The sequence below is a fragment of the Brachionichthys hirsutus genome, chromosome 3 (genome assembly GCF_040956055.1).
Source record: "Brachionichthys hirsutus isolate HB-005 chromosome 3, CSIRO-AGI_Bhir_v1, whole genome shotgun sequence".
In the NCBI taxonomy this organism is placed as follows: Eukaryota; Metazoa; Chordata; class Actinopteri; order Lophiiformes; family Brachionichthyidae; genus Brachionichthys; species Brachionichthys hirsutus.
In genome coordinates, this window is record NC_090899.1 from 1646037 (window position 1) to 1706984 (window position 60948).

Below are 60948 nucleotides of genomic sequence, written 5' to 3' on the forward strand. Positions count from 1 at the left end.
GGGAGCCCTAGATGGGGGGGGTCAGCAGTCGATGCGTTGGGTTTGGAGTAACTTACACTGATATTTCATACATAACAGCATCAATGTTCATTTCCTTATTTTTTTATTTGCCTTCCTCGGTTCGTTCCCTGAGAGGACGACGGCTCATGATTTCCCCAGCGAGGCCTGAATGGCCCAGAGAGACTTACCTGTCAGCGCACCTGAGCTCCTCAGCACTACCAGGCCTCTTCTGCTGACTCCGCCGTCGTCTGCCGTCCAGAGGGGGGGTCGGCTAAGCTAGCATCTAGCGTCTTAAAGGGCTGATTTCCTCTCCCAGCAAACGACGCCTCGGGAACACATTTTTAGCATTTTATTTTTCACTGTAGAAAGCGCAAAAGATGGATTACAGGAAAACCAGGTTGCAGTGAATAGACCATTAATTTGATAAAGCTGGGTTTGAAATGCCTGTAAAACTATGTTGACAGCCCCGGGGAGTGTGACAGCTCCTTCAATTAACAATTGATGCTTATATAAGAACATCCGTCTGTAAGTTATTCATGATCCTTATGCCAGTTGTTGTCATAAATCCATATGCATCCGAGTTAATGCATTTCTGCCGCTGCATGACAAGCTTTTCCTTCTCCATCTGACCCTGCCATATGCCATAAGATGTCTCTTTTGTCCACGTTCACTTTCTAATTATATCCAGCCTGTTTCGCTTTCAGAATGCACCTGTGAAAGAAAAAAAATGACCAGATATTGTAAGCAAACCGTATTAATTACATTCTGCTCCTACTTGAAAACTCCGGTTTCTGAAGGCTGCATGTTTCCTGTTGAAACGCTAACTTTTGTTTAGCCGACGGCTGGAAAATCCGGCTTGTACTGCTTGAGATTTTTAGTTTAAAGGTTTAACGGTCTATTTTTTCTTTTATCTGGAGTGAAATTGATCCTTTTTAGATTTCTTGGTGAGTGGATTTTGTGGATATTTGATGTCGCTAAATCGCATTTCTGTATCGATCACACATCTGATGCATATTTAGTGAAAGAAACTCTCCTAAACGAGGACAATCAGCCTCGAGGATTTAAAACGGGGATCTATATATATTTTTTTAATTGAAATAGTTTCTTCAAAGATGTGGCTGACGGGTTGAGGGTGGCAGGAGATGAAAGTAGTGATCACCTTTTAAATAAAACAAGTAATGATCTTTCCTTTATTATTAATGTGTCTTATTTACGATAATAAATACAAAACTTTATCGTAAGTTACTGCAGAGCTAATTCAGAAAACAAACAAAGGAAATATTTGTATAAATATAAGCACGTACCTGCCGGTACTTCTGGAATGTTGTTTGTTTGTTTGGCAGCTGATCACCACAGGAATTTTTATTTATTATTATTTTTATTGAAACCCATAAAGTCAGTTTTATCTAACGGAATTCATCTGTTCTCATGATGGATACCAAATGAAGCAGGAAAAATAGGTATGAAATGAAATACTCTATTGGCATCGCTTTAAGCCCACTGGTGTAAAACCTTAATGCATTACAACAAACACAAAATCATTCTTCAAGAGAAAATGCTCATTTAATTTCACTGGAAATTCTGTGCGTCAAGATATTTTGGGGAGGCGGAGCTGCAACACCACGACGAGGAGGAGAGAATATTTCTCTTCCATTGGAACCTGAAGAGACAAACGAGCTGTGCCAAGAGAAACACGGGCATTAACATGCTGTCGTGCTCGGAGGTTCAGAAGATGACAGAAGGGTGGTTATATTTGATGCCCCCCATCCGTCACTACACCCACCCAGCTGCATATTAACTCCATCTCCTGCCACTGCCAGCGTATTGACCCCCCCCCCCCCCCCCCCCCCCCACAAACACACACACCTCTTTTCTCTATTCTTAGGGACATCATGTCACAACATGACATTTTACCCTCCGTGTGAAAGAATAAGGAATTTGACACGTCACACATTATTAGAGCCTCGCGCTCTCAGGTTGAAAAGTGGCCTTGCACTCGATGATGAATATATTTATTAGATAGAATGTTAGAGCAGTACAAATACAGTCAAACACCCTGTCTAAGAGTGCATTTCATTTCAAAAAAGCCCGTCCATTGAAAGTCCTTCGTACATAAATCATCGACATGTAACAATACCAATAAAATAAAAATACATTACTCCATTGATGCAAATCGCATTTTACTCCCTTAAAAATGTGATATGCGGTGGAAAGGTGTGAAAAATAAAGCCAAAGGGGAGGTGAGGGTGAGGTTTAGGGTGAGGCACAGAGTGAGACCTCTCTCCTGCGTGCGGCGTGACGTCACATACTGTTACCCTATTGGTTGAATGCTGTACAGACACGGAAGCAGCTTTAAGCGCGTCGCACGAGTCTTTTTGAAGTGGATGACAAAAACCTGGTGATTGAGGTGCTGTTCATTTTACTTTAAATACTCGTATTTTAATATTTCCTGTTGCACTAGTCCAAGTCCAAAATGAAAAAAATATTTTATTTATTACTTGACTGTTCAAGCTACGTCACAGAAGTGCTCTGTTTAAGAGTTAAATGTTGAAATAAGATGAACACAATAAAAAATAAGGAACATCCTGGATCCGTTTTTATCCCGTGTCAGCTCCGTTTATCTTCAACGAACATTCGTATCGTTGCTCCGGCGAGGAACTCGGACACCGCGACTTCCTGAGGTCGACGACCGCTCAGATGAGGAGGGACAAAGTTTGCACATTTCCAATGTGAGCTGATGATATGGAAAAGAGAGGTAAATGAAATATACTAAAGACCACGTCCCTTTACAAATGATTTAGTTTGGGAGTCGTCTCGCAGGAAACCAACAAACAGGTTTTACCGCACCACCAGCGGAACCTTGTTGTTTTTCCTACCTGATCACCAACTTTCCAAACCGGTTGTATAAACTAGAGCGTGACAGCTGCATTTAAATATGAAACAGCAGCACATTTGGTTTCAGACACCTTGCGCTGTGTGCAAACAAAGCCGGCGTCTCCACCGGAGAAAAAGAATGCATTTAAAGCGCCGCTTTGTCGTTGTGCGGAAACTGTTTTCCCTTTTGTTCCCGTTTCTCTCTCGTTTTAGTGGGAAAGAATGGGATGAAATATTTTTAAACAGTAATTACCTGGCTGAGATCCGACATCCGGGGGATTAATGGGTGACTGCAGAGGACCAGGTTCGTCAGCGTGTTGGAAGGTAAAGGGGTGTGTGTGTGGGTGGGTGTGATGGAGTGGAGGTGGTGGCGGCATTGAAGGGAAGGGGGGGGGGGGGGGTGCGGAACACAAGGAGCCAAAGACTGGCAGAATTCTGCTGCAAGTGTCTTTTCTTTATCCAAGCTCAAGTCACCGCTACACGCCAAGTCCGCCGCAAATGAACAAGCCGGATTTAGCCCTCTTGCCTCGTCCCACGCGTTCCAAATCCATTTGCTGAACGCTTGTTTTTCTACCTCCTGAAACAATATTGTTCTATGTTCGGGGTTATTTTTTTACCCTCTTCATTCCGCCAATGTGGCAAAAGAGGTTTTAATTTTTTTTTTAATTTTTTTTTTTTAAGTTAATCAAATCTGTTCCGAGCGCTTTGTTCGGAGCCCTGTTCTGCATGTACTTGACAATCATAAGCAATTCCTAATCAATTCATAACAGCGCTGAAAGCTCTGCTCGGCCACGCCGGTGGCGTCCAAGAGTTGAAAGGTGCTGTGGTGCACTTTGGAGCACAATGTCTTGTTGTTTAAGGCGTTTGGATGGCGCGGAGCGGCGGCGGCGGCGAGCTGCTCTTACAGATGGCGAGCGCTTCACTCTGTAATTAAACAGATCAGTGTCTAATACACAGGCTGATATCCAGCAGCAGCGCCGCCAAGTCTCAGCGGGAACGACTTCCGGATGATCACGTGCTTCTCAAGGTCGCGACAGCCGCTTCCCATTCTATCAGCTTCTTTCATTTTTCCCTCCCAGCAGCCTTCGCTTCACAACTTTTAGACTTTTGTTGCTGCTGCTGTGAACTCGGAAGACGCAGCATTTGTGAATGTTTTACTTTGGCACTCGCCGGATTCTCTTTTTGCAAACTGCAAAGTGTTTTGGATGCACTGAAAAGTAAACTCCGGAGCAGTTTGGGGGAAACAAAGGATTTTGGCTTCTCTGTGGCACTGGAAATTCTCAATCTCTTTCAGTTCTCAAGTGGAATGTGTTTGTGATGAGTGCAGGTAGGGCATGACTTGAGAGACTGGGCGAGGTTTCACTTTACAGAAACGGGGGTGGATCTGCCAGCAGTCGTTTTGATGGAGCAGGAAACAAATGGAGCAAATGACGTTCCTCTTTCTCTTCCTTTTAAAACTCCAAAGTCCGGTTTGTGCCATGAGTGAACGGTTCTGAAGGGTCAGGAGTCAGTGCCACGCTTTGGAACTGAGATGGGATGAGAGAGCGGCCATGATGCGTGACTTTTATTTATTATAACAGTATTATTTTGGCCATTAAGACAGACACTCTCCATCGACTGCAGGTGATTCATTAATTTACCGAAGAAAAAGCAAGTTGGCCCATCTTGCTTTTAAAAGAGAGGATGAGGAGAGGATAAAATTAGCAATCTATTGGGCTCTGACAGGCCCAAGTTTAAGATCATGGACTGGCTATTCTTTTTAAAAGGCTAATGTTATTCGCTAACGGCCATTTACGACGTCAACGATATACAAAATCTTTAATTTCTGTGGGTTTTTTTCTTTTTTGTCCCTCTATTTTTGATTATCAGTACGTCATTAACAGTCAAACCCCAAAACATCCATCCGAAGAAAAACTGGTTTGATCAGGAAACATATGCTATTGCTAGCATAGCCTAGCCTCTTGGCATGCTATGCTACGTTTGGCAGCTAGTCAGTGACCTATGCAACAATCAGCCCTGACTGTCCCGGAGTATAAAGATGGAGTGACAAGTCATGCGTGAGTAAAATGCACCACCTTGAAGGATGTAATAAATTAATTATAAATAAACAGCCTTTTAGAGCAGTGAAATGGAATGGTGCCATTTGTTGCATTATACTGGAAGCATTTTATTTCTTCAAAAACAAAGCGAGGTCAGAGTCCAAGATTGTTGGACAGCTTTCAGGCCTACAATGAATCTTAATCTTAAATCTTAAAATGTTTTTTTGGAATTAATTGTGTAACCTGAAAAGCTTAAATAGACCAAGGAGCGAGATTTAGGGTGAGGCCAAAAAAAAAAAAGATGTTGATAAAAGCTTTCTCCAAAATAAAAGCATATGAAGTATAGCATTGAATGATGCACTTAAAAAAATCAAGGCTAGAACTGTCTTTTTCATCTGTAATTCCAAACCAATTAATGAAAGCCATTAATATTTAGTGTCAGGTAAAGTGTAAGGTGTTTTTTTTTTTTTACTTTGACTTTTTGTTTTCTTGGCAGGGGTTGAAAAGAAAAGAAAAGCTGCTGAAGAGATGGTAATCAAAGCACATATAGCTGGGCCGTTATGACTTTTGTTTCCTGTCATTTGAACAGAGCCCAGGAGAAGTTTCAAGGTTTCCCAATGCTTTGTAAAAATCTCCTCAAGATAACAGTTCAGTCGAAGTTTCTTTTTGTGCCAGTTGCTAACAGTCTGAGAATTCATGCGATGAAAGAAACGCCACGTCGTTTGTCTATAACGACGCGTTGAAGTGATTTTCCATCAGGGTTTTACATTACAAAAAGGCAAGGAAAATACTGCAGTTTGAAGTCCCCCCCCCCCCACACACACACTTTATCAATAAAGGCTTCTGTTGCTCATCACAGAAGCAAGATAAATATTCTGGCTTTATATCAGGTTATAAAGCAGCAAGTCGCATAACATGCTTCAATAATCTACCTGCTCTAATTACAACAGCAATCATAAAATGTCAGAATGAAAAGCAATATAAACAAAGCATAACATTCAAAATGACAATATTGCTCTGATTAATACGCCGGCGATAATGTCTGGAGTCATTTCTGCATCCTGATTTTACCTCTCGTGTCAATTTATATAATCTTGCCTGGAATAAGACGGCGTGTTAATGACGGCAAACAAAGAGTGACAAAGTGCTTAATTAAGACAATGTAAAAATTTTTTTACAAAGATAGTGTCAGATTACAAAAAGAGGAGAGGCTTATTTTTTTTTTATTAGCAGATAGTTCATCTGACAGCCTTGCCGATAAGATCACAACGAAGCCCCGAGAAGCAGCACGATTTAGATGGGGGGGGGGGGGGGGGGGACTGGGATCAGCGCTAATGTGATCCGTGCCATATGCCAGTATGGATCTAATAGACTGATAATCTCACGTCTCACTGCAGGCAGAACCAATCTGTGTAGGATAAGGAGCTGCTCCGGGCGGATCGGACCCAAACGTGGAACTATCTCCCAGTAGGATCTGAAAACGACAAGGAGAACACGGATGAGGCCAGATCCACCGTGGAGGCCGATAGCATCTACGTCTGAGCTTCTCCGTCACCTTATTCACGTTTAACTGCCAATGCCCCCCCCCCCCCCCCCCCCTTGAAGCTCCCTCCAGGATCCCATCGGCTGTGTTTACACTCCTGACCCTTATTTGACATTTTCTTTGATATGATCGAACAGCGTGCCCCCCCCCCCAACCCACCCTTCCCTCTCTCCTTCTCCATTATGGAAAAATTATTAACATCTGCTGCACAGACATCAGGAGAAGTCATGCGTGCCTTAATGGCCCCTTGTTTAGTCATTTATGGGGAAGCGTGTCATTATTCCAGGATTTATGAGCGACGAGATAGAGAATGCATTCTCCCGCAGTTTCACCTCGCAATTATTTATTTTGATTTTTATGGCAACAAAGTTTCCTGTCCTCCCTCACTATCCAATTAATGCTGATGATCAAGCGTGTCTTAGTGCTCTTAGTGCTTTGGGTTTTGTTTTTTAGCTGCATTTATGTCCTTTGTTGGAGGCTAAAACATATTCTGATTTGAGAGACGCGGCGTGTTGATAAGTTAGGAGTCAAACGTAGAGCGCGTCGAAGGACAAACGTGTGCCTGGAAGAACGAGCGCGTGGAACTGGGCTTTGAAATGCCCCTTCCTGTCGAGATGGTTGGAATGTTTTACTTCAAGTGTTGATCCAGTCAATAAAAAGCGCTTTGACTTCACGTGGATCCCTTTGTTTCGCAGTATCTGGAACTGTGTTGGTTTCCTTTTTAAAACTAATGCATAGAATAATAATACCTCAAATGCTTCTGATATTTAGTATTTAATGATTTTAACATGCTCATCCTGCAGATTTCGTCAATTTGATCGAAGGAACTTCTGATTTCTTTTTTTGGCAGCGATGATTCCTGATTTCATTCCTGATTCACAAGCTGTGTCCGAGCGTGCACTAACGGTCACACACTGGAGGTTCTGAAAAGCACTAGGACGTTGAATTTTAACGGCGTTTTTGATGTCATCCCACAAGGCAAATTAAAGTGAAAACCCAACCACTACTGCAAAAAAAGAAAGTGTGAATATGGCTGGATGAATTTTTTCGTTTTTATTATTAGAGTGTTTTCTATCTTGCTTACACTAACTCAGCGGTTCTCAAATAGTGGGGCTATGCCAGGGGGGGCGTAACAGAAAATAATTGAGAAGCACTGCACTAACTGCATAAATCCCACTATATGCCGTGCACAAGGTCCAGACATTCAGGGGTGCTGTGAGCAGCTTTAAAAGTGCCGAAAGACTTGAAGCTATGACCTAAAAAGAGGCGACAGTAAGCAGGTTATCGATATGCACCTTTGCCTTGCACCCATTCATGCAACACACACACACACACACACACACACACGTATATTCACGTTCCGGCAGCATCACAGCATCTTGAACAAACCTCTCCTGACATCCTGTCCTCCTGCCCCGGAGCAGCCCCGAGGAGATCAAGGTCGTCTCCTCGGGCCGGGCCCTGAAGCGGCAGAGGGAACAGTCAATGAATGTAAGGCTTAAAAATAAAAAAAACTGCCCCCCCCATCTACAGACGACAAGTTTAGCTCCGAAACCACAGATGATTCCACCTGCTGCATGAGCATATATCTGTCCGCTAACAGTAAGTTTTCTCTGTGCAGGATTATAAAGGAATTTCAGCTATTTATTCCTCCGATTCTCTTCGGCAAGTTGAAGAGCTCCGACGAGGCAGAGGGTGTGTGAGGGGCTTCATCGCAAAAGCCACCATCTGGTGTCGCCGCTTGGTGTTGCTCTCCATGACTGTGTCATTAGATGATTGAATAATTAGAGGAGGGATCATGTCTACCCAGAGAACATGCTTTTCATGTGTATTAGTCTGTGTGACCGGGCTGCTGATCAGGGAGAGAGCGCCATGATGGATGCACAAATGTGTTGTTTTTCCGGCGGGGGATGGAAGATGGAGGCACAAACGCATCCAGATTTTATGAACTCTAAATGACAAAAAAACAACAACACACATTTCAAATGTTTAACACAATTAAAATGTATAAAACTATCAGTTTATGCACTCTAAATGACAAAAAAACAACAACACACATTTCAAATGTTTAACACAATTAAAATGTATAAAACTCTCAGTTCAGATCCCAGTTTCTGTGTAATCAGCATGCTTCCCGGTGAGTCATGTCCCTGTAGGGTTCGAGGAGGATTTTAAATGAGTCCAATGTCCCTTTGGGAAGCAGGGGGGCGGGGGGATATTTTATTAATGAGGACTGCACTTTGTCTCAGGTGAAATCGTCTGAAACATCAAGGGGCTGCCTTGAGATGAGTCGGTTTTCTTCCACTTAAGATCACATATTTAGCGTTTAACTGAGGGAGATAGTAGTTTAGGAACAGTTTTTGGGTTTTTTTGGCCAGGTGGGACAGCAGAATGAAAATATGGGATATGTGTGAAATCTCAGAAAATGATATTTGGTTGGAAAGCAGTTCTGAGTCGGTCATGAATCTCACATGGAAGAGAATGACTCCAAAAGCGAGGTATCTACCGCTTGGAAATAGCGACGCCTCACCTGCTCCATCGAAATGGATGAATATTATGGTCTTTATAGGTTGCTAGAGACTTTGAGACTAATTCCCACAAAGTCTGGGTTTGAAAACTCCAGGCTTTAAACACATTATGCAAACGCTTTTTAATTAAACACCTGTGTGTTAAAGTAAAAATACCTACCCTGTAAAGATTTGCAGACTTTCAGTATGAGGCTCATTTTGGGACAGTTATTCAAGCCAGGAGTCAAAGGTGTGCACAGAATCAGACCAAATGTATTAAATAATTTTTAAAAAGATCATATCAAATAGTTAACTTTCAGTTTTGATTTCAAAAGATTGAGCAGGAAAGGACTCGATGTAATCAGGATTACATAAACAGAAGTAACTAGAAACCCTTTAAGGCAATTTTAAAATAATAAGGTTTCCTTTTTATAAATAATCTTTTATAACCATATCTGATGATAAATGATGAATAAAATGATTACTTTAATTGGGATTAGTTTAAGACCTTTTGATTTTCAAAGTAAAAAAATAAAATAGGAAATATTTATTTATTACTGTCATGAATTAATTATTTCCCCCCCACTATCCCCGTCATTACTTTTTGAAGATATTAGTGACTCTGCAGCATTTAGCTGCACTTTACTCCAGGGCCTTTCCCATTTTAAAGCACATTCTTTCTAATACATCTTTTATTTCATTTCAAAAGGCCAACACACGCAGAGACAACAGCAACCACTGATGTTCACACTTACAGGAAGTCACCAATTCACCTGTGTTGCATGTTGTTTGACTGTGGGAGGAAGCAGAGGCAGCCGGAGGGATCCCACGATAACACGGGCAGAACAACCTCCACTTAAAAAAGAAAAAGCCTCATGTCTGGATCGGAACCAGAATGTTTGTGTTGTGAGGAAACATTGCTGCTCGACCCCAACATTCCTTATTTTGTCTTAATTAGGTGGAGAAAGTAAAAAAAACAACAACAAAAAACTCATTACCATTAAAGTATCCTGCGGTTCATTTGTAGAAGTTTAGCTTGGGTTTTAAAAAAGTTGTAGATGTGTGACCACATTACATGAGATTCTTGGTAGTTAAATGTAATTTATTCCATTAATTAATATTATTTAATAATGCTTTAAATTACATTTTTAAAAGCATTATTAAATATATACAAAAAAAGTTTGTAGAGCTGTGAAGTCTTATTGAGATGGATTATTGAGTAATTAAATAAATAACAATATATATATATATTTCTGTATTTAATCATTAATTGATTGAGCTTCACCTGTTATGGCAGGTGAAGCTCAGGCAGTTAACGAGGCTTTGAGACTTTAAATCCAGTTTTAGTTGTATGAAGCTCTTCAAAGAAAAATACACAAGTGGAAGAAACCTTTGTAGCTGGTAGGCTTTTAGATTTGCTCTGAAAGAATGTGGAAATATTCGAGGACAGCAGGAACACACCGAGAGCTAGCTCACTTTAGCCGGACCGAGCTAACTTGAGCTGTAGCTGCTATTGTTGCTAGCAAGCAGAGCTCAACCGGATATTGGAGACACGAAGTTTAAGGCTTTTCTAACAACTATTACTCCGTGAAAATTTCCATGCGGTTGGATGGTGCTGATGGAGAAAGAGGTATGTTACCTAAAGTGTTTACTTTATTTTATAAATATAGGGCTATGCTAATGCTAGGTGTTAGACGGTCTCTGGTGTGAATGTACATTAATTAGCTGATGTTTGTGTTCATTCATGTTCCATTATTGATAGTGTAACTAATATTGCTTTTATTAAGTGGAAAACAGAGATAAAGTGCAGGAACCTGACAACTAATCATCACTTGATAAATATGATAAAAAAAGAAGCAGCGAACCGGGCTGGTTGTAAACTAATAATTTCACTTCTAATGTGATCACTCATTATGCTGATTTGATACTTTTGCTCAATAAATTTTAGTTCTTGTCTCAGATTCACCGGTTTGTGATCGTCTGTGTCTTGTTGCACCTGCAAATCAGGAAATATGCAGATGATAATAACGGTGACCTTTTCATTAATTAGTGCTGAGATTTTAGCACAGGGAGCATATGCCACCTTGCTGTACCTTTCTCTGTTGAAGAAATCATGCACGTTTCATACTCAGAATTTGTATCTACTAAATTAGGCTCATTATAGTATTGAATAATTTGATTGATTTATTGTTTTATTAAAGATTTTCTTTATATACCGGTACTCATTTTAGCCTCTAAATGGTTTGCATTAATCTGTAATTTCCTGCATGGTTGTTGTTTTTTCCTGCTGCACTGTTCAGGTGCCGTTTGTTGCCGCCTGTGTGGTTATGAGTATTTGAAAAGTAAAACAGCCTTACCTATTTTACCCTTGAATATATTGATATTTGTCTCGAAGCCATGCACGTTGGCATTCTTGTCATGCGCTGGCCTTATTTTATCCCGAGGGTTTATTTAGGAAGGTGCATTAAAATGGCAGGCCTCGTGTCTGTTATCTTTTCGTGTGCGAGGCCCAGAGATGGATGTGACAGACTCTCTGACTCCTAGTCACATGAGTTTTATGACGTTTGAGCTTCTCGTTGAATTGATTTATGTGTTTGGCACAGATGTTGCTCAGATCCTGATTTTTTTTTTTTTTTTTTTTCTTCTTCCATTCAATTACTGAATCTATCTTGCTGTTTTAATTATAGCTATGAAAAGTCTCGTATCCCTCCTCTTCAGCTGCAGTCCTCGGCCCATATTAAGACCCTTGGATAATATGACCATCCACGCTGCTGCCGGATGCCCCTTTCTGTTTGCTGTTGCATCTGGAGGCAGTCGTGGCAGGAAGCCTTTTGATCGGGCCCCTATTTTTAAAAAGAAGTTTCTCAATTTGACGATCAGAACGCGGTAAAGAGCAGAACTTTCCGTCTCAGCGGTGGCATACTGCTGCTTTAGTTGCATGCAAGTCCATTTTCAGCTATTATAGAGAAGAGTTATTTATCCATCCAGCATTATATCGGTGCAGGGATGTCAGGAAACGAGTATAAAGGAAATGTAACAACATTTCAGTCACATTTTGAAGATGTATTCGGGTCAGAATGTTTGAAATGTGGCAACCACATCTGTCTTTGTACCTACACACCGTTTAGCTGACGGGTTCCATGATGGCACTTGTGGTTAGCCATCCAAGCAGCGCAAGGGGGCGGCGGAAGTTTCATCATATCAGCGTTCGTCGTTTTATTGTATAATGAGCACTTGAGAAGATTGTTCGATGTGAAAACACTGTATTTGTATTTTTAGTAACGATACAATTTGGTATGAAGCATCAATTTGGTGCCTTTTGTTCTTGCATTTTGTAACCAACGGTTTCTCTGCACCAATCAGCTTTCAGTACCAATAAATATGGAACAGCATTTTGACGGCAAGCGAAGTTTTAGGAGTTTTTGCCGCAAACTTATTGCCGGTTTTTATTTTTTCCTCTCTTGAATATTTTAAAGTGCCAGGATTTCTCTCACTCGTTTTGTCTCAATTAAGGGTGTCCCTCCTTCAGGGGGGGGGGGAGGGGGGGGGGGGCGAACTTGTTTAGACACAATTCATATTCATCCCTTTACAAACTAACTCTGCACCCTCTGCCATCGTTCTCATCGGCTCCCCTGAAACGATATTCAAACATCGACAGAGTGTAACTCTTGCCAGTCAAATGGCAGCTTGTGTGGCATAAATAGATGGCTTATCTGAAGTTGATAAGATGGATAACAAGATGCGCATCCTCAGTTCTCGGAAGCACACACCGGCAGCTGTAGAGGCGCTGCACTTATCTGAAGTTCTCTCCTCGGTCCTTGGAGTATCGGCTTGGCGACACGCTCTACCTGCCTTTTTTCTCTCTCTCTCTCTGAGGTTTTGTTTTTCCTGCTTAAGTGGCTGAGCTCTTCTCCACGGTTCCAGCAGACCTCATGCATTTTTATTGCCATCTGGAGAATACCAACAGGTCTCAACAAGGGGGGGCTGTGAAAACGGCTTTACCCTGGAGACGGACTTGGAGTCAACGAGACTCATTTGACTGCCTGTGACCTATTGTGCGTTTGCGTGTCACCGTGTGTGTGTGTGTTTCCGTTTGAGAGAAATATACAGAGAGCGCTTTCTCATATATGCATCAGTACACTTTGTTTGTGTTGGCATAACACACAAGCACGAATAATTATTTTCCTCTTCCTCCTCTCCCAGGAGCGCCGGCGTTTGATGGGCCGTCCCAGACGCCGGTTGACATTTTGTCCCCAGTCCGACTGGATGCCACATGCAAAATTCACTCAGGCGAGAAGCCAGGAGGAATACCGGGTTCCACCCCCGCCCCCCGCCCCCGGTGTGCGCCGCTCAGCGGGGGAGTGCAAGGTGAGCAGAACTTGAGCTTGTCATGGCTGCACGCCTCTGACAAACATAAGTAGATGCTAATGGCAGAATCGTGACAGAGCAGAGTCCCACCACCATATGGCTAATTGCCACAACAATATCCTCCGTGTTATTAATCACGTTTTCATAGTGTGCCATGATAATTGGAATAATTAGGAGGGGAACAGGCGCTGGGATGCCGCCGCAACATCCCTTGCTCGAAAGAAAAGGGAAATGTCGAAACGTTTCACTTCTTCCTCTCCCCCGGTTGGTCTTCCCTTCTGCCCCACAAGCATTCTGATTCACCTCCTTCCCCGTTCTTTTTCCTTATGCTTCCTCTCATTTCCTCAGACATCCTTTCCCCCCCTCCCTAATCGCTCTCTCGCTCCCCGTCTCCCCATCTTGTTTACAGTTTTGCAGTGAAAAATGGAGTTGATAATTAATGAATACAGTGGCATGGGGGGGGGGGGGGGGGCTTGGCTGTGAGTGGTGTGGCGGGGGCGTTTCAGGTAGTTGAATGAGGTCACATGCCCCATTGAGTCTGAACAATGAGTGTTTGGGGGTTAACCCTATGTGGCCCAAGCTGCTGCTGTGCTGCTTGTCACTTTGTGAACACGTTTCCTGTGCTGTCTATGAAATATAGAAGTAGAATTTAACACTTTAAATGATTAGTCGAACATAGTCCAAAGACAAATACTCCTTTTTGAAACTGTGAAACCACAGACCATGAAAACTAATGAGCGCTCCTCAAAGACCATTTTATGGATTCTTGTGGCTTGCAATTTATTTACTCTGCTGCCATTTGCTCCGCTGTCGGGCTCATACATCTGCTTGTTTATCTGGGAGCAACCCTAACATCAGAGACGGCCCAAGCATTTTGAAAATCCTGCGTTATTGATTCTGACAACCGAGTCAGTCAATCGGACATCTGGGGCATTAGAGGGCTATTTCAGTTGCCCTGATGCACTCTGCCAGAACAGTCCAGCTTTTCTGGGTTAGTCCTAATGAAGATGTCTTTCCTTGAGCTGCGTGGCCTCCATTGGGAAAAATAAAGAGCGCAAAGAAGAGATACAGAGCCGGTAATCGTCAGCGGGGCAGGAAAGAGTAATCGCTCCTCTGCAAAGGGAGTAAAGTTTTTAGTAAGAGATGCTGTGATGGAAAAATACTGCACAGGTTCTTTTCCTCCCCGTTTTTAAAGTTTAACCTGATGGCTGAGGATTATTTGAATCTTGAATTGTGAATGATTTGAAAATGCTGCAAGAATTGAATTGTTTATGCAATGATTTTCCCCCCGTGTTGGGAAAGCTGGATCTGTGGATGCGTTCTGGTTTTAGGTTAACTGTCTGGTTACTCTAGTAAAATAACTTATCATTATATGTTATAGGTTGCTCATAAACCTGGTGTTCATGTCCTAAGCATGACAATGGTTTGAGGCGGATGTCTCGTAGGATAGATTCTGGAATCGATGACGGTCCTTGTGTTTCCGTTGGCTTTGTGCCGCGGTTTGATGCAGTCTTGAGGTATTTCTGTGCAGGTTTGATGAGGTTTGCAGAATCACTTGTATATTATCATTTCACTGTTTTCTCTAATCACTCTGAGGGTACCCATAATGACTAAACTCTCCGTTTAAGCAATTAGCCTCTCTAGGGCACCCTGTTAACACCATTCACACCTCCCTTAGTAATGCTTATCAACACTTCCAATGACACAGCCGAAGACCAAGCTATTTTTTTATTTCCCTCTTCCCGCTCATTCAGATCGTTTTCACAGCTCCCTCTTTTGCTTTACCGTTTTCTCAGATATAGCCGTGTAGCCTACATGTATGTTAGCACGTACATTTGAACATTTTATGGATCTGCCCTAATTTTATCAAATAAACCTGGTCATTTTAAGGTTCTGCCCTCCCAGAGTAACCGGATGAACCTTCTTGTGGGAAATGTTTACAGCCTTGCTGCGACTCCAATCTGTCAAACAGACACCCTCGATGTTCCACATCTATATACCTGTCTTACAGGCATGCGCTAAATATGCCGAACAAGCAGAAAAGAATTATGTTGCATGTATATAATCAGGGGAAGGATGCAGGATGCGCCTTTACCCTCCCATGTTGTCATTTCAGACTGTTATGGACCCAGAAATGTAAAAAGCAGCTGCTCCTCTTGACCGTAAAGCTCTAAACTGAGCCCTTAATTGTTCCTGTATGGAGAGGGAATTATCTCCACCTGGGGCCACGAAGGGGACGAGGAAAGAAGAAGAAGAAGAAGAAGAGGAGGAGGCAGGAAGTGGTGGGGCAGGATGGGGGATGTGTGGTTGGACACAGTGGCAGGAAGGATGGCAAGGTGTGGGCAGATTCTGGCAGAGACACCTGAGGAAGTGGGAGGCAGGTTGAGAAGTCTTCATTTACAGCATCTGAGAGCCACAGAATGCAGACTAAAACTGGGTCATGACTGCAATCGGGGTGCAGTTTTAGCATTTTAAATGGTGTAAGTTTATAATCATTGAATTTGTCTCTAAATGGAATCTATTTATTCCATTTGTGTTTAGGCCATAGTAGTTCCAAGTTATAGTCCTTTACATGCTCTTCTGATGCCCCATAAGAGTACAAAATACCTGCATGACTTCTAAGAATACTAAAACTTCATTCTATTCCTCCTGCTGCTGCTGATACCGATACTTCTACCTCTAATCCAGCCAAAGCCGGCGTTGCCGCTATGAAGCTGCTGCTGCTGCTGTCTTGTCTTGCTGATGCAGCGACTTCTCACCGTGCTCAAAGCTGTAGCAACGACCAGTTTGTGATGGTTTACGTCCGAGGCCTCCTCCAAACGGCGGCTCCGTGCGTTCATCTTTTTTCACCTCTACGGCAGAGGTGAGCTCGAGGTTACGCCCCATATTAGTTTGCTTTATACTTAATGAGACAGCAGAGCATGAAGGTCCAAGCACTCCAGAAAGCCGTGTTCATTAAACCAATGGTGCTTAATGATGACGGCAAAGGTGCTCGCCACCAGTCGGCTCCTACTGAGGGCGGCCATTAGCGTTATAGCCATCCAGCTGGGGGTGGGGGGGTTGAAAGGAGAGACGGCGGCTCGTAGGGAGGGAGCTGTCGACTGTCAAGCGCACTGCAACAAGGACGTGTGGCTCTGTCTGTAGCAGGATAACTCAAACGGTTATGGATGGATCTGGATGAGGTTTTCAGGAAATGTTGGGAATGTTACCAGGAACAGATTATTAAATGATGGTGATCCAGAAGAGGTCCTGGATTAAGGCTCCATTGCATAGCATAGCTAATGCGTTCCAATATCTCTTGATTGAAGTCTCAAAGATAATGTTTCCACTGACTGATTTGAGAAGCTGAAACCAGACAAAAATGAATTTGTCATTATAAACTAATATTGATCGAACTTGTAAAAAAACGAAATAACGGGCAGACGTGTTATCTTCGATTTAAAGCTCTTCTCTTTATAACAAGCCAAGACGAAAGACCTCTTGACTTGAATGAATGCCTACAATATTATTTTGATGTGTACAATATGATGCTCAGTGTGCAGCAAAAGCACGAGGTCCTGTAAGCGCCTTGTCCTTTTCTTTTTTTACGCGGTAAGCGAGGCAGAAACTGTATTTAGCCACGTTTCCTTCCAAAGCAGGCTGAAAGAAGATCTGGATCTGTAGTATTTGGAGTCGAGGTGTACGGAGATACTTGAACTTGTCAGTCAGATGCTGCTGAACCATTACAGAAGAAGCGATTGCAACAATGATGATGACAATGTATCCAGGATAGTTGTCTTGTCCAAAGCACTGAGCTTTGTAATGTTTGTTTGTTTATTGTCAAAGTACTGGAATCATAATGAAGCACGTCTTTCCTACCTTTTTTTAATTCTCTATTTTCAGTGTTTTTTATGGCAGCATTGACCCTTTTTTTACTTTTTCAAACAGAGGCTTAATGCTGAAGTACTCCATCAGAGGTGCTTGATGAGATTTTTAACAAAAACCTTCTGGGGAAAGGGAGAGAGAGGAGTCCACTCTGCAGTCTTTTGCTTAAAACTGTGTGTGGCCACTTCATTGCATAAATAAAGCATGCATGTCACAAATGAGTGTTTGTGCTTATGTGCACACGTACACACACACACACACACAGAGCAACTGCCTGTGATTTCCATGCAAAGCCTCAGAGGACACACTAATGTATCCAAATATATTTACAACAGATGTTGCATTTTATTTTTCATGATAAAAACCCATTTCAGAAAATTTACTTCATAATGGGCAGAGGAAGTTTTCCTCCTTTCTATTCTTTTTTTTATCTTCTTCTGAGGCCCCTTCACATGTAAAGTAAGAGAAGTGCGCCACCTAATGGCAGCAAATGTCTCTCCATGCCAAACCTCCACTTCGCAGTAGATGGTGGGGCGTTCTCACGATTTTATTATGTTCGCATAATGATAATAAAGTATCTTGAATTTGGATCATAGAATTGTTTTATTAACGCCTGGATTTACATCATGGATTCTGACTGTACGGTGACGGCGCGCGTTCTGCGGTGGATGGATAGTCTACCCGAGATCCAGGCCATGGAGTCTCGCTGTCGGAGTCAGTGTGCAGAGAAGCCACAATTACTGCTGCAATTAATAGATGTCTGTAGAATGAGTGCATTGATCTGGAAACGTCTTTTGATGATTTGATCAATGTTAGAAAAAAAAAGTTGTTCTAACCTTTAATTAAAATAATTGCTGAATAATTTCCTGTATGCATAGATTTGTTGATCAACTCCTTTCAGTGCTGCAAATCAGAAAAAGTCGGTCACCTCCGATTCCAATTGTACATTTTACACAGTAAATGAAGTTTGAACTGCATCAATACAAACTTTTCTTCATCCTTCTCATGAAAATTCATAAAATAATTGTTGGTGTCAATTTTGACGATTTCTCGTTTCTCACGTACGAATGTGTGTGTGTGTGTGTGTGTGTGTGGGGGGGGGGGGTTTGATGGAACTGTGGAGGACAAATGGGTGAAATCATGAGAGGGCTTGAGCAGAGGAGGAGAGGTGCTCTTCCTCTAGCCTGCCGTACGGGGGAGAAAAGGAGTGACGAGAGAGGAGGAGGGGAGGGCGTAGCAGAAATCCTGGAGAGACGGAGCGTGTGTGTTCGGGCTAAGTGAGGTCTTTATAAATGAAAGCAGATGCCTGGCATTATGAACTTGTCGGGTCGCAGATGGGGGCGGCTGTGATTGAGCACTTGACTCCCCGGATGGTTATCATTCACTCTCCTCCTCTTGCCTCTCGACTGCCTTCCCCAGTGCTTGTAGGGGGGGGGGGGACGAGGAGAAACGGAGTGGGTTAGGAGTGGGTTATATGGAAAGCGAGATGTGGATGATAGAAATAATCCAAACAGTCAGAAATAAGTGGGCGTGGACTTTCCCGTGATTGATCGGCGATCCCGTTTGAATAAAGACATCCAAAACAATATACAGATAAAAGCTTCAAGTGTTTCTTTCCTCCTATTTTCTTTTACTCCTTTGATTGATCTCAACATCGGTGTGCCGTGATTGATTAGTTTGCCTGCGGAACATCATCCCGCTAACTAGTCGCTCCTTAAAGGGTGTTTGTCGCTGCCATTGATCTTCTTGTAAATGAAATGTTCCATATCCAGTGCATTTTATTGTTAAACGCAGTTCATTAGCCGCTCTGAGATTTATGGTCTCGGGGTGGATAGAGAGAAGGGGGCGGGGGCGGGGGTGGGGGGTGGGCAGGGCAGGGATGAGTGTTGGTGTTTTCGAGCTGCTGCAGACTTGATAAATATGGCAAGATGAGAGATAATGATGAAGAGATAATGATGAAGAGGAACTGATACAGCGAGCTTCCTGTCGGCTGTACTTACACTTGTCATCACTTCCACAGTAGCGTCTTTATTTATATATATATATAAACTTATTGTTAATCCGAACGTATTCACAAGATGTGAATATAAAATATCGTGAAATGTACAGTGAAATCTGAAGCTGTGTTTGGCTTTATTGCCTTCAGCATGCAGCCCCTTGCCGGCTCGTGTGTGTGTGTGTGTGTGTGCGCGTGTGTGCGTGTGTGTGTGTGTGTGTGCGTGTGTGTGTGTGTGTGTGTGTCTTTTCTAACGTAACACTCTGTGAACTTGCATCTATATTAACTGTTTTTTGGTTGTAAAATACTTCGAGTGATTTAAAAAAAAAAAAGTGTTAGTCACAGAAATACTGGTGTACTACAAGCTGTAGCAAGCCAAATCCATGAAAGACTGGCAACAGCAACGGCTAATAAATACGATAAATACGATACGATGCTATTTTCAGAAGTTTCCCCCCAATTTTCTTTTGAGAATTAAACGTTAGTTGCCCGGAATCAAAGCGTTGTTTGTGGCTTTTTAAGAGGCGGTATTAGACACAGTGGAGCAGTTTCTCACTGCGAGATGACACCGCTAAGGTTAGCTTGGCATTCACTCCATCGGTTTTTCATGGGCTGTTGAGAGAGCCTGGAGGAGCGATGGATCAACCTCAACGGCAGAAACATCAACGGCGAGAGGAGACGACCTCAGTAGTAGGAAGGACGTTGGTTGGTTTGTGTTCCTCTGACGTTCTCCAGAATATAACGAACATTTAATACTAGAAAAATGATTAACACTTCGAGTTATTCTCTTCATCTCAACTCACAAGATCTCCGTTCTGCTTCGATACAACAACATGTGCGCTGATAGGTGTTGATTGCGGTTGCGTTACCGTGCTGCTGTTTTATTAACACACGGCACACTGTGGTGATTCGTTATCCTTTGTTGCATGTGGAGAGGATTTAATTGAAGTAGACTTCCATGAATTGGTTAAACCTCTTGTTTAAAGCAGTAATACAAACAAAATTCAGCGTTTAAAGAGGGCAAATTGAAAACTTTTTACAGTTCAAGTGCGTCGTCTGGCCCACACCGGCAAATGCCGTAAATTGGATCACAAGGCACGCACCCCTACGTTCAGCGCGGCACTTTGAGTAGTTGCCATGCCAGTAATTAAATCGTACATCATTCTCATGAGACCGCTGTCATCGTTTTGGAATCGTAAGTTGGCGTTTAGCCTGGTTAAAAATGAGAACGCTAAAACAAAGTAAAATATTGGACTCTGTGAAATGAGAGAAATGAAATGCGTTTTGGTGTCCCTGCCAGCGACCGCCACGGACTGAGGCATCACGGTGCTGCAAGCCGAAGGTCAAAGGTCAGCTTCACGTTGCAGCGTTTCACTGCTGCCTGAAACGGGACAGAACAATCTCGGCGTGTTCCTAACAGGAGCAGCAGTGAAACTGCAAAGCGTCATTTAATCATCCATTAGTCTCCTGTCTCCTCATCACTCGTGTCTTTCTGTCAGTAAAATGCGAAAAATGCCCCAAACACGAAGTGTGATGATTTTAAATCAATGTTTTGTGCAAACAGTTGACAACCCAAAAGGTATTGCGTTGCTATATCGGCAAGAATAAAGAGACTTAATCGATTATCAAAACATCGCTGCTAACTGTATTTCTGTCGTACTGATCGTTGGACTGGATTCACTTGTACGTTCGTGAGGATTTTATTTGTGAGTCTGCACCGGTAGAAGCTCAAAGCCACTGAATCGGTTTTATCTTCATTAAGGGAAATCTTTAGCGCTTTTGCAGCGCTGCGTCTACGGCTCCACTTCCTGTCTGGTAACAAATGAGAACACACATCGGTCTAAACCTGCTACCAGTGGCGGCGCCTGGACCCCCGAGTTGTTGCTCATCCATATTCAGTCCCTCTGAATTGGGGACGGTGACATATGGTTGGTGCTTACGCTACACCCCCCCCCCCCCCTCCTCCTCTGTACCAGAGATACAAATTCAGAATTGGATTTAACACTTCTATTCCCCACTGACCAACAAGGCTGACACAATTACTATGCTGAATGTGCCACACAGACGCACAAACACACACACACAGCCAGCGTTTACGTGTGTGTGAGGAGACGTGATGTTTTTTTTAGGAAATTCAAATGCAAAACTTTTTCAGGGTGTCTGACGCTAAAGTATAAATAGAAATCTTTACTGAAATTTTGAAAGTGGCCATAAAATAAAACTATTCTGTGACGACAAGCTCAAGTCTTGAACGCTAACAAATGCAGGCTTCTTTTAAACTTACGTCGTGGGTAATGTTGCTTTATCTATTAATAAACCGTTTTTACAACCTGCTTTTTCAAAGTGTCCTCAAACGTCCCCTCAGAGATGGTCAGTGAGAAGAAGCAGAAACTGTGAGGATCAGTATCTTCTGCGGATCGATCTTTGGAAGTCGGAGAATATGCCGATTTCGGGGTTCGTACTTCACGTCAGACCTGCTGATTGTTTTACAGCACAGCGAAGCAGAGCTTCACTTTGCAACACGTCAACAGCCCAGACTGTCCGATTCCTGGGAAGGACGAGGTGCGTCCGGTTCGGTTCCCTGCTGAGGGGCAACCGTCACATTTCATTCTTGTCTTTAAAGCGGCGGTGGAGCGTCGGCGAAGGCGCTGTGCAGGAAACCTGCCGCAGAGGCGTCGGCTTCGGTTTCACGCCGTTACATCACCTGTCTAATTGATCTGCTTGTTTGGGCTCATTTCAAACCTGCAAGGAAGTGCTGATGAAGGGGGTCTGGTTCCTCCCCCTGACTCTGTGCGCGTGTGTGTGTGTGTGTGTGCGTGTGTGCGTGCAGGGAGGCAGGTATCAGGCCTGACAGATCGCACTGTTAATTGCTAATTGTGTTTCTCATTAGGCACGGGGGTGACAGGTGTTGTTAGAATGTTGTGAGTTCTTTCTGCTGTCTCCCATGAATTGCATTTGCTCCCCCGTGCACCACATTGCCGATCTGTTAATGGTTCCCCCAAGAATTGGCATCAGCCCCCGGACAGGGGGGGCAAGGGATCGGCTTTAGCTACTGTTTAGCAGCAACAACTGCATGGGGAGGTCTCCAAGCAGAGAGCTTTGTCAACAAGCTTGGACTTTTACCGCACAGGATGTTGGGTGTGTTTAATGACGTGCTAAACTTAGTACAATCACGAAGTTGCACAAATCAAGGGAACTGAAATGCTGCTAGAGGTTCTAAAGGATCCGATATTTCAGACTGTGACTTCGCATCGGGATTAAAGTACATGGAATACATAGAAAATGCATCTTAAGTGCAGCCAGTCTAATTTTAAGATTGGAATTAAACGGCCTTTCTTTGCTCATTCCTTGTCGGTGTGATTTAGACGTTTCAGATTGCTCTGTCTAAGACTTGGGAGAACAGATTCTGGATCAGTTCGCCAGCCTCCCTGCTTTAAGGATGCTTGATGTCGTTCAGACCGCGCTTACTTCCACGTTATCAGGCAGAGAGGATTCGAACGCACCGCCGCCCCGACATGCTGCGTTCATATTTAAATCTACGCTCACTCAATGCAGGTCAATAACGCCACGGCTGAGTCTCGTGCACGCTGGGGACGATGAAATATGAAAGCCTGCCGTGTTATTGGACGTGGTAACTGCGTCTCAGACCATCAGTGAGGACGCAAACGACGTCAGGCTGAAGACCCGATGTGTTCGTTTCATTTTTTTTTCCTCGCAGTTGAAAGAGCTTCTTTCGTTGCGAGAACGACGGATTCGGTGCGACGATGAATGCGATGTTTCGGTTGCACAAAATGTTTCCTGAAATCTGAAGCGTGTTTGTAATAGAATATAAAGCGCAGGCGGGTCGACTGGTAATTATTAGTGTGTAAACCCTTGTGTGCCTGCTTGGCATGCTTCTTTTGGTGAGCCTTGTTGTCGCTGGCTACTAATTACATCCCGAGGACAAGGCCTTTGATTGGCCTAGTGAGAGAGAGGTGTGTCCCCACGGCGACGCCTGCCCGTCCCTCTGTGCTGCCATTAGCTCGATGCTAACTCCACTCGGACGCCTTTATTCGCCTGGGCATGAATGGCTCGGCAACTTGCTCTGATACGCTCAGGTGCAGACAGGTGTTTGTTAAAGGGCGTCTTCGTTGGTCCAGATGCCTCATGGGACGGCCTGCGTCCCCGAGCGCTAATAATAATAATTACCCCTTTGAAGAAAGCTGCGATCCCAGAAACGTGGATTTCTGGGCTCGTGTGCGAGACTGTGAATATTATATTATTATAAAAAAACTTTAGTCTGAGTTTACTCTTCGGCTGGTCTTAATTCATTCTTTACGATAGCTCAATTAAGTAGTATTTTCATATTACTAAGTTACTCTCGTGCTCAAACAATATAACTTCAACATACGTAAAATTGATCAGTGCATTTTTTTTAAGTTTGAGTAAAACTTAATTGCCTTTAGTTTCCAAAGCTACGTTCATTAATTTCACAACCGCTTTGTCCGCGCCGGGTTGTGCTGGAGGCGGGGCACACCCTGGATGGTTGCATGTGTTTGGTGGTGGGAGGAACCCGGAGAGAACCCACGCAGACACGGCGAGAACATGCAAACCTCACAGAAAGGCCCCAAGTCTGAATCGAACCCGTGACCTTCTTGTCACCACTGTGCCACATCGTAAACCATTATTACTGTTTTTATATATATTTTTAGGACCGACTGAAGCTTCTCTTTAACTTCTGACCTAAAAAGGACAAATTCAACGATTAGCGCTGGTTTGAATAATTGATGTTGTGTTCACTTCATGCATCACCGCCATCACGTTTCCCTTTAACGTACCCCTCTCAGTTTGACCTTTGCTAATGTGTCTGTTTACCCCCCCCCCCGCCTTGTTTCCACCTCCACTAGCAAATACACCACTGAGAATTCACACAACACACACACACACACACGCACCTCCCAACCGGAGGCTAGTCCAGATCTCTGGGGATCTTTTTATTTTCCCAGCACACGCAGCAGATCCGTCCAGTGCCAATTATCTCATATCCACGCCAACAGCTCCAGCAGCATCTCCACACCGCCGAGCTTCTGCTTGTGCCCGTTGTCCTTAAATCCACTGAAACGCTCAGTGTTTGTCAGCTAAACTATCCTTTGATGCATTAAGGGAGACTGCTAATGTTAACAGGCGTATTTCTTTATTGTGTCTTTAGTCCTGTCTGTTTCTGCATTACGATCTCTGATGCCAGAGTTGATGATGGATCCGTTGGATCGTTCTCGCTACGCTGCTGGTGGTGCTGATCCTAAGCCCGGGCGCCGCTGTCCGCCCGTAGGGCCCGTAGGGCGTCCACCGCCCTCTTAGCGAGCGTCCCGTAGCAGCCGATGGTGTGAGCGCTCCGCTGTGATGATGGGATGTGACGGCCAGATCCCTGAGCGAGGCTGACGTGTCTAAAAACATCTTTGTCCCTGTCGAACGCACAAGAGCACAGTCAGCTGTGTGTGTGTGTGTGTGTGTGTGTGTGTGTGTGTGTGTCTCAATACGTGATGGATGTCATGGACCCTAACGCCACAGTAATTAGTTAATCAGACATGCGATTAATTGTGTAGTTGATCAAAGAAAACGAACAAACAGGTACGAACTTTAGCGACTGATGAACGCCAACGTGTGACTTTGGTGGTTTGGGGGATCTGCAGAAGGATCCGTTTCTTACGAGCCCCCCCCCCCCCCGTTTCATTTGTTCCATTTGTTTTATCCGGCTCCAGACAGCAGTCTCTCTCCACCTCCCAGTAAATGCTGTTTGAACAACCTGGTAAACATGTCTGTCTTCATCCATTACCCTGCTTCTCATCATGATCAAGCCTCACGATTTAATGAGGCAAAATAGATATTTCTGTGGTGATTGTCTCGCTCTCCCACAAAGTATTAAGACTATTAAATGGCCACATCTGTTTTTAATTAGGAGCTAAAGTCACCTCGGCGCTGCCTTCCATGTTAATGGACCGGTCCCGTCGAGCCAGACAAACGATGCTGCGCGGCGGTTTGCGGTCGAACAAAAGGCTGAGATGAAGACCGAAGACACTGCGGCGCCTCGGCCCGGATGGAAATCACCTCTGCACGCCGTTAGAAGCGTCCGTGTGTCGTGTTCAGGAAAACACATCGGTGATAATGAATATATTGTTTCTGTTGCAGAGATACAGGATTTAACGCGAGAAACCGATTTCAGGACAATCTCTGGCCAAGCGGGGGCGCAGCCTTCGTATTGTTCAACAAATTACATTTGTGTGTGTGTGTGTGTGTGTGTGACGTAAATGTATATTACATCAATAATAGTAGTCAAATTAATCATGGTTGCATCAGGATTGCATGAATTCCAGATTGTCCTTCCAGAACGTTCCTCACAGGAGGGATGGGTTATAATTTCCACTTGGAAGAACTTTCTGTCCCAGTTTGTGAGCATTTGCATATGAAAACCCGTCAGTTAAAAGGTCTACGGTGTCACCTGACACCCCCCCCCCCCCCAATGAGCCCCACTATCTGTCAGCATTTACATACAGCATTCATAGCCAAGGGACATTTCTGACTTACGTTTTTTAAGAACACGCCATATGCTTAAAGTGTCACCACAGTGTTTCTGCGGGGGGGGGGGGGGGGGGGGGGGGGGGGGGCTCCGGTGCATTGTGGGAGGTGGATTACTGCATTCCCTCGGCATGGAGGGAGGGAGGGAGGAAGTGGGCAGGTGTGATACTCCAGGAGGGGCTCCCAGCAGAATAAGACCTGATTAAATGGAAAACGCACGAGCGGCTTCAGGGGGAGAGCCGCAGGCGGAGAGTCTCTGAGATCCGTCTGCCACCTAGTGGAAATCTACCAACATTCTTTATATTACCGTAACAAATATCCATCAGGAATGACCTCTGGAAGAGCAAAGGTTTCAGAACCGGGGGCATTAGGAAGACGTTCTAACCCCCAAAGTGTGATGGTGATCCCTACGAGGTTTCCGCTGCTCGTCGGAACGCAGCGTCGTTTTAAACATTAAAACGGGTCGCTGCTTTATTTATATAAAGGGTGCACTTGATATATTCAGCTTTCTGCCTCCCCAGGGACGGGGTCGCACTTGTGTTCGCCAGCAGGTGGCAGTATGCGACCACTTTAAAGTGCAGACTTCCCTATGCAGCCTGTACTTCTCCTTCATCGGAGTCTTCTCTACTTATGTCATCTCAAGTGTGTGATGTGTGTGTTTGGGTCACGATGATCCTCGACTCGTGCAGGAGGGCGGAGCCGTAGCCGCGAGTCCTTCAGATCACGTCTCCGAACCAGCTGCTTCAGCGATGACATTAATATCTGTCCCAGAGTTCATTGCTTTGAAGACGACGCTAATCGAGTCAAAGGAAACGAGGCTGTCCCTCGTGTGGGTCGATGGCGCCCCTTCGCCGTTAGGGCTGTAGTGTACGATGTTCCTGTTAACCATTACATCCGGCCAGCCAGGCGTGAGTTACGGCGTCGGCGCCGAGCAGACGATGAGGAATCGGCTGCTCAGACCCTGCCAGCGTGCCTCTGGGCAAGCCAAGCGAGACGAATGGCCCCAGTGACTGCAGCGTTACATCGGCGGCTGTCACTCTGCATACTTTAATGACTGCATCGTGCCATAGGGAGGCGCCGTTATGTGGCAGAGCTGGAGGGGGGGCGCTAAATCCTGACGCTGCAGTTGTGGCTCCGCTCCAAGCAGAGCCGCGGTGATCAACGGCAAGAACGAGACGTTGTCGGGTCACGCTCAGAGAAACGCTGCAGACCACAGGAATGGGATCTAGTGGATTCATTCTGGATCAAACGTAACCATCGGACATTAGCAGCAGACATTAGTCCTCTTAGCAATACAGAGCCCTTCATTGTTTTAACAAGGCGGCTTGTAAAACAGAGTGCTCTGTGATATAACCGTTGCTTCCATTAAGCGTCTCCGTCCCATCCATCGCCGGCTGCTCTGCGATGCGCAGCAGCAGGTTCTAGGACGCGTCTCCTCGTCCCTGAGCGCTGCTTGTTGAAGCCTCCTTTCACCGTGCAGCAGGGCCGACGTCTCCGTCCTGATCATGGCAGCATTCGGTCTGCAGCAAAGGCGCTAAAGTGCTGCTGAAGAGCAGCTACTTGCTTCCCACAAAGGAAGCTTTGGGGCGGGCAGTTTGGTGACTGGCGGAGCATGAAATATTCACAAAGGAGGACGTGAAGGGGGGCGTTGTTTGAGTGGACCGGGGCCGTATGTCTTCAGGCCGAGTGATTGTTGAGGAAGAGGAAGAGCGCAGAGATTTCATGATGGTCTGTTGTCCTGTCAAAACCCCATTTAGTAGATTATATACGATAGTATATCATTATGGGCAGGCCCGACGCGGCTGGATCACATCCCCGATCCTCTTCTCAACGTTTGCATCTGGAGCAGCGGCTGAGGGGCGATCCCGGTCCAGGATTTATTAACCCTTAAGTCAGCCTGCGATCTCTGGACCGTCGGCGGTCCGACTGTGGCCTTCAGTGATAAATCTACGGCTCTGTCCGTGGTGCTGAAGCCACAGACAGATTTATCATTGTGTCTTTTTTTTATCTCCTGTTACTTCAGAGCATTTTTCTTTCAACCTGTTGCGGATCCTGGTTGTTAACTCATGACGTTTTCTGTTAATTTAGGAATACTCCCATAAGTAGAAGGGCAGGGCTGTGAACTAGTGATGATCAGAAAAGATGGGATGCTTCATGTTTACCTTCAGTAAGACACTCCAGCCTCTCTTGCGACACATTCGCTGACCTTTACCCCATCTGAGATGTCACGGCGCGTCGACCCAGCTGCAGGGGGACATCTGCCGCCTCCGGCAGCAGCGACGCGAGCTGCACCGCCGGCGGCAGATCTTCCCTGAGAGCGTTCGCTGTGCAGCCCTTTGTTTTACGCATTGTCCAAACATTTCCTGCACGGCCCATGTGAGTGCCGGCGCTCCGCCGTAAACACAAAGGGGATGGTTTAAGTCTGAACGCGGCACTCGGGAGCAGACGTCCATCCGTCCGTTCGTAAATCGTCTCTCTGCTTACTTTGTGCAGCAGCGGCTTCATTCCAGGAGGCGTTTACTGTCAGAGCTCTTAACCAGGACTTTGGAGACTGCTTCATGTGGGGACAATGCGTCCTGCCGTCCCGCATTCATCTCAGCCTCTCTTAGAACGACGTCAGATTTCGGGTGATTTAGCAGCAACATTTTCTAAACTCGTCATTTCTGTAAGAAGACATGTTTGGATTAAAAAGGAAGAAATTACGACGGCGGTCTGAGAACATTTACAAGAACTACACAACAATGTTTAATGATTACCAGCAGCAGCCGTCTGTGGGTTGAAAGGTGCAAAGAAGAAACCCTCAATTCAACCTTCCAGCTAATGAAATCCGTTTCTCTAAATCAACACGGTGTGATGTGCCGCCGCTCATCAAAGAGCGCTTTGATGCCGCTCCGTCCGTCCACATGATGGCGACGTGCGTTTAGCTGATTGCAGAGCTTTCTGTCGGGCTCGTGGAGCAGCAGCAACATTTCTCTCTACATATGACTGCACATCTTATCCGTCAGCAGGGTGGTGCAGTAGATAGCGCTGTTGCCTCACAGCACGGAGGTCACAGGTTCAAATCCAACTTGTTGCCTTTCTGTGAGGAGGAGTTTGTAATGTTCTGCCCGTGTCTGTGGGTTCTCTTCGGGTTCTCCGGCTTCCTCCCGGCGTGCTCATCAAACGCTCCCTGCTTCTGCCCGTTAGCTTTATTTCCCTGGGCTCTCTCTCCGCTCGACACACGCGGCGCTAATCGATATTGAAACGTTAAATGGCTTGGAGGGAAAGGACGAGGTGCATCTGTCCTTGAAAATACGTTTGTAGTCGCGTGTCAATCATAAATGCATGTAATTCACATTAGATTGGCTTCTCCTTGGGCAGTGTTGCACACGTTTGGTACGAGTGAACGTTTTAGTGGAGGCAACTTGGAGGAAGAGGAAGGAGCGCCGGAGGCTGCGCTCCTTATCTGTTTAGTACAAGCAAAATCACTCGGAGCTGCGGACAAGTCGGGATGTCGGGAGCAACGGTAGCGGGAAGGAGGTCAGACTGACACGGAGCACCCTGGAGGGAGGAGGAAGTTCATCAGAGAGCAGTGGGAGAACATGTGATGGGATTTCAGCGGCTGCTGCTCAGGAATGAGCCCGAGTGATGCAGAAAGATGCATGTGGGACGCGTCGGCGTCCAGAACAAACACAGCAGACACGCGGCTCTATCCCACGTCGTTTATTTAGAGGCGAATCTGGACAGAAAATAAAACGGGAGACTCAAGTACAGTTGAAATGCTTCGAGTTTTTTTGTTTAACCTCAACACGATTCTGAAGACGTCACGGCACTGAAAATGAGATGAAACGTCTTCTTATTGTGGCAGGTCATGTGATCGGCGGCCGTGGATTCAAACAAAGAACACATTGTGAGCGCAGGAAGGTCAAAGAGCTGCAGACAAACGTATGTAAAATGTCCATTAACGTTTGTCGAGACAAGAACTACAGTGCGTTTGGGGATCCTCAAGTGTGTTCCTGCTGGTGATGAAGATTATTAGTGAAAATAATGCCCCACCAAAAAAATCCATAGAAAGGGAGAAATGGAATTTAAGTAGATGTTTAGCTACAAATGCGCCATTTTTATTGAAGCTAGCATATCGGGCTGAACACTTGATGCAAGAGACAACATTCTTTGAGCCTCATAACCTTTCAAAGTAGTTCCATATCGATCAGGTAAATGCGGCGGAAGGCCGTCACTAGCGTTGGCGCAGAGCCACGAAGAGGTCAAACGGACCTTTTAGCATTGAATTTTAAGTCTCAATTGCAGTTTTGATCAGGAAATGGCAAAAAGTTTCGTGTTGCTAATTTTCAGATGACCCTCAAGGATAAAAATATCTTGGGTCAAGTATTCTAAACTTTAAAACCGCTACTCCACAAATCACAGCTTCCAAAGTGACCATAAAACGGAATCTTTTCCTGAACCCGCTTCTTATAACCTCCCTGAAGTTAGCTTTTATTGCAGAGGCTGCTGATGCAGTGGACTAAAGCAGAACTACAACTTTAATGACATTAAATGAACCACACAAGTACGGACCAGGAAGAATGCTATTGGATCCCTCCTGCTTTTAAACTGATAATCAATAATATGGCAAAATTCAATTCTGGAGGCCATTTTTAGAAACAAGAGCCCTGAAATCAGAGGAGCATGCCTCCAAAAAAAGACCCAAAGACAATCCAGAGCGAAAAGGAAACGTCTGAGTGTTTCCTCACTGGTTGCTGGTTATGATTTGTCAAACTGCAAATGCATTCCATTATTAGTCCTCCTGTCTCGAGCCTCACATGTTATCTGCAGACAAATAAAATGTTTGTTTCATATAGCTTTTATAAAATAAATCTCATAGTATACAATGATAAAATGACTCGCACTGCAGAAAAAAGGTAACAGGAAACTCCATATATACACAGAATAGTATGTTGTACTATTTTTGGCAGACGAGAAGAAGGACGAGTTCAGAACTGTAAACGTCTCTGTGTGACGTTTCGGTCACTCTTCCGTTCCCTCGCGACTCCAGCCGGCCGTTACATCCAGAACGCCAAAAAACATTGTGCTTTAAGAAACCTCCTTGGAACAATCCGATGGCTCTTTTCCCGTTTTGTCTCCGTGGTAACAGCCCCCCAGTCTGCTGAGTGTCACCCTGCTCCTCCGACCCGGGAAGTGAGAGGACCGGGTCAGGAATGAAAGACGGAAAATAACAATGCATCAGGATTGTGGGTTTATTCGAGCCTGGAACGGATTATCAGCGTTTCCCCCCCAAAACTCCTGCTTTTGCTGGACGTAAACATAAGTTTTTATAGGACGTGTGCGTAAAATGGATCGACAGATGCAGAGCGTGTTTAAAAATCTAAAAAGCTTTCGGTGCAGTTCCCAAACATTTAACCGTTGTTGAGCCTTGTGTGATCTGAGCTCGACTGGGACGTTTCAGTAAGAGCTTCCAGGTGTGTTGTGATGCAGGAAAGTGTACGATGGAATGCTGAATAACACGTGTGTGTGTGTGTGTGTGTGTGTGTGTGGGTGGGTGGGTGGGTGGGTGGGTGGAATCGAGCAGTGATGCCAAAATAAAAGCGTGGAGAGCTTTCGGGGTTTTACTCAGGAGGCAGAAACGGAACGGGAGGTCTCGGTGCGAAGGCCAGGACGGCACTGCAGCAGTCCTTAGTCTTCATCAGTGAGCTCTTCCTCCCTGACCGCCTTCTCCGGAATAGCTTCGAGGCTCGACCTGGTTTTGGAACCCGAGCCGCCCGCTGGTCCGCCTTTGCTCAGGTTACACGTGAGCGCGGCGTAGTGGATCTGTTTGAGATTCTCCTGGACTTCACTCCTGGCGTGCTTCAGTAGGTCGGCTTGGCCCTGGGGGAGGGGGGGGGGGGGGGGTGTAACGACAGATCAAAGCGTGAGAGCAGAGTGGTACAGGAGACATGAAGGCCGGCTGGGAGCTGTCAAGTAAATGGATTAACTCTCAGAGGTTTCCTACAGCAGCTACTGGCCACTGAGTCTGACCTCTGACCTCGTGAGAAGGAACACAATTCCAATGCTATCTGGCGAATGCGTGCTACTCTAACACCCCCCCCCCCCCCCCCCCCCCCACCTCACCTTCAGTATGGTGATGTTCCACGTGAAGCTCTCCACTGCCTTGTGCAACTTCCTGCCCTTCAGGCCTTCCTTCGTGGCCAAGTCGTGGAGGTTCTCGTGAAATTCCATGGCTGGGGGGGGGGAAGAGAGACGGATGAGAGCGGGTGTTGACTCAGTCTGGTTGGAATTCACAGCGGTTCGTGAGACGGGGGGGGAGAAGCGGCTGGGAGATGTGACTGGGGGGCTAATCCAGGAATCGCATTAGAGCAGAAACACTGGCGTGTACTGTCAGCATTTCACGGCCTCCTCTGGCGGCTTCAGTCTGTGGAAACGAAGAGGAAAGGCCTTCCTCTGTCCTGAGAGTGAATGTGCAGCATCATAACGGCTGACGCCAGCAGACAGCGGCTGCTGCTCAAGGTCTTAGAGGAGACCTCAGGTTGTGTTACAAGACAGGAAGGAGCAAAACCGGAGTCACAACCATCAGAATGTTCGTTTCTCTGTTTCCCTATTCTGGATGGCGCTGACGGAAGCGTTTGTCACGGTGGCAGTAGAGAGTAAACAAGGAGCTGAAGAGGACCCCCCCCCCCCCGTCTCGGCAGCATCTTCACATTCACGAATCTGAACGCTGTCTCCTGAAGGTTGGCGCGTGGTTGGGAAAAGCCACAGCGGCGCATCGTACCAAGGTGGCGATTCGATGTCGAGAGAAGGGCGCAGGAAAAAACAAGTCGACTCACGGAAGAGAACAAAAGGAGGGATGAAGAGAAGTGAAGAGCCCTAGAAACGGAGGGAAGCGGAGGAGAGACGGCGTGGGCAGACGGACGTGACGCTGCTTCACTGTGGGTTAACATCAAGCCCCCCCCCCCCCCCCCTTGCATGACTGAGTCTGACCGAGGTCATGCTGAATGTTACGTTGGCTCGTCGGTACAGAAACGCAGCAACGGGCAGCCCTGATCTGGGAGACGGCGTTTCTACGAAGCAGGAAGCCCTTTGCTGCGTAAGATATCAGCAAGTCGCTGCTGTAGCCATGGAAACGGATGTGCACGCAAGAGAGACCCCCTTTGTGTGAAATTGCCATAACAGGTGTGGGGCTGGGCTTATTTAGGGCCTCTGAGCCGGGAGCCGGCCTGCCACCAGATCATCGCACGCGGCTCCCGACTCGCACGAACGTCCTGCATCGCAACGCGACTCCCGACTCGCACGAACGTCCTGCATCGCAACGCGACTCCCGACTCGCACGAACGTCCTGCATCGCAACGCGACTCCCGACTCGCACGAACGTCCTGCAACGCAACGCGGCTCCCGACTCGCACGAACGTCCTGCATCGCAACGCGACTCCCGACTCGCACGAACGTCCTGCATCGCAACGCGACTCCCGACTCGCACGAACGTCCTGCAACGCAACGCGGCTCCCGACTCGCACGAACGTCCTGCATCGCAACGCGACTCCCGACTCGCACGAACGTCCTGCAACGCAACGCGGCTCCCGACTCGCACGAACGCCGTGCGAAGCCGAAACGTCCTGCATCGCAGCGCGACTCCCGACTCGCACGAACGTCCTGCAACGCAACGCGGCTCCCGACTCGCACGAACGCCGTGCGAAGCCGAAACGTCCTGCATCGCAGCGCGACTCCCGACTCGCACAAACGTCCTGCAACGCAACGCGGCTCCCGACTCGCACGAACGCCGTGCGAAGCCGAAACGTCCTGCATCGCAGCGCGACTCCCGACTCGCACGAACGTCCTGCAACGCAACGCGGCTCCCGACTCGCACGAACGTCCTGCATCGCAACGCGACTCCCGACTCGCACGAACGTCCTGCAACGCAACGCGGCTCCCGACTCGCACGAAGGCCGTGCGAAGCCGAAACGTCCTGCATCGCAGCGGCTGCCAAATTGTTTCAATTTCAGCTCGTTCGTCTGGAACCACAGGGCTGCTGCCGCCGTGCACGTGAACCGTGACGATGCTGAAGATGGTGCACAGTCTCCATCCTCACACACACACACACACAGAGGATGTTGCCTAGCAACATTTTATGGAGTCTGGCAGGCAAGAAAGGGGGGATCTCGTTCTGTGAGGTAACGCTGGAGGACAGCAGCTTGTGGGTCTCCACAGTACGGAGGAGATCACAACCGTCATCACGGGATTGATTATTGATCCTTTCAATAAGCAATATTACATCTGGGCTACATTTGCTGCAAAGCTGGAACAGACCAGGTAAAAAATGATAAATGAAAATTCATTCATCATGTGAAAGACTACCTAGGATAGCAGAGCACTGCGCTACATGGTGAAATGTCTCGGGGAATCCACATCCCAGGAGATATTCCGGTTTAGCACTGGCTCTTTGGTTGGTCTCCTGTGGAGCGTCGCTGCAGCTCCTCTCAAGCCTCGACGTCCGTTTTCTGTTTGTTTGTTCCGCAGCAGGTCGATCGTCTGGATAACCCAAATGCTCTTTATGGACCAACCCCTGTTGTATATTACCAGGCTTGTATTTGTATTCATGTGGTTTTGCCCCACATTCAACACTAAATGCTTTTTATTACTGCACTTTAAAAACGAAGCAGCCGAGCCAGCGTCAAAGACTTCCTTTTACCGGTGGAGTCAGATCCGCGAAGCCTGAATCTGCACGAGGGCTCCACGGCTGATCTCCACGACGACGGCGTCGTTCAAGCTTCCTGCATCAAGCCGGAACCGCGACCGATGTGTCGAGGACAGATGACGTTTGTTGGACTGCCTGGCTTGTGAATACTGTACCTCATTCATCAAAGCCCGCTGTTGACCACATCTGGATCTGGTGGCTCGACTTACTGTGAGATTCAGCTTTCCTTAAATAAGAACAAAGTACTGGTACTACAGACCCGGTATGCAGCGGGAGTTGAACCCTTATTAAAAGGTAAATGGAGGTGCGGGTGTTTTCTGGCCCTGCCTGACCTGATGCGATGGATTATTCATAACTTGAATAGCTGTTGCTGCTGGTATGTTCTGCGTTCTGTCGGTTGGGAATTGGGTTTGCACTGTCCCAGTTTCTGCACCCACAAAACTGCACCGAATGAGCACATTGAAATGCAAGCATGGGTGCACAAACGCACAAATCGGACAAGTCGATGTTGGAGTCGATCAGTTTGCCAGCTGCCGTGTCCTGGTTTACAGCTGTTGATTGTTGTGCAGCTGATTTTATATAATGCTATGCTCCAGCTTTCTGAGACCAGAAGCGCCACCAAGCAGCAGGAAAAGGGCTCTATTGTCCATTTGGTCATTGTGTCGTGTAAGAGAATGATTCGCACTGACCCAAGTACGTATCAGGAAGGCCCAGAACTCGCTGCACTGCACAAACAACGCTGACATCAGATCCTGTTTCGTTTCGTGCGCGTCAAACCCTCAAACAGAACTTCAAATAAATGCAGTGTGGATGAAGAAGAACGTCTCCCACACAATCCCTTTGCTTTTATGTGTTGAGTCGACGCATTTGCACGCTGAATATTATGAATAGTCTTTGTATAACTACTACTGTATTTATAGCATAAGATGCTAACAAAGGCGGCACGGATGAACGGGCTAACGACAGAGAAAACTGGCTAAAGGACGTATTTTCATTCCACCTTTTAAAAGACATCATCGTCAACCCTGAGGCCAAGACAAGAGGAATGGAGTAATATCCAAGTCATCCATCTGGAAACGAATAAAACTGATCTGCGGTAATGGTGTTTCATCGTCACCTCCCTTCCGCTGCTTCCAGCAGGCTCTCCCGTTGATACATTAGCCCATCATGCTACCGTTAAATTCGTTGCCAGACGGTCCTGCATTATGAAGCCTGCTAATACCAAAAATGAGTTTCTCCTCATTAACAGGCTTTGCCCGTTTACACTTGTAAGATTAATCAAGCGTGTCGGAACAAAAGCCGTCGTCTAACGGGAGCACAGAGGAAACCCATCGGATGCAGACGGGACTGCACACCAAATGCACCACCGGTGTGGGGTGTCTGCTGGAACTATAGATGGGCCTCCATCTGTTAGCATTCATGTGGTCTGAACCCAATCCCTGTAATTAGCATGCAGTAAAGGAGCTGCTTCTGGTGTGAATTAAACATCTCCGTTTGAACCGCAGCGCTTCAAAGGAAACGGTGACTTGATTCAAAAGGAAATTCCACTTCTGTAAGTAAGCAAAGTAAGCGATCAGCATTGTGTGGCATCGGTGGTGGGGGGGGGGGGGGGGGAGGTCTTATTCTGTCATCGTCTCACCTGCTTTTTGAGTTTGTAGGATTCTCTCGTACACCCCTTCGCAGTTCTCCAGGAGAGTCTTGCTGGTCTGGATCACCTGAAAGGAGAGACACGTTTTGTTTTCGCCTTAATTTTCCACATCAGCAAAAACCGGGAAGCGGTCTCCTTCTGGTGGCCGGGTGTTTCTATCCAGGGAGGGCTAAGAAAAACAAGCTGCTATTACAGGCACGTCGCTGGGTGGGGTTTGCGGAATCGCATTTATTTAAGCCGAAATTAGAGGGAAGGAGACACGAGCAATTAGGATGTTTATTAAAGGGAGCAGGAACAATGTCTCGCATTCATGTAGAAAACGGATCTGTGAGTCCTGCTGGTCCTCGCGTATGAAAGCATCTCATTTTTAGGAAATGAGGTTAACGATTGGGATCCGTGTACGTTGTAATCGATTAGGCTAGCAGCACGTTATCTGTGAAACCACAGCTGCAAAAGATGCCAGGTTTAGCTGCTGTGATGTCATGCTTAACGCTAACTAAGAGCTCTGCTGACCTGCAGACTGGTAAAACTCTCACGGTGGCCGTTAAGGCGGACCCAAAGACTTACGGAATCCGCTCGTAAATTAAAAGGCACCACCGCATCCGGCCCGCTTTCCTTACAGAAGGACGATGGCGCCGTGATTTCAGGAGGCTAATGAAGCATTTGTAGGCCCGTCACCAGCGCATGCAGACGAGCGGCGAGTGAACAGGCTGCCTGGCAGACCATCTGGATGCTTCAGTTGGAGAAGGATCTCCGTGTTTACCGTAAGGAGGTTGTGCTTATTTCAAACGGCGCCTTTGTGTATGCAGAGTTGTTGTAATTGACTGGAACGTTCCTTAAGTGATTTAAGTGCAACACGGAGGTCGTGTCACGGAGCCAGACTGTCCTGCCAAGACAAACTGGGAGGAAAGAAAAATGCAATTTTACTCAAGCTCGGTAGCAACGGCACTCTGGTGGGGGGAGGAAAAGAGAAACGAGCAACGGCATGTCCCCGGTCAATCTCTGGAGCGGCCCGACAAAGCAGAGGGAAGGTGTGGAGACACAGGAGAACAAACGTTTCACTTTCATTCTTTAATCTATTCTATACTTCTTACGCCGTCACCTTTTTGTTTATTCCATAATTTCCCACCGTCTCTCATACATCCTGTCTTTGTGCTGTGAAAAGTTCGCTCCATGGGTCCAAAGTTTCCATTCAATCATCACAACTTCAGGAGGATAAGCGAGCATGGCAAGGCGTTGGATTTGCTCAAGATGTACGCCTCCATGTCTTGAGTGTGATTACACTGAGCCCATCTGCTGATACGTTCTGTAGGGGGGGGGCTCACGGTTCCCCGATCTCACGCGGTGAGTCACGATGTTGGTTGTTCATCACGCCACGGCTGCAGTGTGCGACGCTTATAGCTGTCCCGTACACTGTGATTACTTTCCTAATGGAGGATGAAGGAATGGCCATTTTGTTGGCAGAAACGCCGTCTTCTGCGTATTTATAGGCCCGTGTTAAGGTGACTGGTTGGACGCAGAGTCTACCCCTCATCACTGCTCAAATTTAGACACAAATGCCCATTTATTTAAACGGTGAGGCCACAAGCCGACATTATGGTGAGTCTCTCAAGCTCTTTCTCGGCACGTAAATAGTGGTTGAGACCGTTTGAGTGAAGACCTGGTTTACTATTTGGACTTTGCTCTATCTGTGCTCTTCCATACATTATTTAGCTCCTCTTCTTCATGTATGCCTCGTCACTTGCCAGCTCCACTTCAGTGCCTATCGCCTCTTTCCACCAGGGCCAATTAACTGTCCCTCTAGCCCTGAGTCTGATCACGGCAGAGGGGTCACCTTTATTGCTATGCCTCAGTCTTTCAGCATCAGATATTGACCTTTGGCTCCAAAGAGACGGAATTACTCCATTTATTGTTTGTACAAGGTGAATTACACGTGAGGTTTCTCTGTGGTTTTGTACTGGTGTACACACCGTCTGATTGAATTACAAATGACAGTATCAGAAGTGTGTATTCAAGAAGACCAAAGGAAATATTTAATGATGGTATCACAACAGTCTGTTCTCACACCCATATTTTTCTCGTTTAAATTCAGTGCCATCCACAACTGGGCTCAGACACTGATGCTGAACACTGAATCTAGTTTTACAGGGTTGAATAGATATTCTGGCAACATAATACCACAGCGAATGTGATTAGAAGTATTCATCATAGTTCACTTATGGCAGGTTCAGGGGATCTGCCTAGCACCTTAAATAATGCCAGGAAGTGAACTTCCCGCTCATAATGTCCTGGGAGTCCGTCCAACAGAACGGGGCGTGTTCAGGATGGTGACATTGTCTGACACTGGCCTCATTTACACGTTGTATAACGTGATTATTGATTTCATTACTTAACAGAGATCCAATCCATTACCTAACTGCTTCATGATGTCCCATTTACACCCAGCAAGGTATTGATTTGATTGGACTCCAAACTAGCCGGCTCAGTCTTCTATTTTTTTCTTTTCATGACTTCGTACATACAGACATAACAGCGCTGTAGAACTCCCCCTGAACTAGAATTAGATCTCACCAATGCTGCCAGGATCTACCTAGAAACGCATCAGCAGATGGAATCATGTCTGTTTATTTATGGCCTCAGTAAGGTTTGTTTAACTGAATAGAAGACATTTTATGTAATCCTTTTATAAAGCTTTTATAATTTAGTAACCGGGTGTCATTGCCGCTACGTCCCCCCCCCCCCCCCCCACACCCGATACTCACCATGTCATACGTTGTGACAACTTTCTTCAGGACCTCTGGTAGCAGGCCTTGAAGCTCAAAGTTAGGGTACTGGTCAGCGAGGTTGAACACCAGAAGTGGGCTGTTCTCGGGTCCAGTAAGTCGAGGGGACAGGGCCAAGATGCACTGCTTCAGGTTTGCCACTGCTGAAAGGCCGCACAGCTCTTTAAAGGACACAATGGCATTCTAGAGACAGAAGAAGCAGACGACACACACCAGATATATTTGTTTAAACTGGCATGACATTCAAAAAGCATGTCTCATTGCATAATATGCGAGGCAGATAAGAGATGGACTTAATATTCCATGCTGCTAGAATCCAGTCTGTGTTCCCTGAACCCTGAATATGTAACCACAATGTTAGAGGAAGTGGCTGGAAGCACACTCATTACCGGTGAGAACCTTCGCCCTGGCACTTCTACACATAAACACTCAATCCTTTTGGGCCAATGGACACGAACACGCACACACAAATCTTAACTTTCCGGTGAAAGGCCAGATTTAAAGCCTACCGAAACAATAATGGGGAAACACTGAGACAGGATGGCAAAGCTGTTTTGCAGTCTCAAGGCCTGTGTCTTGTAATCGCACAAAGACTACAATATATACACAACTACCAAAATAAATCCTGAAACAATGCCTCACCACAAGGTGTCTGGACACTGCAGGTCAGCGTGTCTCAATGTTAGGTTTCTTTTCAGAACCTTAAAATCAGACACAGCTGACTGGATTTGTCATTTGGTTGCCAAAATTATACTTATCACAGAAAAAAAAAAAAAAAAGTTATGGGTGACGTAATGAACTGAATGATTCCAACGATATTTTTACCTCTTCTATTTTAATGTCGTTTTAAATGTATTCCACATTAGATTTCAAGGATCTACCATTCTAATAGGTATGTTCTGTATTAGTCCTCTTGCATCTGTTTAGACCGTTGCATGACACACAAGGTTTAGATCAAATGTAATTAAGTCAAGCCTGGGGGGGTTGTAACTTTCTCTCTTTTCAGGGAAGGATCTTTTAAATCTTTCTAGTATATCTGGTTTTAATCTGCATTAACTTGGTTTTTCATTCATCTCCCTCAGTAAAGCATTTCCATACATCAAAATGGATGAAAAACCTACCATATATAAAACAATTTTTATTTCTGGCTCAGTGCTGTGCATTTTACTGAATCCAATAAGCATTTAATGGAGTCTAATTCCATCCTACCTGCATGTTTTCTCTGAGATCCGTTGCTTCCCTCAGTGGCAGCAGGGCTGTTTTGAAGACATCATCCACAGTCTTGATCAATAGCACCCTCATGCTGGCATACTCTCGACTTCTCTTGCCCTTTCGTACAGACAGGCCTCTTTTGTGCGGCTTGCCGCCCCCTCTCCGATTGGTTATAGCCACGTGAACAAACAGCAAGGTATGTGGCAGAACCTCACCCGTCAGGGACTGGAGTGGTACGTGGCGAAAACCTGGTTGGAGACACTCAAACGGGATTGTATATTGGCCGATAAACTCATCACCGATGTAGTCGTCATCCAGCACAACAAAGCGCAACATGGCGAGTTCAGGGAGATTTATCTGGAACTCAAAGCTCTCATCAAACAGTGGGTTGTCCCCATTCTGGTTGACAGTTTTAGTCCTTTGTTCTGCACAGTCAGCAGGAATGCCATGTATTTCGACGTACACATAGGGGTCGACGACATCGCCTTTGGCACCTGAGCCTTTGGGTTTGGGGAAGTTCTGTCCACTGATCATCTTAATGTGTAAGAGCTGTGGAGAGACACCAGGCACAGTATCTTTAGTGTTGGCACTAAAATATGAAACCTGCTCCCTCATGATTGCTGGACGTAGAACATAGCCGCAGTTCCCATTCTGACGGAACCAGCCGATGTTCAGATCCATCATCAACCCGGGAGTCTGGTAGTTCATTGCCACAATCTGGCAACCACACTTCCAGAAATCTTGTGGATTCATGTTGCTGGAGTCGATGCGCATGGGGCTTGGGTAAACCCGTGCAAGGAACTTCTTATTATAGTTGACAAAGTCACCGGGAAATTCACTGGCACAGCGACTTGCGAAGACCTCATTGAAAGAGCAGAGTTCCCATTGCTTCTGGTTCTGGAAAGATGTAGGGAAGTCTTTGAACTCCACAGACTTACAGAGGGTCACCAGATCAGAGAGGTCCTTGGACAGCTGGAACTTCTTGAGAGCAATAGTGTGCTGTTCCGCAGACTCGATGCTCATTCTTTGAGACATCTCCGCCCCTTCGTCCTCGTCAGTCACCTCACCTTCTGAAGCAGTGCAGTTCGTGCTCAGTTTCTTACCCTTCACCAGGATCTTTCCCTTCAGGTCAAAGGGAGCAGGGAGGTAGCAGTCCTCTGGTTTTGGGGGATCTAGTTGGATCTTGTCTCCAAGGATCTTCTTTAGGTGCTGAAACATGACTCTCTGCTGTTTTAAAGAGCAGTGGTTTTCCAAACAAAGGATTAGTGGAAATTCAGATGCAACAAATGCATACTTGTTGATAACGTCGATGACACTGTGAAAAGCTATCTGCGACGTCATCGTGTGACCAGTGTAAATAACAGGTTCGTTATCAGGCCCATCCCACACATCCAGCTCAACGCTGCGGCAGCCCATCTTTAGAGCACGAATATACCCCGTCACGTCAGAGGGACCTCTGAACTGATCTTCTATCAGGTATGTGTTATGGGAAGCATTAATGTAATAATGGGACAAGGGTTGGTTCATATCTTGGCAAACTGTTTTTTGCTCAGGGTCAAATATATGGCACTCTGGGGCCATAAGATAGTTGGTGAAGCCATCAAGAGACAGCCAACCCTTGAACTGGCCCTCTTTCGATGGCTCATATTTCTGAATGACTTCTAAGCTGGTGTCTTCACTGACTTGTGCCATGCCCTGCTCTGCTTCCAGAAATATCATCAAGTCCTTGGTATCCAGAAATTCTTTGTTACTGGAGAACTGAACAAAGAGGAAATATATCTCTGGTCTGGTGCAAAGGTCATGAAAGACCTCGATGAATTCATCTTTTGTCACGTCAGAACCTGCTTTGTCTTTAGCTTTGTGAACCTCCTTTACCTTTAATTCTATTTTTACGTTTTTAAGTCCCGGGTTTAACTTTTTGACTAGCTGCACAGCAGCACACATCGTTATTTGACTGTTGTTATTGCTGTCTGCCTGATCAAAAAGTTCCCCTAGCCAAGATAAGCGCATGTTGTTCTGACTGCTCTCAATCATATTCAAGGTATGTTTCCCATATGATATCAGGTACCGCAGCCCTGTCACCCATATGTTGGCTACATCTGCAGTATTTGCCACCAAGTCCAGGGACTCGTAGTTCTCTCCAAAGATAATTGAAAAAGCACAGTCCTCCGATATCTGATCATAGGTTCCATTAGTTCTAAAAGTGTCTGTATTTTTCCCTGTCCGAACCTCCTTGATGGATTTGACATCAATTTTGGCCTTTTCTGATTCCTTCTTTGAGGGCTCCCATCTCAAAGACTGCATGTCGGCATCAAGGAGAAAGTATCTGTGGTAGATACGTGAATTGGATCTGACTTTCTTCAGCTCCGAGCCATCCACCATTGCACCAATGCAGTCACTTGCACTGCTGATTTTCTTCTCAGTAGGCATGCTACTGAAGGAGACGGTCTTCTTTCTTTCTTTACGATGTCTTGAGCCATCCTGTAGAGAAACAGAACATAATGAATTTAATTCTCTGGGATGCAGTCTCGCCATTTATTGCCTTTAATAAAAGAGGAATTCGCCACTTTTCAAAATATGTTAAATGTTAACTATTTTGCCTTCAGGTTTTTTAGGCAAATATAAGGGTAAATTCGGTTAAATATTTACCTCAGTGCAATAAAACAGAACAGAGCTTGCTGCCTGATGGTCAACTGTTTCCATGTCACGTCTCTTTCCTTGCTGGTCCCTTTTTGTTCCTAATCATTTACAGAGCAGAATATCAGCAGCAACTTTGTTGGGTGACTTAAGGTAACTGCCACAGTATGTTAAGGAGTTGTGACAGGAAATCTCCCCTGGGGGAGTTTTGTCCACAGAAATCTAATCATCTTCAGCAGGCACATTCTTGACATTTTCAAACAACCCTGATCTTTTCAATGGAGCAGTTTCTTTTAGTACAAGCGCAACCACTCGCATGCTAATTATTATATGGCAGCTTCTTGGTAACCCTTTATATAAAGTAAATTTATCAGCCATACAATATCTGAGGTTTAATGATATGCTCAAAACCTTTTGTAGTGCCAAAACCACGGTCAAAATTGGCCCTCATTGTCAAATCTGTGGACACATCTAAAGGTAATATAATTATTAATTAAACTTAGTGGAGTCATGCATATGCGAAAAAATGGAGCTGTTGAATTCTGGAGGGCATCCAGACAAAAAGGTGGAGCAGTGATTGATTTTTATTTGTTTTTATAGGTGAGGCTAGAAATTCTGATAATTGTCTAATTTGAAATTTGACAAGGGCGTTCTTTATCTTAAAGAGGGACTACTGGGCTGTGGCAGAGGTCTATGCTCTTTTGGAGCGCCCTTGTACTTGCCTTTTAAACATTTCCCAAATTAAAACGTTTGTTCAAGTCCATATCTATAATGGGCTTTTGTACCCGTCTGATATTTACTTCTTTTTTCATTTCACCAATGATTAAAAGGAAGGTGATAATGCTAAGATTGATAAGATAACAGCTGCAATTTCAAAATCAGCGCTACGATAATCTTTATGACTGTAATTTACATGTTTGCACATGGGCATGGTGTGACAAAGCCATGGATACTGACTCGGCACCACGCTGCTCCGCAGCCTTAGTTTGGTTGTTTAAATTATGATATCTTAAAAACTAAACTAAAAGGGTATAAACAGGAAAGAGGCTACGACGTTCTCCCTAACACAAAGAACAATATGCTAAAAATGTCTAAGGCACATTTACAGTGACTTAGATTTTACATCTCATTATGTATAGAAGTAAAAGTATAAACATACAAGGATCCCTCTTTCTAACAGTCTGCCGGTTAAGAGGATTCCATCATATCAAAGGGGAGTTTTAAACCTAAATGCATGACTGCAGATGATCCATATGATCTGTACAAAAATGTGAACTTGTTCTATTTCATATTTACTTTGAATTACAGTCAAAGTTCATCCATTGAACATTTCTGTTTCCTGTTGTATTGCCTGGGATACCATGTCAGGAATTCGCTCCAGGATTTCCCTCAGCTTCCTGTACCTAAACTAGAATACAATACTGGAACACACCCATTTAGACCCTTTTCTGCCTCTGGTGGAGGTCAGACGGGCTGGGGGGGGGGGTATTTTACAATTAGTCGTATGTTATTGGTCTTAAGATCATTATCATCAAACTGTGTGTTGCTGTCTCATATTTACTGTAAATGTTATTTTAGATAAACCACTGAAGTGGCATTTTGGATCTTGAATTACCGTATAAAGATGAACACTAATATTTCAGTGAAACAATTAAAATGCATGACTGCATCAGAGGCGACCCGCCTCGAAACTCACAGGATGTGAAACCTAGTTTCGTTTTTTTACGCCCAGGTTTACTGTTGATCTTAAAGTCATCTGTATTTTTAGATTGTCGGTGTATTTAAATTACAGTATCATGCGGCTGCATGGTACTGTAATACAGTATACATGTAGCTGATTCAGCTCCAGATTCGGGAATGGGATTTTGACACCACTACGGTCAAGTGGGAGTTAAGTACCGGTAGGTGGAGGGGTATTGGCTTTCCACCTTTGTCGATGAACCGAACAAATGTACTTCTGTGTCACATTTGTGTTATTCCATTTACATGACCGTTTAACTGAATTATACCTGGGTAGAAGATAGGAATAGACGGACATTTCTTGTAGCTTATTCGTGGAAACAATGACTATCTTTTGCATCAAGCAGCAAGTAACTTCTAACACACGTTTGAGTTAACTTGTCTTGACCTTGTGTGTCTTGCGAGGCGCATTGAGATGCTGAAATGAGATATTGTGCAGCTAAATTCAGGTTACACAGAGATGGGTGTGGAAATAACAGCCACCGGTTTCCTGGTGCTGATTAACAACGTATGGAAACCACTAGAGAACACAGTAGTAATAGCATAACACACCATACAATACTGAAGCTCACTACTTTCAAGTATTTTTATTCAATGCCAGAGGGACTTAAGGGCAAAGTTGATTTCATTATTGAAAATGTTTTATGCATATCTCAGGCTTAACATGGCTCATTATCCATTTATTTGTCTTTTTTTTTAGCTCTGTTCAAAGAAGAAAACTCCTGGTACATTTTCAAAGCTCGTCAGTGGAAAATAAGAATTATACTGAGGATTTTTGTTACGCCGTTTAATAATAGAGGGAGAATAACAAAGATATTCCCATCAGGCTCACCTTGACATTGAAAATACTTCCATGCTTTTGCATTCCATTTCAACATGTGCCTGAGTGGGTGAGGCAAACGCAAGCAAGTAGATCGAACCGCTCGGAAGTCCCGTAGAGATCGGAATCCCCTGTTGGACTGAATCCTGCATTTTATTTGTGGCTCAGTGGGCAGTTTAATTATTATATAATTAAACTTTCCAAATTTCAGTCTGAGGTTGCCACAGTCCCAACATCTCTGAAACATGTTGCTAGCATCAGTTTCAAAATGAGTAAATACTTTTCAGAAAGCAATGAAATTTCACTCTGTTTTTGACATGTTGCCTTGTGCTCGGTTCCGTTTACATTTCACATCGTCCCGACCTTGATGGAGACTCGTGGTGAGCTGTTCTGTTCATAATATAAACCGTCGGATTTCACACTTCAATGTTCTTAAGCCTGGCTAATATTCCAGAGAAGAGTTTTCTGTCTTGTTAAAATAGCACGAGGACGTTTTGTTCTCCAGCTGCACTGAAGTCAAACCCCCCAGGGGGTTCGACCTGGTGACGGCCCAGCTGCCTCTGTTGTGCAGCGTGTGATATCTGCCGGTCAAATGAACCGTGAAGGGGGCAACTACCCGGGGAGTTATTCTTAGAGCTCCAACATATCCTCAATAAATATGAGCGTTAAATGTCTGTTTCTGGAACAGTTTTGGTTCTGACTAAATGTTGTGAGCCTTCAATACTCCCCCCTGCATAGAACTTTTGACAAAAGTCTAATGCTGCTGAGGGCCCACTTACTAGCACATTTCTCACTTTCAGAAACAAGAAATCAAGCAGCACCTTTGTCTATTTTATTGCCCCAGTTTAGCACATTTGCTTATTCTAAGCTTCTTCTTCCTGTTGATAAGGGAGACTCAGATATAAGACGTTCAACATTTATTACTTGTTTAAAACGGTAAACAAGGATAATACAGGATTAACAAACGCTGGTACACGATGGGGACGATTACATCAGTTTGCAAGAAATGAAGATAGTACGCTGCTCAGAGTAAGCATTAGGGCTGACCTGAATGCTTCCAAGCATGACAAGGTGATTGCCATCCAGATTAGTGTTTGACTAATTAGGTTTGTTTTGTCCAAGAATTGGGTTGCCAACACCAAAATCAATACAAGCCCTTCTGCTCCGAATTTAGTCCTTTGAGTAAGAGTTTATGCCACATGCAATCCACCCCCATGGATTCAGATATCACAGGAAGCTTGTGCAGAAAAACTAAAAACTATCGTTATAAAATTGATAGGAGAGAGGAAGCAGGTTTTGGCGACTGTGAAATATTTTAACGGCTCAGATGGAGCTCCGGTTTAAGAGGACGGCCGCTTTTGCTCCAGGCTTTTGCTCAGCCGTGACCCTGACATGAAGCTTTGAATATTAAAGCTTCAAATATTGAAGGATAATTTGCACTAAAATTTCGAAGTCCACAAAATGGAATTCAGAACAGCCCTGACAAGCATACTGAGAAAGAATGTCAATTACACTGAGCGTCTCCTACAAACTGGGCCAGTACAATTAACATATTAGCTGCCAATGCTATGCGAATTCCTTCAGCCGACGGTTACTGTTGCAAGACAGCTTGGATGATTCATCCTAGGAGCCTCTTAAGGGATTCAATCTCAACAAATGTGCTTATTATGTACATATTAATCTGTAATAGCGTTAATATAGAGGCATCTTTAATATTGTTAATTTCCTTTGAGAGCAGTAGTTTTTAAATGCGGTCTGGGCGTTCATGTTAATAATTTTCTTGATGTCACACTCGACCCCTAACAGTCTGCGTTTAACTGCTGAACTGCTCTGACCGTCGGGTCATTCGGGCTACCCTGGAAATAAATCGTTGAGGCGAGGAGCACTTCAGTAGATCGGTGACACCTGAGCTGAACAGTGAATAGTCAATTAATCAGGTAAGCGGCCTAAGTGCTGCTGTTGCCTCCAACACATGCATCCTTGAAGAGTGAAGCGCTCCAGTATCAAGTCCGGCTGTGAAAAGATCTTTAATGAACGACCTCATCGACTGCCAGTAGCATCGGTTTGGGCGACGGCGACGGCGGTAAAGTCGCGCACGTACGCTCCGTTCAAAGATGCATCCAACATGGCCGCCTCAGTAGCCGGGCACTCGACGTCCAAGGTTGGTAGCTTTATTCTAAGGTGATGTCACTGCGTTAGATCTGTTAGTTATAACAAAGTGGTGATTCCAGCTTCGCGTAAGCATTCTGATCACTTCTTCATCATTAGAAAAACTGCCAGATGAAGCAGAGGCATATTTCTGGTGCTTTGTCTTTTCTCCATTTGATATTTGACTGGAATTCATTCCTGTGACTGAAGAATGATGTTAGCCTTTGGCGCCACTGACTGTGTATGCCTCAAGGCGTTTAACTGCTAACAACGAGCATCATGGATCATTTAGCGGCACCGCTGTGGATGTGGTGTTAAGCCAGTGAACTACAGCTCAGTAAAACAAAACACGGTGCTACAGCGTCACGCTGAAAACAGCGCAACAGTCTTTTCACAAAATAAGGCCAATAAAGGCGACGTTTACCCAATCCAATGACGATACTGAGGCGGGCAGAAGCTGCTGCACATTCAGAGGTAATTATTGACCACATGTAATCAGACAGCAGGATGGAAGCTGTGTTTGGGAGTTATTTCTAACCGCGTTGGCTGCTGATGACTACATTAGTATTAGTGTGCAGCATAAAATGCTGGATATACATTAGACAGATCACTTGATTAATCCCAAACTATTGGTTCTTCTGGGGATTGAAACAGAAATGTATCCACGTTTGCTGATCAAATCCCTCTCCTGAAGATTTGGATGAATTAGGTAGTTAAGTGTTTATTTATTTAACATTTACACAAACATTGTTTGATGAGTAAAGACTAAAAATGGCTAGAGGGTTGAGTCAGACGAGCATCCTGAGGTTATCTGTGGGATGACACAATATGGTCAGTCCCACGGAGGAATTTGGACTCCTAACAGTGTTGGTCCAACATAATTAATGGCAGATTGTTTTCCGCTTTAGCAGGGCGACATCACAAACCGGCTTTGCATTCTTCTGTGGCCAGAGCTGTGAAGTAAGTGTTAGTTACTGAACAATGGAATGATCCTCTGTTCAGCAGGTTCTAAGGTGTCACGCAAACGGAGCCGCGGGCTCATTATCTCTCTGCCATGGCCGCCCACATACAACATGGTTACGACTCGGCGGTGAAGTCGAGGCTTCAAAACACGCCAGTGAACACTTAGCTGTCAAATCTGAAATCATTCTTGCTAGCATTAGCATTTATAGTTTTCTATAGCAGCTCTTTGGTCAGTGGCTTGCTCAGTAGCCTTTATGTTGAACGTCACTGGATGTAGATAAATAAATAAATACATTATGTTTCTGTTCTCTGTCTCTCTATCACTCTCTCTCCCTCTTTGTTTTTGACTCTCATCCTACCTGTCCTTGTCTCTGTCTCCCTTCTCTGTCATTCTCAACCCAACCAGTTAAGACAGATGGCCGCCCACTATGAGTCTGAGGTTCTGTCCAAGGTTTCTGCCTGTTAAAGGCAAGTTCTGTATTTAACTACAATCCAATTAAAACATCTAAATTTTCTATTTTGCATGAACTATTTTTTGCAAACAGAAAGAAACATTCCACTTTAGATGTCGACCCTTACACACACCCGAGTATGTTCCACAAACCTTTATAGAAAATGGGATATTGTTTGACACCAAGTGCTACAGCTGTTACTCTGAGAATGTGGTTGCCGTTGTCCTGACCGCATCCTCCCATCACTTCAGAGAATTCGTTTAACTAGAACCGAGGCTGCCTTGTTGACACTGGTCCAACCCCTCACAACCACCGCACCTCGGTGCAAACGTCGGCTGTAAAAAGCGAGAAAATATTGACGTGCAGACAAGGGCATGACTTTGCTGACAAAATGAGAGATTGACTGGGGAGGCCAAATTATAAAGTACAAGCCTGACGATGGGAAATGTATTTTGTCTTTTAATATGTGATGAAGCCGTATTTGTTTGCACGGTGTCTGCATCAATAAAGTTGATTGCTGTTTGTACCATTCGTGATTTGTACATGTACAACAGAAAAAGCAGCCCATTGATGATGTTAAACTGCTGCACCTGGGAAGAATCACTGTCGGGGTAGAAGACAGAGCATTTTATGTCCTGCTGATTTGGACTATCTTTTACTGATCCAGGAGAAGGAAACATTTTGAACTTGCAGTACAAGGAGGGAAAAAGTCGGCATGTTTTAACACAATAAATCTTATTAGAGCTATGGAATGCTAATTCATCTTTGCCTCTCCTACCCCTAGGTATGTGTACACGACACCAACACTAAGATGAAACACCATGATCACTATTGGTTGAAAATAAATCTAAATGATGCATCTAATTAAAGTTCCTCTTTATACAAAACCAAACGTGCCTGTACCTTATTAAAGTCCACATTATCTCACTGCTCGCTCAAAGCAACATTTACTTTGAACGAATACACGATCTTCCATTGTGTATTCTGATGTGGCACTTAATCAAATTCATGTCCCAGAACAGATTTTTGTCTGGCACTGGACCTCCCTGCGCATCGCCTCTGGATTAGTTCGATTTATTGGACTGGGGTGTTAGTCCTGACAGGAACATGTTACACAAGAGACCTGTCGCTACCCTCTGTAATATGTTCTCAGTTTAAAACAAAGTGTCCCAAAGAATGAGTATAGAATGTTTTTGCTTTTTATCTGCTATGTAAATAGGCTTCCAGGTCTCTCTCACAGAGGTGGACATGTCAATGGGGACTGAGAGAGGTCTTTGTGTACTGAGGGATTGCTTGGAAATTTACAAGGAGGACATAATAACTTAATCCACATCAATCTTGAGGCGGGGGGGGGGGGGGGGGGGGGGGGGGGGGGAACACCACAGCTCAATAACCACAATGTGCCGAGCAGCCATTTAAACAAGTCTGGTCGCTAATGGACCAAACTTCACATGTAAACAGAAACTAGGACATTCCCTCTGGCGGGGGCCCACTTGGACTCTGTGCTGAGATTATTTTATATTGAGGTAGACAATAATTAACTTAAACAAGTCGTGCTGTGGATAAAAATAAAGAAACTTTTCGTCAGCACAGCCATGCGACTCCACTTCGACATTTCCAAACGTGTCCCTTTGCCGTTTTAGGATTGACACGATGACAGCTGTAGCGGTAGAACTTGTATGTGAAACGCACTGCGGAGGCTTTCGACACACACTCGACTGAAGCAACGGGAGGAAGTGTCGTCATCCGTCGTACCCCTGAGGCAACACTTCCAACATCCCTACCCGTGACATTTGCCAACTGAACAATGACACTTTGTCTAAGACCGAAAACCTTCTGTTTGTGCTGCTTATTATTAGCATACCTCCTAAAAAATGTACCGCCGTAAACTGCAATTGAAGAACGAGTAAGAAGATGTTTAATATCGCATTAAAGCTCCAGTTTTCCTAACTGAGCCAGAGACGCCAATTACACATTAATTTAAAATATAATTTACTAAGGCTATTTTATCATTTAATATAACATTAACATTTTAAAGTAAGAATACTTTAAGACTATAAAGTTCATTCTCAATAACTGTTAAAATAAAGGCCATGATGTCAGGGCTCGGCCTTCGGGAGGTCAACATTATTGGTATTGATTGCTACACTCACTCCATTATCAGCTACCACACTGTGTTACTATGATCAATCCATCCATCTATTTTCTGTCATGGCTGGTCACTGTATACAGAGCAGTTGTAGCATGTTCTAACAAATGTCCTGGCATCCAATCAAAATATAGAAAAGACCTGCTAAAGCTACGACAAATAGTTGGACGGAGTACAAGATGTACTTCTGGTGATTCCTTCACCGGCCTGGGTGGTGACATCCAGCAAGCATCACACAAAAAGCAACAATGCACGTGAAAGAGACGAGCACGTCACAGCTTGGAACTTCAAACGCGAGTGCTGAGTGTTGATTTGGAGACTCGATCACATGATGTCCGAGCAGAGACTTGAACAGCAGCGTTTACCTTGATGATGCTGCTCCTGCGCGGTATCTGAGGTTTGCCATCCAATCCTTCAGACGCGTCGACGGTTTCCACCCCGGCATGGCCGCCCGGTGCGACCGGAGATCCCGGTCCGACCATGTTTTCAGATCTCCCACAGTCTCCATTCAACACCGACGCTTCGCAATGCGTCTGGCCAGCAGCCGCCTCGTCGCTGGGCACGGTCGAATCCCCAAGATCCAACGGAGGCAATCTGCCGTCCTCCCCAAACTCGGCCATAGGCGCGCGCGCGCGCGTACACACACACGCACGCACGCACGCAAGCTGCTGGATAGCAAAAAGCCTTTTTGTTTCAGCTTTACTCCAAATCTTTGCCTGGTTTGAACATTTTTCACGCAATTCTTCCGGATCATCGGTCGAAACACGTGCGCGTGCGCGTCAGGTTCCTGGGCTTGCTCCGTTCATTGCGCTCTGAAAAGAGAACAGCGGATCGATTAGCATGATCGGCGTCAGCAGTCCTGCTCGTAGTGCCCGATGCCTCCCCTCGTACTGCCGCGTGATGAATGCGTGAAGCCGTGCGCGCTGAAAGCGGATGTTAACTTAAAATCACGGCGGGTGTCATCGTGCACGCGTGCGGCGGCCGGCGCTTCCCTCGCGGTACCGGGAGAGGGCTTTGTCCCCCCCTTCGGTCCTTAGTCGTGGTCGTTAACGGTGAAGCTCTCAACTCCCGGATTAGCTTTGCGCAAGGTGCAGCAGCTATTCGGACTCGCCTCGTCTCTCCACAGGAGGAACGTCCGGTCGTCCGGTCGGTCGTCCGGCCGGTCTGTCCGGTCGGTCGGTCGGTCGGTCGGTCGTCCTCTTCAGCTGCTGCCGCCGCCGCACCGTCTGTTGCCGTCTCCGGCTAGTTAGCTAGTTAGCTAACTGACTGCTGGGTAGGTGAAGTTAATTTTCACAACAAACTCGGTCCAGACGTCACGTGTTTATAAGCTGTCCAAGCAGAGACCCCCCCCCCCCACCAGCCCAGCCCCCCCGTCAGTCAGACTCATTGCGTTCAAGTCTCAATTTTTAAGACATTATTTCACATTGCTCTGTGTGCGTGCGTGTGTGTGTGCGTGTGCGCAGAACAGGCTGCGATGTCAATCAAACTTGTTACTTTTTCACCAACCCGCAAGACCCGCCCAGTTTTTTCTTTTTTTTATTATTATTATTAATTTTTAAATACTTCATGAGTTTGCAATGAGCTCACATCCCCGTTAGCAGTGAATGAATTTCATCTGGGCATAAGTGTTTATTTGCAGCGTCATAATGTAATAATAACAACAAGAAGGTTGTAGGTTCAAACCCAGCTCAACAGGGGCCTTTCTGTGAGTGTGTTCGCCCCGAGCACTGCATGATTTGTCTCCGGCTTCCTCCCCACCTCCAAAAACATGCATCCATAGGTGAATACGCTAAATTGTCCACCGCACGCCTCTGATCACATACCACCGCATTATCCGCCAGCTCTGTGTGGGAAGCTGCTGGGCATGAATGACATCGTGACCACGGTCATGAAAACGGTGAACTTCATCCGGGCGCGTGGCCTGACTGAACCACCGTCAGTTCCAGCTGTTTTTGCGGGAGGTGAACTCGGAGCACGGGGATGTGCCGTACCATACAGAAGTGCGGTGGCTGAGTAGGAGCAAAGTCCTCCAACGGTTCTTTGAGCTCAGGGAGGACGGAGCTCTTTTCATGCAGAGTAAAGGAAAACGCTCGTCTGAACTGTCGGATCCAAAGCGGCTGTTTGATATAACCGAGCATCTCGCTCAACTGAATCAGAGTTGTTTAACATTAAATGGCTAATGAGTGGCAGGTGTGTCTCTAGGTATGGAGACACACCTGTCTCTATACTAATGACTAATATTTACAAATCCAGACTATCAGCTCATTTGTGTGTATTAATATTTATTTGGATTCGGATTATTATTATGGATTATTTTGTCGAAATAGATAAAAGATACTCAAATGCTTTTTGTCCAAGTCAAAATCATCAAAGGGGTTTCTGGCCAAACTCGCCGTTGATTAACGTATTCATTCATGAATTGATTCTGCATTGGTTGTGCCTTTACAGAGGAGACATTGACATATATGTTTGTCCCAGTGGGGACACGGGGTCCTCTGGAGCTGGAGGAGGGATTCTTGATTGGTTACATGTTGGTCAGGTCTACCCGATCAAATAAACGGACACATTCTTATAGGTTCCCAAAGAATAACAACTATCTGATTTGATGGATCAGCCACGCCGCCCACAGTGAGAGGGTGAGATGCCGTGTGTGTTGTTGATGCTGTTTATGGATCCATTAAATATAAATCCAGCTCTGACTGCAGCCAGCTGGGACACCCCAAGCTGGCTTATCTATCGTATCAATCTGTGTGTGTTGGAACAATCTCGTAATTAGTGCTCTCAATGGCGACGTTTACATGGACAACATTTCTTTAATCCCGTCAGAGTTCGGAGTAAAATTGTGATCGGATGCACTGTGTTTATGGACCCTAAAAATATTGATCCGATTAGGACTTGCATGTTCATGCATCACACTTTCGATCGAAAAAAAATATTTTGACATGCACAATTTATACCGGAAATAGCAGAAGCGCGTGACGTCACATGCGCAGTAAGGAAGGCTTGTACCGAAACATTGGAATAAGTGTTTTCATGCGCCATGATCGGATCATCAAACGGTATAAACCACCCCTCTTGATCGGGATAGAATCCTGATCGGATCAAGTTTGATTGGGTCAGACTAATCCGATTTGGGTGTGTACATGAAGCATTTTTATTCCACTCAGGATTTTAATCAGATTAAATATGTCCATGTAAACGCACCTACTGACTGGCTGGCTGATGAAGTTGATTTGTCCGACAGTGCTGTGTGTCAGCCGGGCGCAGCATCCACGCTGGAGAGCAGATAATTGATAGCGACAAGGCGCTCCAAGCTTTAATTGCTGCCGGGGAATTAGATTACCTTTTCAAAGTGCCTTCATTAGCAGAGGGAGAGCCATACCGATGGTCTCCTGATTGGTCTCATATTGTTCTGTTGTGAACCTGTTCTGGCAGCGCACTGGTGATCTGTGTGTTGAGGAGGCGTGCACTTTGTTTGTTTTGCTCTGTGTACATGCGTGTTCGCTATGCATGTCCAGTGTCGACTATGTCGTGTCGTCAGACATTAAACAGGAGGTTTGTAACCTTTTTCCAGGCTGCTGACTGTTGTCACAGTTTTAGAGAAAAAAGAAAAGATTGTTCCACTTCTTCAATTCAATTCAATTTTATTTATATCGCGCACTTTACCGGATTAGAAGAGAAAGACAGAACCCAACTTGACCCACTAGAGCAAGCACTTTGGCAACGGAGGCAAGGAAAAACTTCCCTTTAACAGGCAGAACCCTTGGACAGAACCTAGGCTCATGGTGGACGGCCATCTGTCTGGACCGGCTGGGTTTGAGAGAGAAAGGAAGGAAGGGAGCGAGAGAGAGGGAGAGAGATTTTGAAATACTGTCAGCTACATTTTTTAGAATAGGGTGGCAACCTGTTCTTTTTTTAAATTTTGTTTTAAAATTCTAATGGGAGGAGAAAGGATTTGTCCATCCATCCATCTTTATCTGGGGTCGGGTCACAGGGGGCAGCAGCCAAAGCAGGGAAGCCCAGACTTCCCTCTCCCCCGCCGCTTCTTCCAGCACTTCCGGGGGGATTTCGATTGGTGTTTTCCTGGTGGGCCATGCCCTGAACACCTCCCCAGGAAGGCATCGCGGAGGCGTCCAGGAAGCATCCTGAAAAGGTGCCAGAGCCACCTCATCCACCTCCTCTTTTTCTTTGTCCCTTTCTTATTTTTCAATTAGTTTGATTTGAATCAGAATACGTTATTAATCCTAGAGGGAAATTCCATTCCAACAGATGCAGTTTACATTCTGCTGTCTTTGAAGAATGTATGAGTTCTTTCTCATTTTGGTCATCACTGTATTCCTGCACGGAGGAATCATCTGACACTGGACGCAGTTTGCAGCACATTTTTCATCTTTTTGGTCGCAGACTTGCTCAAAGCCCGACCGCCACTGACATTCACACAGTCTCGCCCAAGGACATAACGACAGTGTACACATGCGCCGGAGGCGGGAATCAAACTGCCAATCTCTCGATCACGGGAAGACCCTCTCAACCACCTGCGCCACCGTTCCCCGATGTTCCACTTCCTGTGTGTGTGTGTGTGTGCGCATGTGTGCAGAACAGGCTGCAATGTCAATCAAACTTGTTACTTTTTCACCATAGCATGATGCATGCTCCGCCCAGGGTGTAATTGTGCAACATTTTATTAAGGACATTGGCGTTGTAGAGGGTGGGGGCTCTTCATGTGCTTTCTAGTTTAAACCATTTTGTATTGCTCAAAACTAGATGAGCCTTTATGGAACAGAATAACCCCTCAAAGAGCAGCATTAAACACAACGGCATTTTATTTCTGTGTTTTTGAAACATTTCTGAACACAAATAGCAAGAATGAAAGACACAACCAGCAAACTACTCTTGCTGATAAGAAAATATTTCTTATCAGCATGTTGTTGTCAGTGGTAATCCTGAGACACGTCCGGGATGGGTTTTAAGCCCAACAGACACTCATGACAGTTGTTTTGCTGCTTTTTGAGGCATGTTGTGTATTGTCAGGTCTTCCTCCTTGTGAGGCCTGACTGATAACACGTCATCGCATGTACTCAGAAACGGCATGTTGGGTTCAAAAAAATATCCTGCATGATGGAAATGAATCCTCACAAATCATCCGCTGTTGGGGATGGCCTAGAACTTCAGTCATGCATGCGTCTCACGCAGCGGCAGGTTGTAGCTTGCCGCATGCACAGCGCGTGATGAGGCTTTGTTCTATGTGATTCAATGCATTTTATTCAGAGGCCGGTTGTTCAGATGAAGGCAGACAAACTAAATAGCTTATGAACGGGAGCTACGTTGACTTGTCCAACAGAGCCACCTGCTGGTCAAAGTGCTGTTTCACGAAATGCCATTTTTTCTCTTTCTCAATACTCCCTAGTAACTTTTAGCCTAATGTGGTGGTGGTGATTTGAGTCTGTAATTCTCCTAAAACTAAGAAATGGCTGTTTGAGGATCGGGTGGTTCAGCTGGTGTTATTTCACTAAGTGATTGATGCAGAAAGCATTTGCAGCGATTTTCCAAACTCTCTCTATATCCCACTGACCTGATATGACAACTAAACCCCCATTCTACCAGACTCCTTCTATTCACGTGTCATTATAGTTCTATTTATTACATGAAATATATGGTAGTTACAACCGTTTAATTCACAGACAGGAAGAACAGAGTTTAAATGCAAAGGCTTCTCTTTAGGCCACCGGGATGATCTCATTGGTGCATTTACATGAAGCAGGACACCAGTAGTACACGTAATTATTGCTGCAGCCATAGATGTGTTTCAGGGTTGGACAGTTGAGGAAATGGTTAATGATGGGACAGGGGTTGGCTGAAATGTACAACAGGCGGAGGTTAGTCTGATACATGATCGTGACCGCGCAAATATGAATATCTCTGACTTACTGCAAAGTTTGTCGTCGCAGTCGTAGGGACAAGAAGCACACGAGGGTCCGCTTGTATAAGGTCGCCATCCCTTGAAATTCCCGCTGTTAAAATGTGTTTTTACCAGAATTAACTTCACTGTGATCTGTTTCAGAACAGCTGTTCAGCTGGTAAAGAGCACACGAAGGGTCACCTACGCTCGATAGTAATGGCAGGCATAGAAATAGACGTTTTGGCGGCGGCAACGCGTCACACCGCAGCCCACCTTGTAGGAGCTGCTCCATATCACCTGGCCACAAAAACACAAAGTCACGGATAAAATACCACATTCATGATGTACCGGTGAGACTCCAACAACGTACGCATGAACATTAGCCCCGAGGCTTGGTCTGAACCGAGTGCTAACCGGTGCGCCACCATGCGACCCACGGCGGAGCCAGTCGGAACATACTTGTCCCCGTTTTGTGAACGCATTGCTCAGGTTTACCTGTGTGTAGTGACCCGTCGTTCCTTTCTGCGTGGAGGGATACTCGAAGTTGGCCACCTCACTGTGCCAGGCGGCGATGGCGTCGGCCCACGGCGTGCGCTTGTTGGAATAGAACAGATTCTCACCTAACTCATATCCTGCAGGGTGGTGAGAAACGCACCGCAGGACAGATTTAGATGAAGTCGTTAATATTAAACAGCGGTTTGTTTGAAAGGCCGGTGGAGGACAATGTCTGCCGTGATAACATGACAACTTTAAAGGAAGAGACTGGCGATAAGACGATGTCCACCGTGACTTTGACCATTAATCACAAGGGTAGTCGTTTCACAGGGAACCTTTACCTCGCTGCACATGTCATTAAAGGCCATGGAATAAGATGAGAGAGGTAAAAGGCTACCAAAAGACACTGACGGATAGAAGAAGGTATGGAGGAAGAACTGCACCATTGAGCACGCGGGTGGCGCGGGGGCCGTGAGCCAGGATGCAGTTGTCAATCCAGGCTTGGGCGTTGGCTGCCAAGTCCTCATCATAGCTCTGAAAGAAGAAGGCAAACACGCATCTGTAGTTAAATTCAAAGGGATGCCTGAAACACGTTTAACGTATGGAACCAGATCATACAATCAAGCAACGTCAAAGGAACTGGTTAACAAGGACTTGCTAACACATGCTGCTATTTGTGTTTCTTTTTTCTTTACAGTTGTCCGTCCTTCTCTCTCACTAGACTTTTGTCATCATATATTTGCTTTTCTTTCTCCCACGCTGTTTGTTTGCTGTTATCTCCATGGTTGTGTCGCCAGTTTTTGAGTGACGGCTCGGTCCTGGGCGTCGGCACAGTCTGTTCTGTGTCTGTTGATTATGCCTTTATTATCTGTAGTTTATGACTTAGCGACACAAGTTTTGTCTTCCCATCACACCAGACCCAGAGCTGTGCTTCTTCTTCTTTTCCTTTCACCGATTCGTGGAATCTACTTGAGTGACTCTCTTCCTGCACTGTGACACAACACACTGTACTTAAACCCCCAGATGTATCAGGATCCAGATCAATCGTCTCGATCCTCTTGCTGACTGACAGGTTGTCAGATGTGTACAGTGGATTACTGTCTGGGCTTGGCTCCCGTCATTAAAGAGAACAGAAAAGGTTTATTTCAGTGAAAGAAATGAAATTCTTACCCTGTAGCAATTCATGTTTTGATATTTCAAGTGGCATTTCTTTCCTTATGTTTTTTACGCCGCGATAGAAAGAAGATAAATATGGATAAATGTTGGCAAATATTTTGCGAGCCACTTTTGTTGCGCGAGTGCAAAGCAGGGATTACCATTATCAGCATGTCTGAAGCAGAAGGGTCAACCGCTCTCCTAAAGGCATTGTGCTGGTCAACAATCTCCGTCTGGACCGCCAGGTTTTCTGTGCAAATGTCTGCAAACACACACACAGCACACTTAAAAACCACGGGCAATCAACAGATTGAACGCCTAATGTGTGATGCTATTTGTTCCTCGTGATTTTATATCTCCACCACTGTGTGACTCACAGAATATGCCCAGGTTTAATTACTTTGAAGTGGCTTCACTTAACAAACGAATACAGTACACAGAAAGGATTGGGCCAAATCCCATAATCTTATCTGAGACTTAATGGCATTATATCAGAGTCCATGCTGAGAACTTGTATTCATCTGGTCTGCAGCGTTAAACATGTCTGGTGCGTTGGACGTTGTGCTTACCTCCCTGCAGACACACCGTGATGCGCAGAAAGTAGAAAATGAGAAGAAATCTAAGTTAAACACTGGGATTAATTATAATATTATCAACTAAAATTCTAGTGGCTAAATTAACCCGGTTATTTCAGTATAACATATGCATAAAAAAAAAATACATTTACATTTTCGTCTGGTTGTATCTAAAGTCCTGAACATAAAAGTTTCGTTAGTTTTCCACTCAGTATCTTTTAGATGTTTATTCTGCAAAGTTCTCTATTATGCTATACTATTCTTCTTTATTCATATGTTTTTTTTAACTTGGTCTATTTTACGGGATACCCTCCAGCATAGCGCTCTAGTCTGCATTTTATTATTGTCGTTACCTTGTGTCACATGTTGCACGATTGCACCGAAAACGTTTCATAGTCTGTGAACCCTCATTGACAATGGCAATAAACCCATTCTGATTCTGATTTTACAGCAGTAAAAATCTGAATTTTTCTGTCAAATGTGCTGAAGTTTTTGAAAACCGTCCTGCAATGCAGTAATAATACGTCAAATGCGTATCCAAGTCCTGTACTCAAGTACCTTCCAGCCTGTCTGTGCAACATGTAAAACACTCAGTTCTGTAGTAAAACACGGTAGTATTAAAAAAAACTTGATTTGCTTTTACCCACCAGAAGACAGGCCGACTGCACCTGATGCAGCATCAGCATACAAACCAGGAGCGCAAACATTTTTCTGAAAGAAAAAGACATCAACGTATATTAAAGATCAAATAATGAACTTTTGTTAAAAAAATGTTTAACATTTATTTTTAGATGAGGTGATTTCAAAAAATAATAAACCAGATGATCCATGTAGAGCATGTTGCTGCTCCCAGTAACTCATTTTCCTCTTTTAAAAACTGGATATTTATTAAGATCATCAGTATACGGTAAAAACGAAATGTGTGCAGAAAAGCCTCTGAACCAAGAGACCTACCTGCACCTGGATCGCGTGGAGGTGAATGAGTTGGCACCGCTTGTCTTCTTTATTTTATAGTGCTGGGCAGTCTCACAATAACATCTGAGAAAAAGGACATTCCCTTTACATGACGGATGCATGGACAGACGGAAACGTCAGGGCCTGCTCCTTTTGCAAAATGCCTTTTAAATATGCTGTCACTTGGTGCTTTACAAATAAAATTCCCTTTACAAAAACAAGCGAATCATGTGCCGCAAAACCGACAGAGAATAAATAAGGAGTTGTGTAGCCTGAGGGTGTAGCAACGTCTAGATGCGTTGGCTGCAGTTTGCACAGCATAGAATGGAAGCCAACCTGAGTTCAAGGTAAACAAAATAGAAGTATGGTAGATTACGATAGATCCGTGTGGTCCTGTGTGCTTAAGGATTAGGGAGATTGGCTGCAGACACACCCATTGCTCGTCGTAGGAAACAGGTCATGAACAAGCTTCTAGAAAACTATTGGGGGAAATATTTTGGAATTCTTTTATAGATTGGTGGCGTGATTGGATTATGTGTACGTGTATGTACATACAAAAAACACGTACGATTATACGGAAGAATAAAGCGCTGCCACTGAGGGCAGCTACAAGTGGACACCCTGGGCAGAAAGGTGACTGAGCAGAAAGCGCAAAGAAAGACCAAAGGCTTTATTTGAAATAAGAAGCACATAATTAAAGAGGAGCTTTGGTGTATTTACGGCACTAAAACTACAAACATTTCATTGTGACTCTAGAAACAGCAAACGGTGGCGCAGGTGGTTGAGCGGGTTGTCCTATGATCGAGAGGTTGGCGGTTTGATTCCAGGCTCGGGCACATGTGTACACTGTCGTTGTGTCCTTAGGCGAGGCACTTCACCCACATTGCCTGTG

At 45.1% G+C, this 60948-nt stretch overlaps 2 protein-coding genes across 2 annotated transcripts; both read right to left on the reverse strand.

Annotated features, from left to right (window-relative positions):
• Positions 1–31413: 31413 nt before the first annotated feature.
• Positions 31414–51601, reverse strand: LOC137912159 (inactive phospholipase C-like protein 2). The gene is made up of 6 exons (XM_068756513.1): positions 51344–51601; positions 40067–42550; positions 38837–39040; positions 36066–36141; positions 31849–31958; positions 31414–31605 (listed from the first exon to the last, which is right to left on the reverse strand). The coding sequence occupies exons 1-6, from the start codon at positions 51596–51598 to the stop codon at positions 31414–31416; spliced, it is 3321 nt and encodes a 1106-aa protein (XP_068612614.1). The 5' UTR covers positions 51599–51601.
• Positions 51602–56695: 5094 nt separating this feature from the next.
• Positions 56696–59809, reverse strand: LOC137913732 (cysteine-rich venom protein). Its single transcript, XM_068757366.1, has 7 exons — positions 59746–59809; positions 58689–58789; positions 57816–57906; positions 57373–57509; positions 57083–57174; positions 56907–56989; positions 56696–56832 (listed from the first exon to the last, which is right to left on the reverse strand). The coding sequence occupies exons 1-7, from the start codon at positions 59807–59809 to the stop codon at positions 56696–56698; spliced, it is 705 nt and encodes a 234-aa protein (XP_068613467.1).
• Between the last annotated feature and the right edge of the window lie 1139 nt (positions 59810–60948).

Bases quoted from the DNA above. Each gene is read 5' to 3' on its own strand.
- LOC137912159 (XM_068756513.1), bottom strand. From the start codon at position 51,598: ATGGCCGAGTTTGGGGAGGACGGCAGATTGCCTCCGTTGGATCTTGGG. The intron at 36,142-38,836 runs GTGAGTATCGGG...CTCTCCTTTCAG, and splicing joins TTGTCACAACGTATGACATG to GTGATCCAGACCAGCAAGAC. The intron at 31,606-31,848 runs GTGAGGTGGGGG...CCCCTCCCCCAG, and splicing joins GGAACATCACCATACTGAAG to GGCCAAGCCGACCTACTGAA.
- LOC137913732 (XM_068757366.1), bottom strand. From the start codon at position 59,809: ATGTTTGCGCTCCTGGTTTGTATGCTGATGCTGCATCAGGTGCAGTCG. The intron at 58,790-59,745 runs GTAAAAGCAAAT...GTGTGTTTGCAG, and splicing joins GTCGGCCTGTCTTCTGGTGG to ACATTTGCACAGAAAACCTG. The intron at 56,833-56,906 runs GTAAGTCAGAGA...TGTACATTTCAG, and splicing joins CTGCGACGACAAACTTTGCA to CCAACCCCTGTCCCATCATT.